The 72,089-nt window shown below is 45.2% G+C and overlaps 1 protein-coding gene and 1 pseudogene across 1 annotated transcript; both read left to right on the top strand.

Annotated features, from left to right (window-relative positions):
- Nucleotides 1-23,927: 23,927 nt before the first annotated feature.
- Nucleotides 23,928-33,862, top strand: LOC127326509 (putative leucine-rich repeat receptor-like protein kinase At2g19210; annotated as a pseudogene).
- A 2,581-nt stretch (nt 33,863-36,443) lies between these two features.
- Nucleotides 36,444-42,343, top strand: LOC127338027 (putative leucine-rich repeat receptor-like protein kinase At2g19210). Its single transcript, XM_051364315.2, has 13 exons — nt 36,444-36,549; nt 36,634-37,192; nt 37,418-37,908; nt 38,222-38,363; nt 38,483-38,554; nt 38,642-38,713; nt 38,798-38,878; nt 38,964-39,145; nt 39,222-39,302; nt 40,944-41,122; nt 41,208-41,334; nt 41,415-41,483; nt 41,646-42,343. The coding sequence occupies exons 1-13, from the start codon at nt 36,459-36,461 to the stop codon at nt 42,341-42,343; spliced, it is 2,844 nt and encodes a 947-aa protein (XP_051220275.1). The 5' UTR covers nt 36,444-36,458.
- The last annotated feature ends 29,746 nt before the right edge of the window (nt 42,344-72,089 follow it).

Genomic DNA, 72,089 nt, shown 5'->3' with positions numbered 1-72,089 from the left:
GACTATATATGGAAAACATGCCTACATGATTAATAATCTTGATGTTCTGTCTTAATGCTATTTCAATCCTATCAATTGCCCAACTGTAATTTGTTCACCCAACACTTGTCACTTGTTATTGGAGAGTTACCACTAGTGTAGATCGCTGGGAACCCCGGTCCATCTCTCATCATCATATACTCGTTCCTATATGACATTGGAAGTAGTATCAACTATTTTCTGGTGCCATTGCCTCTGTGTTACTGTTACTGCTGCTGAGTTACTGTTACTATTGCTCTCATATTACTGCTACTTTCACATCACCCCTGTTACTAGTGCTTTTTCAGGTGCAGCTGAATTGACAACTCAGTTGTTAAGGCTTATAAGTATTCTTTACCTCCCCTTCTGTTGAATCAATAAATTTGGGTTTTACTTCCCTCGAAGACTGTTGCGATCCTCTATACTTGTGGGTTATCACCTTTACACCTACACTCCCCCTTGAACAAATTGTTGAACCATTGTACACCATTCTGGAGCAAATCCCTTCATTCTTAAAGTCTGTTGTAAGAAGAGCCATTTTAATTTATCGTACGCTTTTTCAAAATCAATCTTGAATAAAACTCCATCCATTTTATTACTATGTAACTCATGAATAGTTTCATGCAGAATGACCACCCCTTCTAATAGCTCTTGGGGCAATACCCATTATACGATTTGTACCCGCTTTAGTAAAGAAATTGAAACACACATTTAATAAACAAAAAAAAATCATCGGAATGCCAAATTGGTTGTACTTCCTCCTTCCTAAAATGAGATGCATATAAGTTTTGGTTAAAGTGAGTAATTTTAAATTTTGACCAACCGTATAAAATATATATGAACATCTATAATGTCAAATGGATATGATATAAAAATATATTTCATGATGGTTCTAACTATATTGATTTAAGGTTATAAATGTCAACACTTATTTATAGTCCATCGAACTTTTAAAAAAAATTACGAAAAACTATTGGCATCCTATTTTGGAAAGAACGAGTATTTTAAGAAAGGACCACACGATGATTTATTTTAAGGGTTTTATCTAAAAAAGATGGCATTTAATAATTTTGGGCTCATGCATGCATGAGATTGGACCAAAATATTTTCTACATATAATCACGTGCAAGAGTTGTATCTTAGATAAGATTAACAATAATCACTTTTATTATTAACTATGTTTCCACATCAATATTTTACCTATTATACCTTCCTAAGACACTACCATCGGGGGAGATATTATAGAACCTTCTCCACACTTTGCTGACGAGTCTATCGTCAAGCAAGTACCCTGGAACATCTTCCATCTTGGATGGATGGACACCAGACTCTTATGAACAATTAATATAGGAATCTAATATGGAGCAGACATTCTGCAGAGAGAACACATCCAGGAGTTGCCACATGGAAATGGTCCAGACCAACAAATATCATCCACCATGGATAAAAAAATCTAATGGCTCACAAATTATTCACTCCATGTGCTAAAATCTGAACATTTGCTCTCTATAATTTTACTTCATTTGTACGATGTTGAATGTCTAGAAGGAGAGGAGTCTTCACATGCTAGCGACTAAATTATTTTGAAGTCGACATCCTTCTGTAGAAGGACATCCACAGTTTGAACTACTCCAAGGGAGGTGCAGCCACACATATATAACCTTATAATAGAACAGCTCCTTAGGTATCCCACCAATTTTGATCCAAACAGAGTTCCATTTTGAAATAGAGACTGACAACCCTGCCCCTTTCTGTTGCGGCCAGAAACCCACCGGCGAGCAACGACGGGCAACACAGGAGAGCCGGGAACTTAGGGCTGCGGCTGGCCCTGGTCCCTTCGAGCGACGGCCCGCAAAGACTCCGGCACGCACGTCCGATGCTGGTGCAAGGGCGTGCCACCTGACCTATACCTGGTCAGGAAGGTGATGGAGATGCCTCGCTTAGTTTCCTGCATGGCATACACGTAAACATTAAATACGAGCCTCGATCGGCTCTCAGGTTGTCCTGTGAATCGGCTCAAAGAGCCGATCCACCCATGATTCGCACGAGGTGTACGAATATATGGTGGTCCTGCTTGATCAAGATAAAGCTAAAATGATCTACGACGATTTAGGGTTTTCACCGCATAATCGGAACGTCCTACTCGTGATTGAGCCTCGCGGCCACGCACGGTGATCGTAAGCCGATCGTAGACAGGGCCTAAAAACCAACACGAGGTTGATCCCGGAACATCCTGTCTAGGGCTAGCAAACTACACCCTACGCGCCGCTGGATCCTTCAACCCTTTGTAAGGCCTAACTATGCAGATATTAAACTAATCCTTGAAGAACAAGGAGCAACCATAACGGATCGGATCTACTAAATAACGATCAAGCGGGGTGCCGCCCCTACGCCTAAGATAGGCGTAAGGGCGGCTAGATGTCTAAGGGTTGCACGACGATAGCATATGATACGAAGAACAATGCTAACCCTAACACATCTAAGATAACTACGTTGCTCGCCATCAAAAAGGCTTCAGTACGAGCAACGCATGAACGACGAATAAACTTGTACTGCCTAGATCGCAAGATGCGATCTAGGCAGCATGATGCTTACCCGGAAGAAACCCTCGAGACAAGGGAGTTGGCGATGCGCCTAGATTGATTTGTGGTGAACGTGATTGTTGTTTATTTCATAAACCCTAGATACATATTTATAGTCCGTAGACTTTCTAACGTGGGAATAATCCCAACCGTGCACGAGCCAAACTCTATCTAATCGATACGTATCTTACTATATTACAGATACACGGGCCAACTAGCCCAAACTTTGCATATAAGGCCGATTCACGTATATTCTTCCATGTATATTTTTCAAGCCCATCTTGATCGCGGCCCACCTCTAATTCGGTCAAATTCTGGTGATAACACATGCCCCCCTGGTTTTGGAATTGACAATTCCAAAATCACTCTGCTTTTCTTCGTCGGGTCATGTCGTGGCAGAACCGTCGCAGTACCCTTCATCATGATGCCTTGCCTTCTCAACTTCTCCGCGTGACCTGGCAATTTTTTTTTTAGGCACCACTTCCTCGGAAACTGCTGTGGCATTGAATTTCCACTATATCCCCTTTTATTTAACCGCTCCAAACAGTTCGCTTCCGCATCCCCTTCGCATTAGCACTCCAAAAGCCCTCCTGCGCAACCATGTCTTCTTCCTCCTCTGCCTCATCGGATCTTTCGACCCAACCCTCCTCCTCCCGCGAGCCGACGCCGGAGTGGAACCCGGAGGAGGCCCATGCGGCCAACATCCGCCGCACCATCGAGGCCGGGGAGGAATCCAGCCATGATTTCTCCGTCTGGTCTGAGGACGACAAGTCCTCGACCGACGGGGAAAGTGACCTCCGCTTCCTCGCCGACGGGGAAACGGAGGAGGAGAGCGATGACGATCGCTTCTCCTGCGATGACTTCACCTCCCCCGAGGAGGAGGAGGAGAAGGAGGAGGAGGAGGATGACACCTCCTCCGACGAGCCGCCGGCCAAGCGCTTCTGCCCCTGGCCGGGGAACCTCAGCGACTTCGACAGCGATGACGATGACGCTGATGAGGAGGATGAGGACAACGAAGGCCCGGCCAGCGGCCGCTGGAGCAGCGACGACGAGCCCGCCGGGAGTAGCGCCGACAGCGGCGACGACGGCGACGACGAGGGCAGCGACGGCCCGTAGATAGGAACTTTTAGCATAGGATCGGTAGTAGTAGATGGGGCAATGTACCCCCTAGTACTTCCTTTTGAGAGCAATCAGCTCTTCATGTAAGAAACCCTGCTTATCAATGAAGAATTTCCCCCAATTTGATTTTTCCGATTTCCTTCAAGCTAATTTAGCCGATCTCCCTTCATACTGATTTTACCGATTTGTCCCCTTAGCCAATGCTTAATGAGCCAATAGCAACGCATCGGTCCTTCACAAACCATCCTTCAATTCTTCAGCTGATGTCCTTGAGATCTGGTGGATAATGTAGAGTTTTCAAGAGAGCCCTTAAATTTCTCCCACCAGCTCCAGCGATCCTCTTCTGCGAGCACTCATCATTTTGTGAAGAAGGTTGCGACGAAGGATCAGCCGATGATACTCCAATCGGCTTCTAAAAAACAGAGCATCTACCAGGCTAGCTGCCCCCCGAGCCTCAGTCATGGCGAGAATATTGGTGAGGATGCACAGATCAGACCAAGGGCTTTGAACTCAGGTAACTCTGAGACAGCCACCATGCCGAACCAGCCGAACTTGCCCCCATCGATTGCCTCTTCCTCCGTTGAAAGCCGATATTGTAGACGAAACACCAACGGCTTAACGAGCAAAAGGCTGCCTTGCACGCCAAAACTGACTTCTGACAGTACTGCTGCAATCGGCTCATTGCAGCTGAGGAAGCTCTCATTGTTTGCCCCCTCGAAGAAGTAGAGGGCCTCACAGATGAACTGGACTTGGTGAAAATCCGCGTCTTGAACACGCAGCAGGTAGATCCTGTGTAATTGTACTAGAGTCGATGGCTGTGCATCGGCTTTGTTTCTTAGTTCTAAAGTCGATGTCCGTGCATCGGCTATATATCGTGATGCTGATTTTTTTTACTGGCCGATTTTTCTATCGGCCCCCAACATTTCACTGCACACATGTTCATCTGCACATATTCATCTGATTAGGTGCCCCCCGAGCCGAATCTGTCAGGTAACTGCAGATATCGGCTCTGTAGTTAGCCAAGGCACTGTATTTGCACGTCGGCTCCGGTAGGACCAATGTTGATTTTTCCTAACTCATCAGCCGACGTAAAACCGCTGCCCAGTAGATCGATGTTGAACACAAGCAGAACATGTGGTGAGGATAATTTTGGCCGATTGCTGGAATCGGCCTCCATATTGATCGAAGCGCTCAATGAAGGTTTTGCAATGTCCCTCCATATATCTTTGGGGCCGATCCCAAGGATCGGCCTCGCCACGTTTGTCCATAGGTTGGTTCTTGCTACACAGTTAGGCCGGTGGATAGGACCAGCCTAACCCCGTTCTTCGTCACGTCGATGCGCTCGCAGTCGTCCAAATTGATACCTGAGAGTGGCTCTTGGCCTGCTGTTTCCCAAGCGTTCATGCCAGCCGTTGAAATCTTGGCTGAGTCATCGGCCTGGACGACCTCTACCTCATCTCCATCCCACTGTATTACGCATTGGTGCATCGTGGAGGGAATGCAACAGTTGGCGTGGATCCAATCTCTTCCTAGCAGAACAGCATAGGTGCTCTTGCTATCGACGATGAAGAACGTCATAGGGATGGTTTTCCTTCCTATGGTCAGATCCACGTTCAGAACACCTTGTGCGTCAGACGCTTGGCCGTTGAAATCGCTCAATGTCACGTTGGTCTTGATCAGATCCGAGCTAGAGCGTCCCAACCGACGTAGCATAGAGTATGGCATAATGTTGACTGCCGCTCCGGTGTCCACCAGCATCTTGTTGACAGGCCTCCCATCGATATAACCTCGCAAGTACAGGGCCTTCAGATGTCTGTAGCTTCTTTCTCGTGGCTTCTCAAAGATAACCGGCCGTGGGCCGTAGTCAAGTTGTGCTACAAGTGCCTCATCTAATCCTGGAGCGCTAAACTCCGTCGGAAGGATAAACACCATGTTTGTGCCAGCCGATGCCTCATCATCGGCTTTCTTTTGCTTGGGGCGCCACTCCATTTTTTGTGGTCGACCCTCTTCATCCAGGGTTCGTTGAATTTTCGCGGCCAGGTCGGGCCGCGCCTTCCTTAGCGTGTGCAGGTACAACCTTTCGGCTTCCTCCAAGCCACGCAGTCGCTGAACCCTAGCTTTTGGGAACGGCTGAGTCCATCAGGGCACCACCTTGGCCGGTGGTACCTGTCTCCTTCTTCTTCATCATCGTCTTCCAAATCCTCGAGATCTTCCACCTGAGGGGACTCAGCGTGCTTGCTCCGAGGTGGGAGAGGCCCTAGACGTTTGAACACGGACACGTTAGCTGCATCCTTCCTCTTCTGTCTACACTCTGGGCAGTTGCCGATTGTAGGCAATCGGCTCATTCCTGAATCCCAGCAGTGTCTGAAGAAGGGGCAGTCCCAGTGCCTATCCTCGTCGTCTTGCTCCCTCGATTCTTCCTTGGCACGGCGCTCGTACTCCTCCTCATCGCGATCATGCCGACGATGTCTCCTGGCGTCCCTAGCCAGACGGTCTCTATCATCATCGTCGCTGGATCGTCGGCGTTGGCTATATTGACTCACGTACTTGTTGAGGAGGTGATCGGAGAGAGGTCGCTGATATCTTACATTCTTCACTTCTCCCTCTGTGATGTAGCGCTTGCCATCGTGACGGAGCCGATCGCGTGGAGAGGCCTCCTCTGTGTCCTTGCTACGAGAGCAGCTGCCCTCGTCTCCGTCCTTACCAGAGTGGTGTCCAGGTCCTACCATGTTGATGTTGAACGAGAATCCTGGCTGGCACCCTTCAGGGTAAGTGCACTCCACCATGTTAATGGCGGGGAAGGGGTGGGTGTCGACCTTCATGGCGTACTGGTTGAAAATTAGACGTCCTTGTTCTATCGCCATTTGGATCTGCTGACGCCACACCCTGCAGTCGTTGGTGGTATGGGAGAACGAGTTATGCCATTTGCAGTATGGCTTTCCGTTCAGCTCCTGTACCGTGGGGATTTTGAGGCCTTCGGGTAACTTCAACTGCTTCTCCTTAAGTAAGAGGTCGAAGATTTGCTTAGTTTTAGTCACGTCAAAATCAAACCCTCTGGGCGGACCTGGTGGCTTAACCCATTTGCAGGACACGGGGGTTGCCCCCCGAGTCCATTCAGCCACTGCTACCTCTTGATCTCCCGCAGAACCTTCGTCTTCATCTGCCTCAACCAGGACTACCGCACGCTTGAATTTGTCCTGGTACAAGTCCAGGTGGCGCTGTTGATGACCCACAAGTATAGGGGATCGCAACAGTCTTCGAGGGAAGTAAAACCCAATTTATTGATTCGACACAAGGGGAGACAAAGAACACTTGGAAGCCTTAACAGCGGAGTTGTCAATTCAGCTGCACCTGGAAACAGACTTGCTCGCAAGAGTTTATCAGTAGTAACAGTTTTATAGCAAAGTATGAGTGAAATAACAGTAGCAGAGTAACAGAGACAGCAGTAGTGATTTTAGTAAACAACAGGATTAAAATACTGTAGGCACGGGGACGGATGACGGGCGTTGCATGGATGAGAGAAACTCATGTAACAATCATAGCAGGGCATTTGCAGATAATATTAAAACGGTGTCCAAGTACAAAGCAATCAATAGGCATGTGTTCCATATATAGTCGTGCGTGCTCGCAATGAGAAACTTGCACAACATCTTTTGTCCTACCAGCCGGTGGCAGCCGGGCCTCAAGGGAAACTACTGGATATTAAGGTACTCCTTTTAATAGAGTACCGGAGCAAAGCATTAACACTCCGTGAACACATGTGATCCTCACATCGCTACCATTCCCTCCGGTTGTCCCGATTTCTGTCACTTCGGGGCCATCGGTTCCGGACAGCGACATGTGTATACAACTAATAGGTAAGACCATAAACAATGAATATCATGATGAAACAATAACATGTTCAGATCTGAGATCATGGCACTCGGGCCCTAGTGACAAGCATTAAGCATAACAAGTTGCAACAATATCATCAAAGTACCAATTACGGACACTAGGCACTATGCCCTAACAATCTTATGCTATTACATGACCAATCTCATCCAATCCCTACCATCCCCTTCGGCCTACAGCGGGGGAATTACTCACACATGGATGGGGGAAACATGGCTGGTTGATGTAGAGGCGTTGGCGGTGATGGCGGCGATGATCTCCTCCAATTCCCCGTCCCGGCGGAGTGCCAGAACGGAGACTTCTGGCTCCCGCGACGGAGTTTCGCGATGTGGCGGTGTCTGAGGGTTTTCTGGCGACTTCGACTTCTTCCCGTGCGTTTTTAGGTCGAGGCCGATAAATAGTCCGAAGGAGGGCGTCGGAGGCCGGCCGAGGGGGCCACACCACAGGGCCGCGCGGGCCCCCGGGCCGCGCCGCCTATGGTGTGGGGCCCTCGGGCCTCCACCTTAATTGTCCTTCTGGCTCCGTCATTATTCTGGGAAAATAGGGCCTTCTGCATAAATTCCGAGGATTTTCCCGAAAGTTGGATTTCTGCACAAAAACGAGACACCAGAACAGTTCTGCTGAAAACAACATTAGTCCATGTTAGTTGCATCAAAAATACACAAATTAGAGGCAAAACAATAGCAAAAGTGTTCGGGAAAGTAGATACGTTTTGGACGTATCAACTCCCCCCAAGCTTAGCTTATTGCTTGTCCTCAAGCAATTCAGTTAACAACTAAGCGATAAAAGAACTTTCACGAACACATTTGCTCATATGATGTATATATTCTCATGCTATGGCTAATACTTAAGCAATTCATAATGAGATACATGTAAATAAGATCATCTAACAGCTATGTCAATCATGGAGAGGTACCAACAATTAATAATAAGCATCATGAATCATGTATATAAGCAGGATTGCAATGTTCATAAGAGAGTATGATAAAGTGGTATCTCGCTTGCCTGTATTTGGTTGGCAAAACATAAATGCCCGGGCACCTCTGGAGTTCATAGAAAGACTAGAAGTAGTGATTGTCAAAAGATAAATGCATCAAAGTTATACCACAATCAATCATATTTTGAGACAAGCATATTATACTAAGAATGACAGTTGTGCTCTCAAGATAGTGCTCAAAGAAATAATGGAGACACAACATAAAAGTAAAAGATTGACCCTTCGCAGAGGGAAGCAGGGATTAACATGCGCTAGAGCTTTTCATTTTTGAAATCAGGAGTAAAATTATTTTGAGAGGTGTTTGTTGTTGTCAACGAATGGTAATGGGTACACTAACTACCTCGCCAACCGGACTTTCAAGAGCGGCTCCCATGAATTATTGCATATTTATTTGGCACTCCTTCCAACCTTTCTTACACAAACCATGGCTAACCGAATCCTCGGGTGCCTGCCAACAATCTCATACCATGAAGGAGTGCCCTTTTATTTTATTTTCATTATGATGATGACACTCCCCCCAACCTTTGCTTACACAAGCCATGGCTAACCGAATCCTTCGGGTGCCGTCCAACAATCACAAACCATGGAGGAGTGTCTATTTAAGTTAATTAATTCGGGACTGGGAATCCCATTGCCAGCTCTTTTTGCAAAATTATTGGATAAGCGGATGTGCCACTAGTCCATATGAGAGTCCGTCAAAAGTAAATGACAAGGTTGAAAGCTAAACACCACATACTTCCTCATGAGCTATGAAACATAAACACAAATTGAGAAGCATTTTGAAGGTTTTAAAGGTAGCGCATGAGAATTTACTTGGAATGGTTTGAAATGCCATGCATAGGTATTTATGGTGGACACTTTTGGAACAACTTGGTTTTCAGGTGTTTGGAAGTACGAGCAGCATTCCCGCTCCGTACAAGTGAAGGCTAGCAATAGACTAGGGAGCGACAAATCAAGAGAGCAGTAACTGTCATAATCATGCTTGCGGCAAAATAAATTAACGGAGGCATAAAAGTGATACAAGAACTCTGAAGCAATATAAATCATCGAGGCTTAATTGACTTTTTGTTCAGTCATATGCATGCGTGAGCATGTGCCAAGTCGATATAAATGAATTATTCAGAGGAGGATACCACAATGCCATACTTACTTATGAATAAAACAATGCAAGCAAACATCCATGACATGCTACTCATATTAATAGATTGGAGCTAATCATGAGAGATCATAAACTACTAGACTTTCTCAAATAACATATACCTCACATGAACCAACTAAGCATGCTCACATGGATGAGTATATGTACAAAAATGAAAACAAATAGAGTTCATACCAGCCTCTCACCACAATCCAATTGTCGTAGATCGTCATTATTGCCTTTTCACTTGTGTAGCTTGGATAATATGAAATGAAAACCATGCTCCGGCCACCGAAGACCATTGAACTCAAGATGAACTTTACAAACCAAAGAAGAACAGCAAATATTTTTGGTGTTTTCGAATTAGAAACAAGAACAAAAGGAAACAAACAAACAAAGCAAAATCTTTTTGGGTTTTCTTATAGCAAACTGGCAATAGCAAATAAAGTGAAACAAATGCAAGAAACCAAAGCAAACAAATGGTGAAGAGAAACAACAGAAATATTTTTGGTCTTTTTGTGTTTTGGGAAGGAAATAAAACAAAAACAAGAAATAGCAAACTAGAAGAAACACAGAAAAGCGAGATGGCAGAAATCTGCCAAAACCTGACAGCAGTACAGAAATCGATTTTTACGAAAATCTTACGTTGCTCAGTTCGAAAAGTGTTCAACTAATGAAAGTTAGATAACAATCTGGGGAAACTGCACAAAAATTGGCAGCTCAAAATGACGCTCTGGCTATTTTTGAGAATTTTTACGGTAACATTCCAGAATCTGTTTTCAGGCAGCACTTCCCCAAATATCATCTCCCTCTCATTAGAAAACCACTCAAACGAACAAAACAAGTATGTACAAGTATCCAGCAACCATAATATGCAAAGAATGAGTGATGCCGGTATACCTCCCCCCAAGCTTAGGCTTTTGACCTAAGTGGAGTTCAACCCCAACGAGGGTCGTTGTTCCTCGCCGGTGGGTAGTCCATGGAGTAGTCATAGTAAAGTTCCTGTGCAGAAGAAAAGCGTGGAGGCTCCGCATATCCACCATGTTGATGCGAGGAACTTGCTGCATCGGATAATGAGTCGAGGTGCTCCTCGACCTCCGTGTCGTCTCTTGCATGTTGACCTCCTCTCTCTATGTGTGCATCCAGTGCACCTTCTGTGACCGACCAATCTCCCCTGGAATCAAGGTTAGACAAAACAGGCGCAGGCAATCTTACTAGTTTCTCAGTTTTCTTAGTTATTCTCCAGACTTTCTTATAAAATGTCATCTTGTAAAACAGGTTACCCAAGTTGGAGGAATCAGAAACGAATTCATGTTTAATCATAGAGGCTATGTCAAGTTTTTCTATGGGGAATGGAATATCAAAATGATGAGGTTCTACATTATGAAAAGCTAGTAAACGAGAGGCGATGAGACCTCCACAAATTCCACCTTTCTCACGGTTAGTAGCAAGTCTATAAGCTATCAATGCCCCCAAATTATAAGTTTTATTATTTTGCAGTGCCGCAGCTATAAAAGCCAAATCCGGGATAGAAAGTTTACCACCAATCTTTTTAGCAAGAACGCATTTGGTAATAAAATAGGCAAAGTAGCGGATAGCCGGGAGCTGAATACTAGTGATTTTACCATTGTCCCCTAAGAAACTCCTTCCATCGCAAATCATCTTGAAGAGGTCCAAGAGTTCTTGCGGCGATCCCCTTATCTTCTCACATGACCCCCATTGCGGTACTCTAATTGCTGCACAAAAAACACTAAATGGCAAGTTGACAGCTTTATTGTAAATTTTATACTGGACCGTGGGGTTAGATCGCGACCAATTGAATTTGAAGTCCTGCACAAAAGACATAGTTAATTTTACATATTGTCTCGGCTCTCCTTCAACAAAGTCACTCAGCCCTGCACGAGAAATTAGACTTTGAACATCTTCAAGTATTCCCGCGCTTCTCATGAAATCCGCGCACGGGTAGTAAGAGGGGTATACTCCCTCTTCACGATTGACTCTCATAACTTGTTGGACTTCCAATTCTTGCTGGTTCAAGTGATATCTATTCCACTCCATTTTCTGAAATTTCAACAAATGATATAAAAATTTGATTTGGTGACATATAATTGAGGGAAACTACCATAGGAACTTGCTAGAGTACTAATCATGCATCAAAACTAGTTTCTACCACTTAGAACAAGCATGCAAGCTCACTAAACATGTTACCTACAGCAGCAAAATATTCAAGATATACTCAACCAAACAAAATTCTACTTGGATGGGTGGAGGAGTCACATACCAAGGAGCAAATGTGCTAAATTTCAGCAGGAAATCTGGGCTGAGCAAAGAGATCGAGAAATCTGGAGCTCTGGAGCAAAAACGCGAGAGAGAGGAACTTGGTACGAGTTTTTTCGGGAGAGAGAAGGTGCTGGGAGAAAGAGATGACAAAGTGGGGCAAAGGGGGGCCCACACCACATGGTGGCGCGGCCACCTCCTTGGCCGCGCCGGCCTGTGGTTTGGCGCCCTCTGGTGCCCCACAGGTCATCCTCTGGTGCTCCCAGGTGCCTCGTCGAAAAATAGGACCAACGGTATAATTTTTGTGAATTTTTGAAAACTTTGAAAAATGCACATTTCTGGGTATTTAGTTTATTATTACTGGCCAGGAAAATTTTTGAAATCTTCAAATAACTAAGGAACTTTGCAAACTAAAAGTGCTACAGCAACTAGAGCAAGTGGAGGAAGAAAGATATGTTGTTTACCTCCTCTATGCATATGAAAAGTATTCGTTAACAAGGTTGATCAAGTCTTGTCACCAAATAACTTTTTCATAGCATAAGAAGAAATAAACCTCAAATCAATCATGTTACCTTGAATTGTATTGATATGGATCCAATCACGAGAGTTTGATATTCTTCTTTAGGCTCATATATAGGACAATCAATAGTTCCCACTTTGATAGTTCTCACATTAGAAATAGTATTAACTCCACACGCTTTCTCGATCCTCTTGGGAAAATAAACGGTATGCTCCCTATCATCAACATTGAAAGTAACCTTTCCTTTATTGCAATCAATAACAGCCCCTGCGGTGTTAAGAAAAGGTCTCCCAAGAATAATAGACATATTATCATCTTCAGGCATTTCCAACACAACAAAATCAGTTAATATCAAGCAGTTAGTAGTAACTTGAACAGGAACATTCTCACATATACCAACAGGAATAGCAGTAGATTTATCAGCCATTTGCAAAGATATATCAGTAGGTATCAACTTGTCTAAGTAAAGTCTCTTATAAAGAGAAAAAGGCATAACACTAACACCGGCTCCCAAGTCACATAGAGCAGTTTTAACATAATTATTCTTAATAGAACAAGGAATAGTAGGTATACCTGGGTCGCCCAACTTCTTTGGAATTTTGCCATTGAAAGAGTAATTAGCAAGCATAGTGGAAATTTCCTCATTGGGGATTTTCCTTTTGTTAGTAACAATATCTTTCATATACTTTGAATAAGGAGGCAATTTAATAGCATCAGTCAAAGGGATTTGCAAGAATAAAGGTTTCATCCAATCGCAAAATTTATTATAGTGTTCTTCTTCCTTTGATTTTAGTTTCTTAGCAGGAAAAGGCATTTGCTTTTGCACCCAAGGTTCTCTTTCATTACCATGTTTCTCAGCAATAAAATCTTCTTTAGTGTACTTTTTATTTTTAGCATGCTTTTCGGGTTCTTCTTCAACCTCTTCTTTATCAGGAATATCATTCTTATCATTATCTTTATCATTATCATGTTCATTACCACTTTCAGTTTCAGCATCAGAAATAGAAATACTATTAGGATCATTAATAGGTTCAGAGGATTCTACAACATTTTTATGTTTCTTCTTCTTTTTCTTCCTAGAATGAGCACTAGGTTCAATGCGTTGAGAATCTTGTTCAATTCTTTTGGGATGCCCTTCAGGATATAGAGGATCCTGGGTAGAGACACCACCTCTAGTTGTTACTTCACAAGCATGTTTCTCTTTAGAATTATTCCCCAACAAGTCATTTTGCACTTTAGTGAGTTGATCAATTTGAGTTTGAATCATATGAAAATGTTTAACAAGCATCTTAACATCATTGGAGGTTCTCTCTACAATATCATGCAATTCACTAATAGCTCGAGAATTTTCCATTAAATGATTCTCTACTCTCATATTAAAATTTTCTTGCTTAACAATATAATTATCAAACTCATCTAAGCATTGTGCAGGAGGTTTTGAATACGGAATATCTTCCCTAGTAAAGCGTTGAAGGGAGTTTACCTCAATCATGGATGAAGGGGGAATTATCTCACATATATCTTCTATGGGAGGAAGATTCTTCACATCTTCGTATTTAATACCTTTCTCCTTGAGAGACTTCTTGGCTTCCCTCATATCTTCATCATTCAATTTAATTAAACCCCTCTTCTTCAATATTGGCGTTGGAGTTGGTTCAAAGCGTAGTCCAATCATCATGATTCCGGCTTATTTTAGCCAATAATTCTTCAGCGTCATCCGGAGTTCTTTTCCTGAAAACACAACCAGCACAACTATCCAGGTATGCCCTAGACTCAATGGTTAGTCCACTATAAAATATATCAAGTAAATCATGCTTTTCCAAATCATGATCAAAGCCGAGCTCTAATAAGAGAGCAAAATCTCGCCCAAGCCTCAGGCAATTTCTCTTCATCTCCTTGGTCAAAATTATAAATTCTCTGCAAAGCAATATGTTGAGCACTAGCAGGAAAGTATTTGCGGAAGAAAACATCAAGCAATTCTTTCGGACTTTTAATAGAATTAGGTGGCAAATTATTATACCAAGTTTTAGCGTCATCCTTTAATGAGAATGGAAAGATTTTAGCAACAAAGTAAGTACGCATCTTGACATCATCAGAAAACAAGCTACTTAGAGTAGATAACTCAGTCATGTGTTCAACAGCACTTTCTTTTTCAGTACCACAAAAGGGTGTTTTCTCAACAATAGCTATATGAGATAGATCAAGAGAAAAATCATAATCTTTATCCTTAATGTTTATAGGAGATGTGGCAAACTTAGGATCGGAGACAGTTTATATCTAACGGCATGTTACGCAAGCAACTTTTTAATTTTCCTTGCATCAGTAGTAGCATTGCATTTTTCAATAAAATCATCATTAAGCTCCACATAATCTTCATCAGGATCATCACTAAAATAATCAAGTTCAGGTGAATTAACAGGTGTAGTAGCATTAGGAGTTTCAGTATTTTCAATTTGTCTAGACCTAGCAATTGTAGCATCTAGAAAGGATCCCAAAGAACCACTATCATCAAGCACAGCAGAAACATTATCAATATTATGAGAGTTTTCAGATTCAGCAGAAGTACCCGCATTTGAAGCATGCGGCGGTGAAACAAGTTTATCAATCACAGATGGTGAATCAAGAGCAGCAGAGGTATTCAGAATTGTACCTTTTCTTGTAGTGGATGGTAATATGGCGATCTTAGTATCGCGAGGTTTACCCATGATGGAGAATTTGCAGCGAACAGTATTAATCCAAGTGAACTTTCAAATAAAGCTATGCTCCCCGGCAGCGGCGCCAGAAAATAGTCTTGATGACCCACAAGTATAGGGGATCGCAACAGTCTTCGAGGGAAGTAAAACCCAATTTATTGATTCGACACAAGGGGAGACAAAGAACACTTGGAAGCCTTAACAGCGGAGTTGTCAATTCAGCTGCACACTGAAACAAGACTTGCTCGCAAGAGTTTATCAAGAGTAACAGCTTTATAGCAGTAGCAGTAGTGAAATAACAAGAGTAGTAACAGAGACAGCAGTAGTGATTTTAGTAAACAGCAGGATTAAAATACTGTAGGCACGGGGACGGATGACGGGCGTTGCATGGATGAGAGAAACTCATGTAACAATCATAGCAGGGTATTTGCAGATAATATTAAAACGGTGTCCAAGTACAAAGAAATCAATAGGCATGTGTTCCATATATAGTCGTGCGTGCTCGCAATGAGAAACTTGCACAACATCTTTTGTCCTACCAGCCGGTGGCAGCCGGGCCTCAAGGGAAACTACTGGATATTAAGGTACTCCTTTTAATAGAGTACCGGAGCAAAGCATTAACACTCCGTGAACACATGTGATCCTCACATCGCTACCATTCCCTCCGGTTGTCCCGATTTCTGTCACTTCGGGGCCATCGGTTCCGGACAGCGACATGTGTATACAACTTATAGGTAAGACCATAAACAATGAATATCATGATGAAACAATAACATGTTCAGATCTGAGATCATGGCACTCGGGCCCTAGTGATAAGCATTAAGCATAACAAGTTGCAACAATATCATCAAAGTACCAATTACGGACACTAGGCACTATGCCCTAACAATCTTATGCTATTACATGACCAATCTCATCCAATCCCTACCATCCCCTTCGGCCTACAGCGGGGGAATTACTCACACATGGATGGGGGAAACATGGCTGGTTGATGTAGAGGCGTTGGCGGTGATGGCGGCGATGATCTCCTCCAATTCCCCGTCCCGGCGGAGTGCCAGAACGGAGACTTCTGGCTCCCGCGACGGAGTTTCGCGATGTGGCGGCGTTCTGGAGGGTTTCTGGCGACTTCGACTTCTTCCCGTGCGTTTTTAGGTCGAGGCCGATAAATAGTCCGAAGGAGGGCATCGGAGGCCGGCCGAGGGGGCCACACCACAGGGCCGCGCGGCCCCCCCTGGGCCGCGCCGCCCTATGGTGTGGGGCCCTCGGGCCTCCACCTTAATTGTCCTTCTGGCTCCGTCATTATTCTGGGAAAATAGGGCCTTCTGCATAAATTCCGAGGATTTTCCCGAAAGTTGGATTTCTGCACAAAAACGAGACACCAGAACAGTTCTGCTGAAAACAGCGTTAGTCCGTGTTAGTTGCATCCAAAATACACAAATTAGAGGCAAAACAATAGCAAAAGTGTTCGGGAAAGTAGATACGTTTTGGACGTATCAGCTGTTCATATAACGACAGTTTCTGAACCATGTGCGCCAGTGAAGGGTAGTCTGCTTGGGAGGCCATATCCTTGATTTGTGATGCAAGGCCCACCACTGCCAACTCGACTGCTTCTTTTTCAGTCACACGAGCCGAATAACATCGGTTCCTAAGATTTCTGAAGCGCTGGACGTATTCTGCCACAGTTTCCCCGCGCTTCTGACGTACTTGAGCTAGATCGGCAATGCCGGCCTCGGAAGCCTCTGAGTGATACTGCATGTGGAACTGTTCTTCCAACTGCTTCCAAGTCCGGATCGAGTCTGGTGGTAACGAAGTGTACCACCCGAAAGCCGATCCTGTGAGGGACTGTGCGAAGAACCTCACGCGTAGTGGATCCGATGCTGAGACCGTTCCTAGCTGTGCCAAATATCGGCTCACATGCTCGATGGAGCTGGAACCATCTGATCCGTTGAACTTGGAGAAATCAGGGAGCCGATATTTGGGTGGTAGCGGGATCAACTCGTACTCGTTGGGGTACGGCTTGGAATAGCCGATTGTCCTCCTTTTCGGCACCATGCCGAACTGGTCTCTCAGGATGGTACTGATCTGATCCGCGGTACTGGCTGCAGGAGTCGAACTCTGAAGATTCGCCGGAGTGGCATACTTAGCCAGCCATGCTTGCTTTTCCAGCTCTGAGCCAACTGCGGGAGCTGAGCTCTGGAGGTTTGTCGGAGTGGCATACTTAGCTAGCCACGTCTGCTTCTCAAGATCCGTTCCCGAAGTTCCTCCTGTTGTTCCAGGAGTCCCTGCTGTTGCGGCCTGGCTTGTGAGCGCCCAGTTACCGCAGTCTGGCACGTATGTGCACGTGTACCCGTGAGGGATCTCCTTAGGCGCCTCATACAAGAACTGGTAGTCACTAGGGTCACCACCGATCTTGTAGACGATGTATGCCGGTGAATTCGGCACTTCTGGTGCTGCCAACGCGAATGGCAGCGGCGGACGGGACTGGAGTGGCATCTCTCCTTGGTATGTCCCGAGAGCTGGTCCTGACGGAGAGTACTGGTGCCTCATGATTTCCTGGATCACCCGAAGAGCGACACGCTCCAAAGTGTTCACAAGGTTCTCAGAGTGGCGGTGTAGCGAATGAGCTACCAGGAAGTTTATCTCCTGACGCAGGGACCTGGTGCGTTCCTCAGACGGGGCGGACAGGTCCACTCCATCGAGCGCACCTTCAGGTGAGAACCCTTTCCACCTGATGCCATGTGAGCGGGTTCTGTGAAAGGAGCCGATGAGGTCGGCTTCGAGGATCGCTTTGACCTCGTCATACTTCTTCTTGAGCTCCTCGGTCAGATCCTCGTACGTGACTGGGGCGCCGTCCGCCATCTCAGATGTAGATGGCGATGTGGTTGATGTAGAAGAGTGTCCCACCGGGCGTGCCAGAATATGTTGCGGTCAGAAACCCACCAGCGAGCAACGACGGGCAACACAGGAGAGCCGGGAGCAACTTAGGGCTGCGGCTGGCCCTGGTCCCTCCGAGCGACGGCCCGCAAAGACTCCGGCACGCACGTCCGATGCTGGTGCAAGGGCGTGCCACCTGACCTATACCTGGTCAGGAAGGTGATGGAGATGCCTCGCTTAGTTTCCTGCATGGCATACACGTAAACATTAAATACGAGCCTCGATCGGCTCTCAGGTTGTCCTGTGAATCGGCTCAAAGAGCCGATCCACCCATGATTCGCACGAGGTGTACGGATATATGGTGGTCCTGCTTGATCAAGATAAAGCTAAAACGATCTACGACGATTTAGGGTTTTCACCGCATAATCGGAACGTCCTACTCGTGATTGATCCTCGCGGCCACGCACGGTGATCGTAAGCCGATCCTAGACAGGGCCTAAAAACCAACACGAGGTTGATCCCCGGAACATCCTGTCTAGGGCTAGCAAACTACACCCTACGCGCCGCTGGATCCTTCAACCCTTTGTAAGGCCTAACTATGCAGATATTAAACTAATCCTTGAAGAACAAGGAGCAACCATAACGGATCGGATCTACTAAATAACGATCAAGCGAGGTGCCGCCCCTACGCCTAAGATAGGCGTAAGGGCGGCTAGATGTCTAAGGGTTGCACGACGATAGCATATGATACGAAGAACAATGCTAACCCTAACACATCTAAGATAACTACGTTGCTCGCCATCAAAAAGGCTTCAGTACGAGCAACGCATGAACGACGAATAAACTTGTACTGCCTAGATCGCAAGATGCGATCTAGGCAGCATGATGCTTACCCGGAAGAAACCCTCGAGACAAGGGAGTTGGCGATGCGCCTAGATTGGTTTGTGGTGAACGTGATTGTTGTTTATTTCATAAACCCTAGATACATATTTATAGTCCGTAGACTTTCTAACGTGGGAATAATCCCAACCGTGCACGAGCCAAACTCTATCTAATCGATACGTATCTTACTATATTACAGATACACGGGCCAACTAGCCCAAACTTTGCATATAAGGCCGATTCACGTATATTCTTCCATGTATATTTTTCAAGCCCATCTTGATCGCGGCCCACCTCTAATTCGGTCAAATTCTGGTGATAACACTTTCATGGTGAATTCCTCGAAGCTTAGCACCCTCTATAGAACTTACATTTATGGGAATTTAATTGTAAATTTCTTATTGGCAATTCCTTTACTTTCCATACCCAATTAACGTGAAATGATCTTCCCAAACCAGCCTCTAGCTTTGCCAATATAGGCATACCTTTATTGACATGTAGCGTGGTCATACTATGTGATGAGGGATTGCTATTGGTCTTCTTGATGCTTTGAGCATAAAATAATCCCAAACCGTTAGCAGTAAACCGCACCAGTTGGATTATTGGTTTAGGCTGCGATGGAAAAAATGCATGCATCTTTTTTTTGAAAAAAAGGCAAAAGATTTGTCTTAATTCATTGATAAAGAAGAGCAAAGAACAAGCAAGGTTTCAGCTTTACAGCCCGTAGGCAACAACCCCTAGGGGGTAACAACCAAAAGTACACTAATCTCCTGGCAGAAGATCTAGCTTCAAAGGACTAAGATCTAGCTTCAAACTTGATGTGGCATAAGTAGTTTTTTTCCATATTCTCCTTGCATCCCTAGTGGTATGCTCTGTGCTTGTACATTTCTGATAGTAGACCTTCTTTCCGGATTGACCAATAGATTTAGCAGCAGTAGCCATACCTACATAGCATGAGATGTAATCACAAGGGTACCCGACGGAGTAGCTGTGGTTGAAGTTCATGGAGTTGTTGGTGTTGTGCCATTAGCACCACTACCCCTAGAGGCAGCTCTTGTGAACATATTTTATGGTTGTACAAATGACACGGTCAGTTGTGAGCGGACCAGGATCGTGCGCTAGGACGTGACTCTGGTTTGTGTTGCCTAGCTAGAGTTTCCTGAGACGCTCTATATAAATTCTTGCCTGGCTACCACCAAAAAGATATCTTACACACGAGTTATAGTTTTGCCATCTCTCTTTGCTCGCGCTGTTACTGTAGCATACTCCATCCCGCCTGTCGGCGTGTACCGACGTATGGGAGAGCTTGTCTCCAGAACCACCCACCTTTGTGATCTTGCACGGGAGTTGGAGAATTAGGTTTTTAAGAAGCGTTCTGCGTGACTGCTCAATGTCTTCATCATGGGTCGTTTATCGGACAAGTTGGACAGTGCTGCATACGATCATCTCCGTCACCATCTGTGTTGACTCGTCTTCGACAACTTTCTTGTCAACAATGTTACCGATGCATCTACAGCAACTACACCTACACCCGATCGGTACGTGCAGCGTGATCCAATCCTTGTTATAGTCATGGATGTTGCATTGTATGCAATATTGTTCTTGATGTTGATTAGCACATTAAGTATCTACAAGGTTCACATGATAGCAGTAGTTATCACCATGATAAATCTTCTGAAAATAATCTTGGTTATATTGCTTGATTATCCAACATAAGTATAGTTTTTCCCAATCTTTGCCCATCTAACATGGGAAACGGGACAACCCTACGTTTCAATTGAACCCTTTACAACAACGACCGGCTTCGGGTGACTGGTTGCTATCTCCTTTGTTGATGAGGGTTTAGACCCATGCCCATAGTGTCGCTCTGTACTGGTGTTAGCTACATGCTTGTGACATGTCTCATATATATCTACATGACACTAATAGCTGACATAGTAGTGGAGTTGAGGGAGCTTAGATATGCCACTAGTTAGTTTTTTAGGACAAAAAATATGGCAACAACGTATTTTACTGTCGTGGCAAATGTTTTTTCCGATGTCGTGGAAACGAGTGCATCCTTCCCAACTCCATGGCTGCTCATCTCTTGCCCTACGAACTTTGAGTAATCTTCGTTTGCCTCCCCTCTAGCCTCAAACCATCTATAGCAATTGTTGTTGTAACCGTTCACTTGTTCATGGTACGTCCGTCATGTGATGTAGAGTCATGGAACCCTCCCTGAGTACACCACATACCTTCATCTAGCAAGACAGAAGAACAAAATTTCAACAAATGCATCGTACTCAAGCGCAAGATACACAACATAAGAAAGTTCACAAGAACAGTGCATCATAAGCAAAAGTTTACAAAATCGTACAGAACATAAGCATGCATGATTCATATAGAAAAGCATCACAAATTCATCATACCAACTAGGGAGTGATCCTACGATCACTTTAACTACTATGGTGTCATCCTACCACCACATTAAAAGACTGTATAATCCACGTCATCAACATTACACGAGGACGGAGTTAGGTCAGGTGCCGCTACCTAAAGAAGAGGCCACGTCGGGGTCTTTTCTCGGACATCTTCAAACTAAAGATTAAATTCTTACATAATATTTAATTTTCTAAAAATCTCTAAAAAAATGTATAAAAACAACATAAAATTTTGAGTTCTTAGCACGATTGTTCCAGTGTGTCTCCTACAACAAGTTGTACTACGACATACTTTCACTAACTTCGTTGATACAAGGACAAGGACAGCGGCGCTCCTTTAGCTCGTGCTAGTGTCTATAGACATTTCTAGGTGGTAGAATGACTTATTTATTATTACTTAAAAATATGTAGAGTTTTTTTAAAAGGGAGATGGGCCTCGAAGGACCCCGAAGATACATTCATTATATCATCGGTGGATACAATTTACAGACTGGACCTTGAAATAAAGGCGAAAATACAACACAATAAAGCAAACTTGCAATAAGGACCCTGAAAGAAAGAAAGAAAACACAATCAACTGTAGGATCCTCTCCACTAGATGCAAGCCTCCATCACCGGCCATCTTAACACCGATGGGCACAAAACACTTGGCAGCGAGAAGCCGTTGGATTCCGATGAGAAGCTTCGAAAAGGACCTCCGCACTGGAGGTTGAAGAATTGCCCGATCGACGCTTGGAGAGGCCGCCTTTTTGGTCACAGATCACGGTGGCAAGCATGGGCACCGCATGATTCTCTCTGAGCTGCAGGAAAGATCTTCCGTTGCACCTTGCAGATATGCAGATCGACGCGCTGCTTTTCCTCTTCTCCTCGCCATCGTGGCCGTAAAGAAGAAGTTTGACAGTACCTCGGTTTCACGTGGAGAGGTGGCAATGAGCCTCAACTTTGTTGAAGATGCCCTTCTTCCTCGCTCTCAGCTCCAGCCTCTTGAGCAGGCACTAGCTAGCGCCAATATAGGTAGTAGTGGCACACATTGCATCAGCCCCCCACCCCCCCCCCCCCCCTCCATGGATCGTCTTATTAGTTTTTAAAAAAAATCGTTTTAGCTAGCTATGTGTTACTAGTTGTTAGAAAAATTAACAAACATCAATTTTGATTTTTTTTGCAAAATGGCACCATGTTTCGATAAAACGGCTTTTTCTGGTTGCATACGACCTCCGATGAAAAAGTTTTCTCATCTCAAAATGTATGTACAGAAAATTTTACATCCGATTTCAACTCCCCATGACTGTTTAGCGATTTTGCATATTTCTCAAAATTAAAAAGGAAATAGGAGTTTTTTCAACTTCTAGATTTCAGTAATGTTTTTTAAATAAATTGCACCCTATGTTGGATAGCCCCAAATCCGGCTGCATGATCCAGTGTCTCCAGACGTGTGTAAACAAACACACGATCTGTGTGCTTCTTGTTCCTGCGTTCTGATTGGTCAAGGTTGTTTACTCTTTTCCAGCCGCACATCACTTATCTTGCCTCCTTCCTTCTCTCCTCCATCCTCCCTCACTTCTCTTCATCCATCTCCAGCAAGAGGCAACCTAGTCCGGCCATCTCCTCTGCCGGCCAGCTTACCTCCTCCGACCATCTTCACCACTGGTAATGATCACATATATGCAGGGTGCCGACCAACTTACCTCCTCCGATGGCCACAGGTGCATCACTGATGCCCAAAATAGGTGCGCCACTGGTAGATGGTTTCCTACTAGTGAGTAGAACAATGACGAGGAACCCTAGCCAACACCAGATCTGGCCGAACAGATAGAGTGCTCTGATCTAATGGCATAGCACCAGTCTGCACCTGGGTAAACAACCTACAACTACTCCTATGCACAGAGGGAGGCTGGGCTCCTCTCCCCATCCTCTCCGTCCAGCAAGGCCATCGGAGAAGAGGAGGACTCACAACGAGAGAGATGTTGAGAAACAAAGAGGAGAGGGGAAAGGAGCCGTGCTAAAACTGTTTATACTGTTGATGATTATCATTATTGGGTTTGGTTCCAGCCGGGTATGGCATGGTCAATTGCTCTTTTAGGAGATAGACCGTTGAACTATTGACAAAAAAAGATAGATATGTCATTCATATTCTTAAAAAATGAATTTTCTGAATAGTTTTTTTTTTGCGAGAAATCCACCGATCTATTAATAATCATCAACAGTAGTACAAATAGCCCAAAAAGTAAAAGCTGAATAGTTGCACAAGAAAAAGTCAGAATTCCACCATTTGATGCTTCGGGCATCCACGGCGCCATCCAAGACGTTGACTCAATGGCATAATAGATCAACCTATATGTCCCACGTGATTTGCCCCGGCGATCGATGCAAATATTGACGTTCCTTTACGTATAGTAGTAATGAACTGTTTAGCATGGTAATTAATAATGTGGCAAGTTGTTACTACTAGTGAGTAGTACTGTAGTAGTGTAGGGTGTAGCAGCTGGCACATGCGCGAAGAAGAGACGACTGCCGAGAGGAAGAGAAATGGCTGGGCTGTTGTTGCTCCTGCTCGTCCTCGCTGCCGGCGGTGGCGTTGTTCAAGTCCATGGCCAGCTCGATAACTTAGGTGCGCATATCCTACTACATGCCTTCATATTTTCATGGCACTACGTGCATACATGTCATTAGGCGCACACATAATATATAGGTTTCATAAGCATCGACTGCGGCCTACCGGAGAATGCAGCTGGGTACGTCGACAGCGGCACCAAGCTGCGTTTCACCTCTGACGCCGGTTTCATCAACTCCGGCACAAACCACAACATGTCGGCCGAGTATATCACGCCGTCCATGGAGAGGAGCTGGCACAACGTTCGCAGCTTCGCCGTCGGCGCCCGGAATTGCTACACGCTCCGGTCCCTCGTGGCCGGGCTCAAGTACCTCATCCGGGCCACGTTCATGTACGGCAACTACGACGATCTCAACAGAGCACCAGTGTTCGACCTCCACCTAGGTGTCAACTACTGGACAAAGGTGAACATCTCCGATGCCAACACGCCAGAAATCTATGAGATCATCGCCGTCGTTCCGGGCGAGTCCGCGCAGGTCTGCCTCGTGAATACCGGCTCCGGGACGCCGTTCATCTCCAGCCTGAGCCTGAGGCCCTTTAAGGACGGGCTCTACCCGATGCACTAGTAGAAAAAGAGGCTTCCAGACGCCCCCTTTAGTCGCGGAAATATTCGAACCGCGACTAAAGGGGTCTTTAGTCGCGGTTCGGGAGGCGACCCGCGACCGAAGGTCTGGTCCCAGCGGGCTCGGTCGACAGCTGGCGGACGGAAGGGGCTTTAGTCGCGGTTGGCCAGGCCAACCGCGACTAAAGGTCCTCAGGCCTGGCCGAAGGCCTTTAGTCGCGGTTGGCCACCCTTTAGTCGCGGTTGGTGTCCCCAACCGGGACTAAAGGTTTTCCGAGTTTTTTTACTCCCACGCACCCTGCACCCCCCCCCGTGGATCGCCTTTTTTTGGTTTGTAAAATACAAAAGAAAATGATAGAAAATTCAAAAAAAAAATTGTTTTCAGATTCTTGTATGTTATGCAACCTACTATTCGGAGAAATTAAGAAATTCGAATTTTCACTTTTTTTGCAAAAAAAGTTTAAAAAATGGTAAAACTGCAATAACTTTTGCATACGACGTCGGAAAAAAACGTATAATATATCAAAAAAATCCTGGAAAAAAGTTACATCCGAATTCACCAGGGTTTACCCGGTTAGCCAATTTTTAGATTCTCAAAATTCCAAATGAAAATATGAAAGCAGGAAGATTTTAGTTTTTGCCAGAAATTCAGTATTTTATATTTTTTTTAAATTTTAAATTAATAATTGCATCTTGCATAAAGATTACTATTACTTAACCATAAAGTTAGCCAATTTTTAGATTTTCAAATTTTCAGGTTTTAGGTTTGACAAAAAAAATATTTAAAAAATTATAAAATTAAAAAAATAATTATAATATAAATTTAAAAAGTTAATATTTATTTATTTATTCAAGATTATTATTACATCATTACTTTTGTTTATTAAAATAATTATTTGAAATTCAAACAATAAAGAAGTGTGACATCGACCCAACATGTTAATAGGATTGATATGATACTAGTATCAACAACATGCGCGCGAAGCACTTGGAAGGAGGATGGGAAAGGAACTTGGAAGTTAAGCGTGCTAGTGCTGGAGTAGTGGGAGGATGGGTGACCGAGCGGGAAGTTTGACCACAGGTAAGGAATTTGACTAGAGATTAAGTGTAGTTAGTGACTAAACTTGGCCAATAAGTGAAATACTAGAAATTGTGGAAAAAAAAAAGAAAAAAAAGGAGTGAAAATAATTAGAAAACCAAATAGATTAAAAAAATTAACCCGCGGAGGCCTTTAGTCGCGGTTGGCCAGGCGAACCGCGACTAAAGGTCCTCCGCCCCGACGGACGCCTGGCGCCCACGTGGACGGGCCTTTAGTCGCGGTTCGTAAGCAACCGCGACTAAAGGGGGGGGGCTTTAGTCGCGCTTATTTAGTCGCGGTTGCGCAACCGCGACTAATGGCAGTTGCGAACCGCGACTAAAGGGCATTTTTCTACCAGTGATGGCCAACGCGACGCAGGGCCTGGTCCTTGTCTCCAGGGTTAACTTTGGCCCGTCCGACGGCGTGGTCGTCCGGTTTCCTGACGATCCGCATGACCGTATATGGATGCCGCTGAGCAAGCCGACGGAGTGGTCGGAGATCTCGACGACGAAGAAGGTCCAGAACATGAACGCTGACAGCTTCGAAGCGCCGTCCGCCGTGATGCAGACCGCCATCACACCCATCAACGCCACAAGCCCCATCGAGTTCTCTTGGGATGCTCAACCCAACGTCAACGATCCATCGCCAGGGTACGTCTTATACTTCAGTAAAGATGGTTGCGTGTAGGAGATTCCTTCAGGAAAAAAGAAGTGTCACTCATATCATATCCAAGTGACTCACTTCTTAGACGACTTTCTCGTTCATAAGCACCGCATCATTTCTTTACGAATATTATAATTCCTATTATCCCGCTAACTCCGTTCAAAATAAGTATCGTCATTACGTGTCTAGATATATATTTTAAGAGAAAACCCCCAATTAGTCTATGAATTATCCCGGATGTGTGTTTTGGTCATGAACTTGCAAATCATGAAATCTAGGTCACGAAGTTGCCCCACGCGAGTGTTTTGGTTACTCCGTCAGGGCGACCGTTAGTTTGCTGATGTGCGCAATTATTATTTTTTAACAAATTGTCCCTTAAATTTTTGTTTTTATTTATTTTCTAGCCCTTGTTTTGACTTTTTAAGAGGCAATTTGCAAAAAAATTAATTGGCAGCATCAGCATACTAACAGTGCCCGTGATGTAATAACCAAAACACTCGCACGGAGCAACTTCTTGACCCACAGTTCACGGTTTGCAAGTTCCTGGCCAATGTCACTACTAGGAAAATGCCTAGCCGTAAGATGGGTGTTAGTGGCGTACCAGGAGGGCAGTGCGCCACTACTACTTAGCAGTGGCGCACCGAAAAGTGGTGGGCCACTATTAAAAATGTAGTAGTAGCGCACCTCTCCTGTGGTGCGCCACCACTAAGTTTGATCATGGGTTTGCCCCAGCCTTATACATAGCAATGGCGCACCGTGCAGAGGTGCGCCACATAGCAGTGGCGCACCTCTAAATGGTGCGCTATTGCTATGTATAAGGGGATGATGGACATGTTTAGGCATCACTTAGTAGTGGCGCACCAAGCACCCCCCCCCCCCCCCCCCCACCACCGTGGATCGCCTTTTCGAGTTTGGAAAAAAAAAATTGATAGAAAATTCAAAAAATAAATGCCCATGTATTATGTAATCTAGCTTTCATCAAAATTTGAAAAAATGAATTTCAATATATTATGCAAAATGGCGTCATCTTTCGGTAAAACGGGTTTTCTGGTTGCATACGACCTCCGATGAAAAACTTTTTTTTATATCAAAATCGATCTACGCAAAATTTCCTATTCGAATTCAACGGCCTACGGCCATTTGGAGAAAAAAGGATTCGTCAAATTCAAGAAACAGGACTTTTTTCAGATTTTAGATTTTGGGCAAAAAATAGGAAAAAATTAGCGGTGGCGCACCCATGCCTTGGTGCGCCACTGCTAAGCTTCCCGCCCACGAATTTCAAAATGGGATTCAAAATGGGAGGAGCCGGCCACTTACCCCCTCCTCCCTCCTCCCTCCCTTCCCCTCCACACATTCTCCTGCTCTCATTCTCCTCTCCTCCTCCTGCTCTCCTCCTCTCCTCCTCTCCTCTCCTCCTCCCTTTCATCCTTTTCTTCTACTTCTCCTTTCACTCCGGCGACCTTTCTCCACTATGTCAACCTCCGTTGAACTTACTTTCCGGCGAGCTCCTCCACTATGGTGACCTCCGGTGACCTTACTCTCCGACGACCCTACGACAACCCTACGACGACCCTTCGGCGACCCTCTTGCCTCCATTACCTCTGGCCTTCGTCCTCTTGTTCATCCTCTCCTACATCCTCCATCTCCTCACCTCTCTTCACCTCTCCTACCTCCCTCATCCATCCTCACCGGCGGCTAGGCTACGAAAAATGAGAATGAACATTGCACAAATAATTCTAGCAACAAGAACGAGAAAAAATAACGAGCCAAACAAATTCGAAATAAAATATGCCAGATCCAGATCCAGATCCAGATCCGGATCCAGATCTAGAAATTTCAAATTTTAGTAGTGGCGCACCTTGTTTCTGTCCAGTGGCGCACCTCAGACATTTAGGAGTGGCGCACCATGAAGCTAGTAGTGGCGCACTACCTGGTGCGCCACTGCTAAGCCAAATAGCAATGGCGCACCACTAGTGCGCCACTACTAAAAGGTAGCAGTGGCGTGATAGCAGTGGCGCACCACTAGTGCGCCACTGATGGGTATAAGTGGTGCGCCACTAATTGCCCTTTTCCTAGTAGTGTGTTCACACCCGGAGCAAATGTATATACCACATTGGATATTTCTTGTTATTTTAATGTGTAGATACAACTATTGTAGAAAAAATTAGTACCCTTATTTTAATACGTGGAGATCGAGCCTACTTGGCTATATTAATTTCCTGGCAGGAGAGAAAGCGAACCATTTTAAAAACTATTTGGCATGAAAACCCGCCGCTGATTAAACACTGGGATTTCAGCCATACCTGGCCAATGGGCCGGCCCGGCACTGGCCTGGCTCTAGCTTCACGTGCCTGGTCCGGCCCGGTACGCAGGCAGCCCGTGAGCTAGCGGGCCATGCCGGGCTGGCACCTCACATGCCGGGCTGGATCCGTGACGGGCATTGTTGGCGTTCTACACGGGCCGATCGCGTGCCCTCACGGGTCATATGCCTAACGGCACCTTAGTTTGGCACGCGTGCCCCACCCCCGGCCCAAGCACGGCACCTTAGTTTGATGCGCCCGGCACCTCACGGGCCGGGCTGGATCTATGACGAGCTTTTTTAGCGTGCTGCGGGCCGGCGGCCAAAGCCCGGCCCATTGGCCAGATATGATTTCAACCAAAGTGCAGCCCGTCTACAGCATTGCCAGACATGTTAAACGTTGACCAACGGGAGAATGATCCCTCCTTTGGCTATACATTGTTAGGTAGAAATGAGACTCCCCGCGGATGGACGCTAGTATGATAACCCGATTAAAGTTCGCCCCTCCCGCGAAATTACCGCGAGATGGAGATTCAAACCCGGGTGAGCTGGCTGCGCACTCGTCTTGCCTTGCCACTGAGCTAGAACTCAGTTCTCAGCACTACCAGACATGTTGCAGTACTAGTGTAGTACCTGGCCGAGTTATGACTTATGAGCTTGCTCGACATGGATGCCTCAGAATATTTTTCATTATGAACACATATGGGGACTGATTAATTAATTACCGCGTCTTAAATGAAATTGCATATGCAGGTACATCTGTGTCTTGCACCTGTCGGAGCTACAGATCCTCTCTGGCAATGCCGTGCGGCAGTTCTACATAACAGTCAACGGCGAATTCTGGGATCCACGGGGCTTCACTCCCCAGTACCTATACACCAATGCTGCCTACAACACCGACCCCAACCACCAGTTCCACCAGTACAATGTCTCGCTCAACGCCACCGCCAACTCCACGCTCCCGCCCATTCTCAATGCCCTTGAGGTCTTCTCCGTCTTGAGTACCACCGGCATAACCACGGCCCCTACAGACGGTAAGTGAGCCCTCAGGAAAAATAGAAATGAAGCAAAGGAATCTCATCTGACATAATTTTTGCGGCTGCTGAGAGATGCAAACAGTTTCTGCTATGACGGCGGTGAGAGACAAGTACCAGCTGGTGAAGGACTGGATGGGGGATCCTTGCTTGCCCAAGAATTTCGCGTGGAAAGGATTAGGTTGCAGCTATGCTGTTTCAAGCCCAGCAACTGTAACAGGCTTGTGGGTTACATGTTTATATATGATTCTTTTTCGTTTGACGTTAAAAGTAGCACTGGTATCTTGAATCATCTAAGCTGATGTTGTACATTATGTTTCAGGAACCTATCTTCCAGTGGTCTCAGTGGCAACATATCGCCTTTCTTTAGCAGTCTCAAAGGTTTACAATACTTGTAAGTTAAAGATGATTGTGAGCCACTCTTCATAACTACTTTCCTTTAGTCTGACACTTTACTGATTTGCAGGGATTTGTCACGCAATAATCTGACGGGCACAATTCCTAACAACCTATCGCAGTTGGCTGCGCTCACACTTATGTAAGTATCCGAGAGATATTTTTCACATCAATTCTCTAACACATACATAAGTTAGATTGACGTGGAAAACTACTTCCGTTCTTTCAGAGATTTGACAGGGAATAACCTCAGCGGATCAATTCCTTCTGGGCTTCTAAAGAGAATTCAAGATGGCTCTCTAACACTTAGGTTAGTATATGATAAACATTCCCACTTTCCTAGAGTCAGAATTTTCAAAGTATAGAAATAATCAAGATTGATCAATACCATTTTCTCATCATTATCCTTTCTTTTGTTAGATACGGTAACAACCCAAATATCTGCAGCGATGGCAACTCTTGTCAGATTCTAGAAAAGAAGAAAAGCTCTATGGTTGCCATCTATGTTACTGTTCCAATAGTTGTACTGATGGTGATTGTGCTTTTAGTAGTACTGTTCATGTGCATGCGGAGAAAGCAACGTGAGAGGCTATGCAAAATACAAATTTGTACTCACCAATGCCAGGATGAAGTGCTTACTAACACTAGGTTGGGTGCTTGGTTTCTAAAGGAGCGACAAGCAAAAATTTGATGCCGCGGAACAGGAGGAGTAGCATGCACACATCGCTGCAGGTCAATAATCGCCGGTTCACATACAACGAACTAGTGGTTGTAACGAGCGGTTTCCAGCGAGTGATTGGCCAGGGAGGTTTTGGGAAAGTCTACGATGGCTTCTTGGAAGATGGCACCCAAGTGGCTGTGAAACTGCGGTCTGAATCTTCAGATCAAGGTGTAGCCGAATTCCTGGCAGAGGTGAGATATACTTAATACTTAAGTGTAACTGATTCTCTAACGAACAAGTTTCTGGATCCATTTTGGTAATGCAGTGATGTTGTTGGGTTAGTGCAGGCTCAGATCTTGGCTAAGATCCATCATAAGAATCTTGTCTGCTTGATTGGCTACTGCAAGGACAGGGAGTACATGGCTCTTGTATATGAGTACATGTCTGAAGGAGCCCTACATGAACATCTTAGAGGTATGCAAAGTACTCAAATAGTCGAACTTCATGAATATTTAATTTATATATGTAGAGGTAGGAACCAACTGACAATAAAATGAGAGCATGCTTTTCATATGATGATTTTTGTAGCGAGAGAAAACACTCTAAGGTGTTTAACCTGGACGCAAAGACTCTGTATAGCATTGGAATCCGCGCAAGGTTAGTTTTTGGATCATGTTGTAACATAATCACATATTGAGAAGGGGATGTGGTGGAGGATATGATGTCGATGCATGCAGGGCTTGAGTATCTACACAAGGGGTGCAGCCCACCCCTTATTCACAGGGATGTGAAGACGTCTAACATCCTGCTGAATGCAAACTTGGAGGCAAAGATCGCCGATTTTGGCCTACTCAAGGCTTTCAGTAGTAACTATGATACCCATGTGTCCACAGGAAGGGTGGTTGGAACTCCTGGTTACCTTGCCCCAGAGTAAGTGTATTGCTTTAACCAAAGTTTTAAATAGTGGGTTAGCTATTTAGAGACATCTTTTCGACACAAAAGCTACAACAAACATGACTTCATGCTCAACCGGAGCCATCATGCGTAGCACCTGCTGACAGCAGGCATGCCGCCTCCACTGAAACGTGTGTAGCACCTGTCAGAAACAAGCATGACTTGACGCCTCCGACATAAACACTGCACATAGCACCTGTCGAGGTGGAGGGTGCATCCCGTACCACCGCCGGTCTCTAAAGGCAGCCATGGAAGCACGCCAGTAGACTAGGGTTTTATATTTCTAGTTTTTTTCAGCCCTATGTAAACTGCTTCCTATCAAGTAAAATTATCACTACGCCACACCCAAATAAACATATCAGCCAAAGCGCCCAATTTTGTGTCCAATGCCCGGTACAAAAGGACACCAACGGACGTTTTTGGTGTCCAGTTTGCTTTGGATCGCTGGTGATGCCCTAACATCGAAGATCCAAGGCTGCCAACCCAAGTGCTGAACTGCTCTGCCGCAAAAGGGTGATGTTGCAGCAAGTAGATCATTGCCAGACCACCGCCACTTGTCGGCTGCAGACTACCGAGTTGCCACGGAGTAGCAGCTGCATACAACCAACACTATCGCTCGGTAAGTCGTTGTAGTTTGTGCTCTGTAGCCTCGTCGACCTGAAAAAAAACTTAACCACCATGACATCGGCAGCACCGCAAGGCCAAATCCATCAGCCAAATGCCACTCCAATGGCGGCAGCAGCTTATACTAGATCGGCGACCTCACCACAAAAAGTAGACTAGGAAGCCACCATTCCACCCTATCTCGCCATGCAGGAAGAGACATGCCGACGCCGCTGCATTGGGTGGATGGCCAAGGACTGCCAGCTATGTGATGTGCTTTCCTTGAAATAGGCTTTCGCCCTGCTATATTAATATAGCAAACACCCGATACACCAATGCAACCATAGCTGCGGCAAACAGCACACGAGCACGCCCAAGAGAAAACATAAAAGAAAGAAAAGAGAAAGGAATGTCAAAAAGGCCGGATCAACGAAAAAAATGAAGATGTCTTGCAGCCCACCGAAGATTTCCACCACGCTCCTAGCACTCTGAAGCGCCGCGTACCAACCAACACCTTCAGGAAGGGATGCGGCGACGACGATGCTGCTGCCCGGATGGATCCTAGGGCTTCCCCTGATATGCACACGGGTAAGAGGGAGGAAGGCTTCACCCCACGCCCTTCAGGAAGATACGGTGGCGCCCGCGGATGCCACTGCGTTGGCGTCGGTCAAACCGACAGGGATGGACGGCGGGAGCGCAGCGGAAATGCCAAACACCGGGAAGCAGCGCTAGCCGAGGCACTAGCCGAGCCTCCCCAATCTAGATCTTACTCATTTGGGGAGTTGCTCGCATAAGGGGACAACCCGCCACCTTTGTTCGCCACCTGGGCTTACCCTATCGGTTTTGTCCGGCAGCAACTGCGCGGTGGGCATAGTAGGGGAGGGGGTGGTGGCGGGGTGGGATAGGGCTAGAGAATTAGGTACATCTGTGATAAGGAAATCCCCTTGTCCATGGGGCGCGAAATGGTTTTATGTGAATTTTCTCCACAATCTTACAAACTTCGTTTCCAATGTAGATATTTTTAAAAAGTCAAGCTGCATGATTGCTGAAATTTTGACACTAGACCTTGTAATATCTTTCTATACTTTTCTAGGTACCAAGCTACACACCAGCTCACCAATAAGACTGATGTGTTCAGTTATGGCGTAGTACTACTAGAGATAGTCACAGGGCAACCACACATCCCGAATGACCCTGAGCCGACGGGCATCGTCCTGTGGGTGAGGCGGCGGCTCGTCAGTGGTAACATTGAGGGCATTGTGGATGCACGCATGTGCGGCGATCACGACGTCAACAGCGTCTGGAAAATTACAGACACCGCGCTCAAGTGCACCTCCCAAACTCCAGAGGAGCGACCCTCCATGACCGACGTGGTAGCGCTGCTCAAGGAGTGCCTTGAGCTCGAAGCTGCGCGCGTCATCTCTAATGCAGGGTATTACACGGCCGAAAGCGGTGTGAACCCGAACAGCAACGCCATTTGAGTTGGAGCATTTGGACAGGGTGCCAGCATAGTCTACTAGTCCAGCTCTAACGTGAGGAGAGGAATTGGACAATGAATAGCCCTCGCCTCTTGTCTACGGATTTCTTTGTTTTTTCTCTGGACGGAACTGAAAAAGTCGTCCCTTTGTACTCAGATTCTCAGAATAGTAGTAATAAGAATGTGAGATATCCAGATTTTTTGTAGTTTAGAACATGGCTTGATGTGGATGAAGATTCCCAGTACTTCAGTGAACTCTGCAACATCCAGTTTACCACTTCGATTCGAATGATGTGGGCGCGGGCGTATTCACTGTGAAAGTGCGATTTTTTTTTTTACTGTAACTGCGGCGGGCGTGAGCCAGCCTAAACATATATTCAGTTAAGTCGTCTATGAAGCTTTTAAGTTTCTACAAGATGGGTTCAAATGAACCAGAGTACACAAATGTTACGAGGAAGAAGAAGAAAGGAAAAAAACGCACACCACCAACACACAAGACTAAGAAGAGAAAAACAAAGTGGCCACCCCTCAATCTGGGACGGTTGACCGATGAGAATTGTCATCGCGACCCAGACACATCAATCACGAGGAAAAGCCCCAAGGACATGAAGGAGGGACAACCCAGCTCGAGGACTCGCCTGAGTAGTCGAATGGCCTTGGTCCGCCGACACCCAGAACCGGCACTGCACCATCAACGTAATCGAATGGTAGCGCGCATCCGAGACTACACTACGCACCGACACCACCTGTGTCGAGGGTGTGGCCGAAAGGTCGCTCGCGGCCGAGACGACGCCACGACACATGTGTGCCACCGGCTGGAGTCGAAGGGCATCAAAGGCAGAGACACCCATAGATTACTCTCGCATGGAGCACCCGCCGCGCACCGAAGAACCCCACCAAGAACCTGACACCGGAGCCCAGCAACCGGCAAGAAGACGCCACCACCACCACTGCCACGGCTCGCCTCACAACAGAGAGGAGACCGCACCCATGGCTGCCATCTGCATCACCCTGGGGCACACCAGCACAGACGGAAACAACGTCCTCTGTAACTGATGGCAAGACAGAGGGGCTCCACACCCAGCCACGATGGCCCCCCGCATGGGAAGCGCGTCACCACACCATGGCCGCCACTGCGAAACCATGGCACTTGTCAGCCTAGCGGCGAACTGCTGCAGGCTGATGGCTGAGAAAGAGGCGACGACCCTCGCAGCCACACCACCGACCAGAAGCCGGCACACCGCAAGCAGGCACACGCCGCCCGACACCACACCAGCCAGCGGGGCCTAGGATTGGTGCCACCCTGCCACCGAGGCAGGAAACGACAACCACCACCTCAGAATAGCCGAACCAGAAGGCCGAGATGCCACCCACCACGGGCCCGCCTGGCCCGTGGCAGGCCTAGCTCTGGCCCGAAACGGAGCGCCACCCTGCAACCGCTCCCTCCGCCGAGGCTCGTCGCCAAGAGCCGCCAAAGCGCCGCCCGGAGGCCACCTTGCCCGCCAGGAAGCAGAAGCTTCACTGCGCCGCCACGAGTCCGACCACAAGTTGCCGGCACCCCGCAAGCAGCCTCTCCGCTGCCCAACACCACACTGGCCAGTGAGGAGGCCAACTCACGTCCCCTGCCGCCAAGACGGACGAACGCCGGAGCCTGGGGGGCCGCCGCCCTACCACCAATGCAGGAGACGGCAACCACCCCAGTAGATCTGGGCAGAGCCAAACCCCGGAAGCAGTCGGACGCCTCCATCGCGAGCGCCCAGCAGCAGCACCTCGAGGCCCTCCACGCCGGCACACGCACCTGCAGCTCTGCCGCCAGTGGCCGCCGCCGCCGCTCAAGGTCGGCCGCCCGCGCCGCCACCACCCGAGCGGGGGGAGAAAGGGGCCCGCCGCCGCCGACGCTGACCGGGCTTTGCCCGCCAGCGCGCCCCGGCGACGGCGAGGAGGGGAAGGGAGGAGGTGGGGGCGCGAGTGGCGGCACTAGGGTTTCCCCCCGGTCGCTCACGGGAGCGACGCTGGAGGGGTCCAAATGAAACAGCCCGTCACCTCCCGGCATGTTGAAAGTGCGATTTAATTTGCTAGCTGAAAATACATCAAGATACTCATTCACTGTGAAATAGAAAATTTCCGGTTGCTTCATTCAAGGCTGATTTCGCATTATTTGTGGGTGCTGCTTTTCCTGGCTTAAATGAGGATGAAGAATTGAAGATTATCAGTTCGGTGAACTCCTTTCATTATTGAAATGGGCAATTTCACGTTGCTTCATTCAAGGCTGACTGTTTGTGGGTGGTGGTTTTCCTGAGTGATTATAGTGGAATATTGCCCCTGGCAAAACTGGTTCGTAATCCATGAAAGTCAGAAGAACGGAGGACCTCACTCGACCAGTTCGTGCGCCTCTTTCAACATAAAAAGTGGCCATGAGACCAGTTCGAAGGCAATGTCAACTCTTAGCCCAGTCCCAGCTCATATTTTTTTAGTTTTGTTGAGCCGATCAAAAGTCGTGTGGGGCAAGTACGGCAGTAGCACGCGATGAGGCGACGATCGTACCTCGCCGTACCTGGTGCCGGCGGACGTTAAGCTCAGACGCACGCCGCTGAAAATATCCTTAGATTAAGGCTGCCCAGGTTGTCTTTCTTTTATAAGTTGATGAAGATGCGCATGTCAAACAAACATATCCTTGCGTGTGCAATGAAGCAATTAACACGGGGACCAATGTCGGCCACGCCGTGGCTGCTGCTTCTCTGTCTCGCTGGCGCCGCCGGTGGAGGCGTGCTGCAAGCTCGCGCCCAGCCTGACAGCAAAGGTATGCGTTCGCGCCTAATCACCAAGGCGATCAAACGTAATTGAATCGATCGATCATGTGATTCATGTGCCGTTTGCGCTGCAGGATTCATAACCATAGACTGCGGCCTCGAGGGGGAGTCGGGCTACGAGGGCGAGACAACCAAGCTCTCCTACGCCCCGGACAACGGCGACTTTACCGACGACGCCGGCACCTGCCACAACATCTCGGCCGAGAATATCACGCCGTCGATGGGCACGACCTGGTACAACGTGCGCAGCTTCCCCGCCGGCGCCCGGAACTGCTACACGCTCCGCTCCCTCGTGCCCGGGCTCAAGTACCTCGTCCGCGCCAGTTTCATGTACGGCAACTACGACGGCCTCAACCGGCTGCCTATCTTTGACCTCCACATCGGCGTCAACTACTGGCACACGGTAAACATATCAAGTCCAGAAGCGGCGAAGAACGTGGAGGCCATCGTGGTGGTGCCGGACGACTTCGTGCAGGTCTGCCTGATCAACACCGGCGCCGGGACGCCATTCATCTCTGGGCTGGATCTGAGGCCGCTCAAAAACACGATCTATCCGCAGGCGACCAAGGCGCAGGGGCTTGTTCTGTTAGCCAGGTTCAACTTCGGCCCGACCGACAAATATGATGTCATCAGGTGAGCAAAACATCACAAGCTTATCCCTCTACTGTTACCTCTCTTTTCTCTCTCGAAAAGGTCTTATAATAGTGAAGGGATGGAGTACTATTTCTTACAACACAAGTGTGTCCTCAAAAGGGAACGAAAGTCTGAATAAACGGATTACAACCTTCACTCATGTCTATATTGTTTCTGTGGCACGAGCATATTTATACTAACCAGAAACGGTATTGATTTGATCAGGTATCCCGATGATCCACACGACAGATTCTGGTTCCCTTGGGTCAACTCAGTACTATGGAGAGAGATGTCAACAACGAGAAAGGTGCACAACATGAACCCAGATCTCTTTGAGGCGCCGCCCGCGGTGTTGCGGACAGCGATCAGCCCACGGAATGACATACAAATTCAATTCTCCTGGGAGCCCCAGCCCCAGCCCAACGATCCGTCGCCAGCATACTTCATCATCATGCACTTCACTGAGCTACAGCTCCTCCCAGCCAATGCCACGCGCGAGTTCTACATCAACCTCAACGGCGATTTGTGGGACCGAGACGCTGTCACGCCAGCGTACCTCTATAGCGGCGTTTACTACAATACCTTCGCCTCCCGGAAGAGCCAGTACAACATCACAATCAATGCCACTGCCAACTCGACGCTACCACCGATCATCAACGCTGTTGAGGTGTTCTCCGTCATCCCGACCACCAACATTGCCACGGACTCCGAGGATGGTGGGCATATGGACAGTTGGACATACACAAATTATGTAGATAGACAAGAAAACAAGCACACACTTAAATATTTGTCTATTTATAGGTAGCTCGAATTTCAGTTTACAGACCCCACTAACATTTCTAAACCTTCAGGTCAACATTCAACCAACATCTCATCTCAAATCACTCCAAATATAGCCTACTAACAAAAATTGCACAACCATTTTACTAAACTTGCATGCCTTCAAAGAGTGCATGTTTCTGAAAAGACTAAGTTAACTATATAAGAATTAGCATAAGTCGTTGAAAAATTGAGTGCTACTAACTGCAGTGGCCGCTATCATGGCGATCAAGGCGAAGTATCAGGTGCGTAGAAACTGGATGGGTGACCCTTGCGGTCCTGGGACTGTTATGGTGTGGGACACTTTGACATGTAACTACACCATTGCAGGGCCTCCAAGGATTAGAAGAGTGTAAGAATTTCAATTATGTACGAGCATTATGTTACTAAACTTGGCATATCAAATGGAGAAGAGGGTGTGAGATTGCTACTATGGAGTGAAACTGACCATTGAATACTTGCTCTATGTAGAGACCTATCCTCCAGTGGTCTGAACGGTGATATATCATATTCTTTCGCCGATCTTAAAGCTGTCCAATACTTGTATGTCTTGAGTTATGGATCAATTTTAACGTATATTATTGTAGTTTTTCCTGAAAAATTGATAAGAAAATGTGCCATAACTCGCAGAAATCTATCAACCAATAACTTGGTAGGCTCAATTCCAGATGCTCTTTCACAATTAAGTTCGCTGACAGTTCTGTAAGTTGGACAACCTTTATGAAAATATATTCATTCCCATGTTATATTAAGTCATGTTAATAGGGGTACTATTTTTTTCTACAGAGATTTGTCCGGCAACCAACTTAGTGGATCTATCCCCTCTGGACTTCTCAGGAGAATCCAGGATGGTTCTCTGAATCTAAGGTGTTCTTCTCTCGTTTAATTCTGGTCTAATCTAACATGATAGTTCATGAATTTAATTCACTATTTTTTCTACATATTATTTTAGATATGACAACAATCGAGACATTTGCACCAACAACAATTCATGTAAGCCCATTAAAACAAAGAGCAGGTTGGCCATGTACATTGCTATACCTGCAGTTGTGATAGTGTTGATAGCAGTGGTAGCACTAATCTTTCGCTTTATAAGACGAAAGAAACAAGGTAAGGTATCGGTAAGAAACAAACGACCGATCGTTTTATGGATCAGTAAACCCTGCTAATTCTAGTTGTGCCATTTTTACCTATGAAGGATCATTGAACAGCTCTGTGAAGCCCCAGAACAATAAAATGACGAGCTATGCACCAGGAAACGATGTCTACACGGACAATTCACTGCTGTTGGAATTCACCCACGGATCGATCACATCAAACTAGACGAACACACGCCGATACAAAATTTATCGCCAAGGGTGCGTGTCGCACCCTCTAAACTTCTCTTTATATTAATTTTCTGTTTTCTCGCTGTTACAAAACTCACGCCTCAGGCTGTATATATATACACAGCCCGACCGACCAACTTGACCAACTTCTACTTGTAATCGTACACGAACTAGTACTACTTAAGGGAAACTAAAAACCGACTGGACCTAAACTTTCCTATCCTACTTCTACTAGGACACGAGCTGGTACTAACGTACATGCATGGCAAGTACTAGTACCAAACGGACTCTACTAAAACAGACTAGGGATATTACAAGGTAATAACCAATCTTTTTTTGATTATTCCTAACAATCTCCCCCTAATCAAAACTCACATTTGACCCTTAACATGATTAGGCAAGATTATTACTAACAATCTCTTCCTAATCTTGACTTGTTGTCTCCTCATACTTTTCTGGTCTTTGACTCCCTGCAGATTCGCGGCTTGTCGACTCAACTCCAACGCATGATCCGGACTACCAGCCCACACGGTCGCATCTACGCGTGCAACGTGCAAGACTGGACGCACCATCAGTCTCCACGTCGTTACTAATTTAACTGGTCATTATCCCACTACACGCCAAGCTTGATCTCCTCGCCGAGACACGCAGATGGCCACCTTGCCACCTTGTCTTCGCTCACGTCGATCCTTGCTCCCGGGCAACTCCTCGAACATGACGCGCTTCAACTGCAATGGATCCTCACAGAAAAGAACACTTGGACACAACGACGACTCACTGACTCGACGACGACCGCACGTGTAGACGTGCACACACTTGACTCTTCGGACTCCTACGAAGACGACCTTGACGAAAATCCGCGAATGACGATCTTGACAAGACTCCCAGTACCACACCTCGGCACCACCTCTCCCATCAACGATCATCCACCACCTCGCTTCGCCAATGACAACACCCTTTCGCCCCTTCCGTGTCGCTCCACCGAGCAACGATCGCCCGCCGCCTCGCGTACGACGGCGTGCCGCCATCTCCATCCAATCGCTCTACCGAGCGACGATAGCCCGCCCCGAGGCGCTAGTAGGGTCGCCTCCCCGGGGCAAGCGTGGCTTCAAATCTTGAACCTCGCTCTGATACCAATTGTTGGGATTCACCCACGGATCGATCACATCAAACTAGACGAACACACGCCGATACAAAATTTATCGCCAAGGGTGCGTGTCGCACCCTCTAAACTTCTCTTTATATTAATTTTCTGTTTTCTCGCTGTTACAAAACTCACGCCTCAGGCTGTATATATATACACAGCCCGACCGACCAACTTGACCAACTTCTACTTGTAATCGTACACGAACTAGTACTACTTAAGGGAAACTAAAAACCGACTGGACCTAAACTTTCCTATCCTACTTCTACTAGGACACGAGCTGGTACTAACGTACATGCATGGCAAGTACTAGTACCAAACGGACTCTACTAAAACAGACTAGGGATATTACAAGGTAATAACCAATCTTTTTTTGATTATTCCTAACAATCTCCCCCTAATCAAAACTCACATTTGACCCTTAACATGATTAGGCAAGATTATTACTAACAACTGCAACTTGAGAATCGCCGGTTCACATATGAGGAGCTCGAGATGATTACAAACAACTTCGAGAAAGTGCTAGGCCAGGGAGGGTTTGCAAAAGTCTACAACGGTTTCTTGGAGGACGGTAGCCAGGTTGCAGTGAAGTTGTTGTCTAATTCTTCTATTGAAGGTGTGAGCGAGTTCCTCGCGGAGGTAGAATTTCGTTCTTTGACTAGAGTTGAAGTTTGCGTTGAGAAGTTTCAGAGTGAAATTTCATATGTTATGAACATTTTTCCAGGCTCAGATTTTGACCCGCATTCATCACAAGAATCTTGTCTCTTTGATTGGCTACTGCAAAGATGGGGATTGCATGGCACTTGTCTATGAATACATGTCAGAAGGTACCCTGCAGGAACATATTGAAGGTGTGTAAGTTTTCACCTGTTTGATGTCAGATTTTGCGTTTCATAGAACAAAAATTGACAAAATATTGACCTATTAATAGGAAGAAAATACCATGGAGGATGTTTACCCTGGAAACAGAGGCTCCGAATCGCACTTGAATCAGCTCATGGTATGCATCTCAATGCAGAGTCTGGTGTTGCTAAATATTCTATGTTGCGAATAATCTAATAAAAAAAAACCGTGTGCATCCCTTGGATGAAGCTGTGGCGACTTTTCCCCATTTCAAAAAAAAAAATTCAACATGATCATTGGCTGGTATGGTTGTCTGTAGGGCTAGAGTATTTGCACAAGGGTTGCAACCCGCCTCTGATTCACAGGGATGTGAAGGCCACAAACATCCTCTTAAATACGATGATGGAGGCCAAGATTTCCGACTTCGGCTTGTCTAAGGCTTTCAAAGGTGGCAGCCAGCACGTGTCCACGGAAAAGGTCGTCGGCACGCCCGGGTACGTCGATCCTGAGTACCATGCCACAATGCAACTGACGGCCAAGAGCGATGTCTACAGCTTCGGTGTCGTGCTTTTGGAGCTGGTTACAGGGAAGCCTGCCATACTACGAGAGCCGGAGGCAGCACCCATCGGCATCATTCAGTGGGCACGGCAACGTATGGCGCGGGGCAACATCGAAAGTGTCGTGGATGCACGCATGGGTGGCATTTACGATGTCAACAGCGTTTGGAAGGTGGTGGAAATCGCGCTTAAGTGCAGCGCGTATGCATCGATACAACGACCTACCATGACCAATGTTGTGGTACAGCTGCAAGAGTGCATCGAGCTCGAGGAGGGACCCGCCGATGAAGACGTGAACAGCAGTTTCTACACTGGTGATAGCAGTGACAACCCAAACTTGAGTTATGATGAGTACGTCTCTGATCAGTCCACCAATATGAGTCAGAGCAAAATTTCATTTCCAATGAAGCATGATGTTAAGGGGGTGGCTGCAATGCCAACCGGTCCTACTGCACGTTGAAGACTTCTTTGTTTGGCGTAAATGTAGCACAATTTTCTACATATATGTATTTTTCTATTTTGAAGGGATTGTGATGTGATATTCAAACATCTTGCTTTTACATAAGTGAGTGTAAATTTATTAAAAACACAGACTGGGAGTGTGAATTCTCTAAATTTTGAAATAGTACCTTGACATCGATGTCTATTTTTGCACACTTAGCTCTCTCTCCTATTGGTTTGTTAATAACTCGCAAAATAGGTCCTTCCTATTTTATAAAGCTTATATCATGTTTCATTATAGTGGGTTATTGAATATTATTTTCGCCATAAAAAAGAAGTTTAGTGACTACTAGATACAAAAATGTGTATACTAGTTAGGTGAAACTACTATCCTTAGAGCAAGTACAATAAAATCTAGTCTGCTGGCTATAAGATATTAAATAATATATTTTAGATGACTTGGAGGAGAGAGAAGGGGAGAGAGAAGGGAGGGCTCTTATGTAATAGCCAGCTCTTGCACGTGCTCCTAGGTACTTTGTGAGAGTGAAATGTGGGTCATATGTTAGTAAAGTAGTTCATTTTTATAGCCAGCTATTGTACATGTTAGCTATATGGTGACTACAAATGACATGGCATCTTGTTATAGCCAGCAGTTGGCTATATTATTGGAATTGCTCTTAGATTTATCCTCCAAGTACTCTCATTATCACTTTTAATATTTTTATTGTATTTTTCACATGATGAATAATCAAATTTTGATATTGAAGAATGTATCCAAACATCTCATATTTACAACTAGAGCAGGTAGCACTGGTTTTCTCTAAGAAAGGTGGAGAAGAGCTTAGGGTTTTCGTTGTCAATTACTCCCTCAATCCAAAATTGTAAGGTGTAATTTGTTGAGAATGTTCATATGCACATGGGTCACCACGTCCAGTCGACAGCATCACATTAAGTGTGGGGTTCCCTAAATCAAGGCTAGAAAATTGCAGATCTCCTTCTAACATAAGCCTAACATAGAGCTCGAGAGCCTACAGCGAAAAAATCGGTAACACAATAGTGACTCTAAGACTCGAATAAGCAATACAAGCTCATAATAGAGCAAAGAACCAAGGTATTATAAGTAGAGGTCACTGATCTAACATTACATCAATCAGTGAAAGCCAAGTTATGATATTCAAGATAGCAAGATAGAAAAAAAGGCCCGGGAGGCTAGGAGCATAACGGAGATGTCCCGGCCCATAGATTCCAGGCTGCCACCTGGAATCCCAAGCTACTCGTCGATATCAAACTAGAAACCATCATATGTCGAAGAGACCTCATCTGCAGCAGAAATGTGACGAGCTGAGTATAGGGACTTGGCAAACACTTAATAGTTAATACAACCTATTAGCAAAGCGGATATCCGAGGCTTTATGTAGAGCTTATTTTGAGTAAAGCCATTTTTCTTTGTAACAAGAGGAAGAGAAGAAACTCGACTACTCAAAATATTAGAAAAGGGAATAAAAGAGCTATATCACTAGCTCTAAAATATCATCATATTGAATCCACCGAATCATCATCATCACCTGAACGTATCAACCAGGATCACCTCTTCTATCAACCTACAGGAAGCATCCTATGAACACATTGTTTTCAAGTTTTAAGATTAGCTTAAAGTTATTCAGGATCAACACGTCCATTCCCAAGTCGTCTGTAATAGTGGTCATGGTTTTTTGAAAATATTTAACCCTGCAGGGGTGTACAACTTTAGCCACACGCGGCAACCGGCTCTTAGTGTCGTACGATACAAGATTCCTTGGCGTGCAGCCTAGAGGGTAGTTGACCAAAAGCTTTCCCTTCGCCTAATTCATGAGTCACTCCAATTGGGTAGCTCCGTCATCGTAGGTAGCTATTCTCTGAGGCGGTCCCGACTGTTGTGCGCTGGGGGTCCAGTTCAATGCTTCCGACACCCTTCATCCCAGTCACGTCATATATGATGCACCTTTGAAAACGTTTTCCACACCTTCGCCATGAAGATGCCAACTAAACTCGCAAACAATGTGACTCATGAACAAGCTAGAAAAGTTTGGACCAAGATATTCTCATGGGCCCCGTGTGGTTGTATACTTGATCTTGGTACCGAATATGAGAACTCAGGTCATAGTCACTACAAAAAAAAGGTTTACATAGGCCACGAAGTTGGGGTTCGATCAAGGTTTTTGATACCCCATCCCTAACGAGTTTTGCTCTTTCTGTGGTACATCACAAAACTTTTTTCTCATTTTTATGCCATCTAGCAGCACATAACCGGGAAAATGTTGTGCATGATTACCCGGTACGTTGTGTATGATGAATTCTCGGGTGAGCCGACCGAGTCAACACAAATTTGCATCCCGGCGGACAGTATGGCCCACACGGCATTGTCTCTTGCACTGTTTTTTTGTTGCCCCCTCTGTTTCGACCTGATTGGCGTTCTCCGATCGAGTCTTTTATGTGTTGGTTGATGGGTCCAATATGTAAGAATCTCTGAATAATAAATGTTTCCTTTTTTGTAAATTTATTTTTACCCCTGATTTCAGACTACTTGATTTTTGTTTCGATCCCTACCGCATTCGTAACGTTGAGGCCGTTGCTCCAAAATGGGCCCCCATATGTCAGCCTCTCTATGCAATAAACATTTTCTTTCTTGGATTATTTTTGACCCCTAATTTCTGGCTACTTAATTATTCTTTCGACCTCCTGCTGTCTTCTTAATGTTGAGGACGCTGATGGCTGATGGGTTTCACATGTTAGCCTCTCTAAATATAAAAATTTATTTTCTTAGATTTATTTTTTTTACCTGTGATTTCTGGCTACTTGTCTTTTCTTTCAATCCACTGCCGCCTTTGTAACGTTGAGGCTACTGCTGGTTGATGAGTCCTTGATGTCAGTCTCTCTAAACAATAAATGTTTCTTTTCTTGGATTTATTTTTTTACACGTGATTTATGGCAACTTGATTTTTCGTTTCGATCCTCTGACGGCTTGTTAAAGTTGAGGCCACTGTTGCAAGATGAGTCCCATATGTCAGCCTCTTTGTAGAATAAACATTTCCTTTCGTGGATTTTTTACCTGCAATTTCTGTCTACTCGACTTTTTTTATCCCCTGCTGCCTTGTTAATATTGAGGGATGCTACTGGATGATGGGCCCCATATGGCATCCTCTCTATACAATAAACTTTTCTTTTCTTGGATTTATTTTTTACACATGATTTTTTGCTACTTGACTTTTTTATTTCGAACCCCATGTCGGGATGGTGGGTCCCTGATGTCAGCCTCTATGTATAAGAAACAAGTGATATATCTTGCTTATTTCTTTACCATTGATATTGCATGATACTTGCCTTTTTCAATCCCTTCCATTTGATTTTAACTTTTAAACATTGAGGATGCTTTTGGATGTAGATCCCAGATATCAGCCTCTATGTACAAGAAATGTGTGGTATCTCGATTATTTGTTACCCGTTATAATGCGGATACTTGCCTTTTTTAAACTCTTCCATTTGATTTTACCTTTAAACATTGAGGAATGCCGATGGTTGATGGGTCCCTGATGTCAGCCTCTATGCACATGAAACTTGAGATTTTGGGATACTTGCCTTTTTCGATCTATTCCGTTTAGTTTTACTTTCTTATTAATTTCAGGCCTTGAGTGACGCTGGAGCTGCTGGCTGATGGGTCTCAGATGGCAGCCTCGTTGTATAAGGAACTTGCGGTATCTTCATTTTTTTATCCGTGATATTTGGGGGATACTTGCCTTTTTCCGATCCCTTATGTTTATAATAACTTTGAGGACGAGGTTAGCTGATGGGTCGCTGCTATGGGCCTCCCTGTACAAGAAGCACGTGCTATCTCCGATTTTTTTTTGTTATCCACTATTTTTGGCTACCTAATTGACTTTTTTCAAACTTGGACATTTAATTTAAACTTGTTATTAAGTTGAGGGACGTTGCAGGGTGTGGGTCCAAATTGTCAGCATGTCTCTACTACACTTTTGATAAAAAAAAATACAACAGTACAAAAAATATATTTATTAAAAAAATGATTATAACATCACAAGAGTTTGTTCTAGAGGACGGACTAGGTGCATTTCCACTGCGGTAAAAACTATGTGTTGAAACTATCTGCTAAGCCGCTTCTTTAAAATATCGTATTCAGATATATTTGGTTTAAATCACTGCATTTGTTCGCGATAGGTTTATCTGTATTATTTCGGGTTATAATTCAAGCAATTTCGCTCTAAGATCTTACAATTTGATAGAATAAATAATGGATTTTTTTAGAATTTTTCACAATTTAAAATTCACCTTATGATTTTTTTCAAAATATGGTGCTCCACATAGATAGGTAGCGATCAAAGATTTTCACATTGGATATGGACAGTTTAAAAATTGCAACTCAATAATACAAAATAAATAAAAACAACATGTATGTAGAATCTCCATGTTTTTTTGGCGAATCATAAGATCTGTATTTCATTTGAAAAGGGGCCGAAAGTGTATGTGTCTAAATGCCCATTTGCAGTTCTTGGGCTGTTATCACCGAAGTAAGTATACAAACAACAATTACCATGTAGATGGCCGTCGGTAACCCAAAAGTGAAATATAGGACTGATGCGCGTGAGACACACGTCCGTTGGGAACCCCAAGAGGAAGGTGTGATGTGCACAGCAGTAAGTTTTCCCTCAGAAAGAAACCAAGGTTTATCGAACCAGTAGGAGCCAAGAAGCACGTTGAAGGTTGTTGGTGGCGGAGTGTAGTGCGGTGCAACACCAGGGATTCCGGCGCCAACGTGGAACCTGCACAACACAATCACAGTACTTTGCCCCAATTTAACAGTGAGGTTGTCAATCTCACCGGCTTGCTGTAAACAAAGGATTAGATGTATAGTGTGGATGATGATGTTTGTTTGCGAAGAACAGTAAAGAACAATTGCAGTAGATTGTATTTCAGATGTAAAGAATAGGACCGGGGTCCACAGTTCATTAGTGGTGTCTCTCCCATAAGATAAACAGATGTTGGGTGAACAAATTACAGTTGGGCAATTGACAAATAAAGAAGGCATAACAATGCACATACATATATCATGATGAGTACTATGAGATTTAATCAGGGCATTACGACAAAGTACATAGACCGCTATCCAGCATGCATCTATGCCTAAAAAGTCCACTTTCAGGTTATCATCCGAACCCCTTCCGGTATTAAGTTGCAAACAACAGACAATTGCATTAAGTATGGTGCGTAATGTAATCAACAGAAATATCCTTAGACAAAGCATCGATGTTTTATCCCTAGTGGCAACAGCACATCCACAACCTTAGAACTTTCTGTCACTGTTCCAGATTTAATGGAGGCATGAACCCACCATCGAGCATAAATACTCCCTCTTGGAGTCACAAGTATCAACTTGGCCAGAGCCTCTACTAGCAACGGAGAGCATGCAAGAACATAAACAACATATATGATAGATTGATAATCAACTTGACATAGTATTCAATATTCATCGGATCCCAACAAACACAACATGTAGCATTACAAATAGATGATCTTGATCATGATAGGCAGCTCACAAGATCTAACATGATAGCACAATGAGGAGAAGATAACCATCTAGCTACTGCTATGGACCCATAGTCTAGGGGTGGACTACTCACACATCGATCCGGAGGCGATCATGGCGATGAAGAGACCTCCAGGAGATGATTCCCCTCTCCGGCAGGGTGCCGGAGGCGATCTCCTGAATCCCCCGAGATGGGATTGGCGGCGGCGGCGTCTCTGTAAGGTTTTCCGTATCGTGGCTCTCGGTACTGGGGGTTTCGCGACGAAGACTATATGTAGGCGGAAGGGCAGGTCAGGAAGAGTCACGAGGGGCCCACACAGTAGGCCGGCGCGGCCAGGGCTTGGGCCGCGCCGCCCTGTTGTGTGGCCACCTCGTGGCCCCACTTCGTTTCCTCTTCGGACTTCTGGAAGCTTCGTGGAAAAATAGGACCCTGGGCGTTGATTTCGTCCAATTCCGAGAATATTTCCTAACTAGGATTTCTGAAACCAAAAACAGCAGAAAACAGCAACTGGCTCTTCGGCATCTCGTCAATAGGTTACTGCCGGAAAATGCATAATAATGACATATAATGTGTATAAAACATGTGAGTATCATCATAAAAGTAGCATGGAACATAAGAAATTATAGATACGTTTGGGACGTATCAAGCATCCCCAAGCTTAGTTCCTACTCGCCCTCGAGTAGGTAAACGATAACAAAGATAATTTCTGAAGTGACATGCTATCATAATCTTGATCGTACTATTGTAAAGCATATGAGATGAATGCAGCGATTCGAAGCAATGATGAAGATAATGAATAAACAAATGAATCATATAGTAAAGACTTTTCATGAATAGTACTTTCAAGACAAGCATCAACAAGACTTGCATAAGAGTTACTCATAAAGCAATAAATTCTTAGTAGAAAGCTTTGAAACAACACAAAGGAAGATATAAGTTTCAGCGGTTGCTTTCAACTTCAACATATTTATCTCATGGATAATTGTCAACACAAAGTAATATAACAAGTGCAATAGGTAAACATGTAAGAATCAATGCACACAGTTGATACAAGTGTTTGCTTCTGGGATAGAAAGAATAGGTAAACTGACTCAACAATAAAGTAGAAGATAGGCCCTTCGCAGAGGGAAGCATGGATTACTATATTTGTGCTAGAGCTTTTCATTTTGAAAACAAGAAACAATTTTGTCAACGGTAGTAATAAATCATATGTGTTATGTATAAGATATCCTATAAGTTGCAAGCCTCATGCATAGTATACTAATAGTGCTCGCACCTTGTCCTAATTAGCTTGGATTAACACGGATTATCATTGCATAGCACATGTTTCAACCGAGTGTCACAAAGGGGTACCTCTATGCCGCCTGTACAAGGGTCTAAGGAGAAGGTTCACATTGGATTTCTCGCTTTTGATCATTCTCAACTTAGACACCCATACCGGGACAACATAGACAACAGATAATGGACTCCTCTTTTAATGCTTAAGCATTCAACAACAGATAATATTCTCATAAGAGATTGAGGTTTTGTGTCCAAACTGAAACTTCCACCATGATTCATGGCTTTAGTTAGCGGCCCAATGTTCTTCTCTAACAATATGCATACTCAAACCATTTGATCATGAAAATCGCTCTTACTTCAGACAAGAAGAACATGCATAGCAACTCACATGATATTCAACAAAGGTAAAAGTTGATGGCGTCCCCAAAAACATGGTTACCGCTCAACAAGCAACTTATTAAGAAATAAGACACATAAGTACATATTCTTCACCACAATAGTTTTTAAGGCTACTTTTTCCATGAGCTATATATTGTAAAGGCAAAGAATAGAAATTTAAAGGTAGCACTCAAGTAATATACTTTGGAATGGCGGAGAAATACCATGTGGTAGGTAGGTATGATGGACACAAATGGCATAGTATTTGGCTCAAGGATTTGGATGCACGAGAAGAATTCCTCTCAATACAAGGCTAGGCTAGCAAGGTTGTTTGAAGCAAACTCAAGTGTAAAAGGTGCAGCAAAGCTCACATATGAACATATTGTAACTATTATAAGACTTTACATTGTCTCCTTGTTGTTCAAACACCTTAACCAGAAAATATCTAGACTCTAGAGACCAATCATGCAAACCAAATTTTAACAAGCTCTATGTAATTCTTCATTAATGGGTACAAGGTACATGATGCAAGAGCTTAAACATGATCTATATGAGCACAACAATTGCCAAGTATCAAATTATTCAAGACATTATACCATTTACCACATGCGGCATTTTCCGTTTCCAACCATATAGCAATGAATGAAATAGTCCAACTTTCGCAATGAACATTAAAGATAAAGCTAAGAACATATGTGTCATACGAAATAGCGGAGCGTGTCTCTCTCCCAAAAAAAGAATGCTAGGATCCGATCTTATTCAAACAAAACAAAAATAAAAATAAACAGACGCTCCAAGTAAAGCACATAAGATGTGACGGAATAAAAATATAGTTTCACTAGAGGTGACCTGATAAGTTGTCGATGAAGAAGGGATGCCTTGGGCATCCCCAAGCTTAGACGCTTGAATCTTCTTAAAATATGCAGAGATGAACCACGGGGGCATCCCCAAGCTTAAACTCTTCACTCTTCTTGATCATATTGTATCATCCTCCTCTCTTGACCCTTGAAAACTTCCTCCACACCAAACTTAAAACAAATTCATTAGAGGGTTGATACGTCTCCGACGTATCGATAATTTCTTATGTTCCATGCCACATTATTGATGTTATCTACATGTTTTATGCACACTTTATGTCATATTCGTGCATTTTCTGGAACTAACCTATTAACAAGATGCCAAAGTGCCAGTTGCTGTTTTCTGCTGTTTTTGGTTTCAGAAATCCTAGTAAGGAAATATTCTCGGAATTGGACGAAATCAAAGCCCAGGGGCCTATTTTTCCACGAAGCTTCCAGAAGTCCGAAGAAGAAACGAAGTGGGGCCACAGGGTGCCCAAACCCTAGGGCGGCGCGGCCCACCCCCTGGCCGCGCCGGCCTGTGGTCTGGGGCCCCTGTGCCCCCTCCTGACTTGCCCTTCCGCCTACTTAAAGCCTCCGTGACGAAACCCCCAGTACCGAGAGCCACGATACGGAAAACCTTCCAGAGACGCCGCCAACGCCGATCCCATCTCGGGGGATCCAGGAGATCGCCTCCGGCACCCTGCCGGAGAGGGGAATCATCTCCCGGAGGACTCTACGTCGCCATGGTCGCCTCCGGTGTGATGTGTGAGTAGTCTACCCCTGGACTATGGGTCCATAGCAGTAGCTAGATGGTTGTCTTCTCCCCATTGTGCTATCATTGTCGGATCTTGTGAGCTGCCTAACATGATCAAGATCATCTATTTGTAATTCTATATGTTGTGTTTGTTGGGATCCGATGAATAGAGAATACTTGTTATGTTGATTATCAAAGTTATATCTATGTGTTGTTTATGATCTTGCATGCTCTCCGTTATTAGTAGATGCTCTGGCCAAGTTGATGCTAGTAACTCCAAGAGGGAGTATTTATGCTCGATAGTGGGTTCATGTCTCCGTGAATCTGGAGGGGTGACAAGAACCTCTAAGGTTATGGATGTGCTGTTGCCACTAGGGATAAAACATTAGTGCTATGTTCAAGGATGTAGTCACTAGTTACATTACGCGCAATACTTAATGCAATTGTCTGTTGTTAGCAACTTAATACTGGAGGGGGTTCGGATGATAACCTGAAGGTGGACTTTTTAGGCATAGATGCAGTTGGATGGCGGTCTATGTACTTTGTCGTAATGCCCAATTAAATCTCACTATACTCATCATGATATGTATGTGCATGGTCATGCTCTCTTTATTTGTCAATTACCCAACTGTAATTTGTTCACCCAACATGCTGTTCGTCTTATGGGAGAGACACCTCTAGTGAACTGTGGACCCCGGTCCAATTCTCTTTACTGAAATACAATCTACTGCAATACTTGTTCTACTGTTTTCTGCAAACAATCATCTTCCACACAATACGGTTAATCCTTTGTTACAGCAAGCCGGTGAGATTGACAACCTCACTGTTTCGTTGGGGCAAAGTACTTTGGTTGTGTTGTGCAGGTTCCACGTTGGCGCCGGAATCCCTGGTGTTGCGCCGCACTACATCCCGCCGCCATCAACCTTCAACGTGCTTCTTGGCTCCTCCTGGTTCGATAAACCTTGGTTTCTTTCTGAGGGAAAACTTGCTGCTGTGCGCATCATACCTTCCTCTTGGGGTTCCCAACGAACGTGTGAGTTACACGCCATCAAGCTCTTTTTCTGGCGCCGTTGCCGGGGAGATCAAGACACGCTGCAAGGGGAGTCTCCACTTCTCAATCTCTTTACTTTGTTTTTGTCTTGCTTAGTTTTATTTACTACTTTGTTTGCTGCACTAAATCAAAATATAAAAAAATTAGTTGCTAGTTTTACTTTATTTGCTATCTTGTTTGCTATATCAAAAACACAAAAAAATTAGTTTACTTGCATTTACTTTATCTAGTTTGCTTTATTTACTGTTGCTAAAATGGCCAACCCTGAAAATACTAAGTTGTGTGACTTCACAACCACAAATAATAATGATTTCCTATGCACACCTATTGCTCCACCTGCTACTACAGCAGAATTCTTTGAAATTAAACCTGCTTTACTGAATCTTGTTATGCGAGAGCAATTTTCTGGTGTTAGTTCTGATGATGCTACTGCCCATCTTAATAATTTTGTTGAACTATGTGAAATGCAAAAATATAAAGATGTAGATGGTGATATTATTTAACTAAAATTGTTCCCTTTCTCATTAAGAGGAAGAGCTAAAGATTGGTTGTTATCTCTGCCTAAGAATAGTATTGATTCATGGACTAAATGCAAGGATGCTTTTATTGGTAGATATTATCCCCCTGCTAAAATTATATCTTTGAGGAGTAGCATAATGAATTTTAAACAATTAGATACTGAACATGTTGCTCAAGCTTGGCAAAGAATGAAATCTCTGGTTAAAAATTGCCCAACCCATGGACTGACTACTTGGATGATTATCCAAACCTTCTATGCAGGACTAAATTTTTCTTCACGGAATTTATTGGATTCAGATGCTGGAGGTACCTTTATGTCCATCACTCTTGGTGAAGCAACAAAGCTTCTTGATAATATGATGATCAACTACTCTGAATGGCACACGGAAAGAGCTCCACAAGGTAAGAAGGTAAATTCTGTCGAAGAAACCTCTTCCTTGAGTGATAAGATTGATGCTATTATGTCTATGCTTGTGAATGATAGGACTAATATTGATCCTAATAATGTTCCATTAGCTTCATTGGTTGCACAAGAAGAACATGTTGATGTAAACTTCATTAAAAATAATAATTTCAACAACAATGCTTACCGGAACAATTCTAGTAACAACTATAGGCCATATCCTTATAATAATGGCAACGGCTATGGTAATTCTTATGGGAATTCTTACAACAATAATAGGAGTTCATCCCCTGGACTTGAAGCCATGCTCAAATAATTTATTAGTACACAAACTGCTTTTAACAAATCTGTTGAAGAAAAGCTTGGGAAAATTGATATACTTGCTTCTAAAGTCGATAGTCTTGCCGCTGATGTTGATCTTTTGAAATCAAAAGTTTTGCCTAATGAAAATCATCATAATAAAATTGTTACTACAGCAAATGCCATTCAAGTTAGAATTAATGAGAATATAAGATTAATGGCTGAACTGCGTGCTAGGTGGGATAGAGAAGAAAATGAAAAACTAGCTAAAGAGAAGAATGTAGCTAAAGTTTGGACTATTACCACCACTAGTAATGCTAATGCTACACATGTTGCTGCACCTCCTACTACTAATAATAAAATTGGTGTTAGCAATGTTTCCACTTCTAATGCAAAGCGCGAAAAACTGCCTGAAACTGCTAAAACTGCTGAAATTGCCTGTGATAAAGCTGCTGAAATTTTTTCCAACATTGGGGATGATGATCCCATTGCTTTAGATTATAATGGTTTGAATTTTGATGATTGCCACATCTCTGAAGTTATAAAGTTCTTGCAAAAACTTGCTAAAAGTCCTAATGCTAGTGCTATAAATTTGGCTTTTACACATCATATTACAAATGCTCTCATAAAAGCTAGAGAAGAGAAACTAGAGCGCGAAGCCTCTATTCCTAAAAAGCTAGAGGATGGTTGGGAGCCCATCATTAAGATGAAGGTTAAAGATTTTGATTGTAATGCTTTATGTGATCTTGGTGCAAGTATTTCTGTTATGCCTAAGAAAATTTATAATATGCTTGACTTGCCACCGCTGCAAAATTGTTATTTGGATGTTAATCTTGCTGATCATTCTACAAAGAAACCTTTGGGTAAAGTTGATAATGTTCGCATTACCGTTAACAATAACCTTGTTCCCGTTGATTTTGTTGTCTTGGATATTGAATGCAATGCATCTTGTCCCATTATATTGGGAAGACCTTTTCTTCGAACTGTTGGTGCTATCATTGATATGAAGGAAGGTAATATAAAATATCAATTTCCTCTCAAGAAAGGTATGGAACACTTCCCTAGAAAGAGAATGAAGTACCCTTTTGATTCTATTATGAGAACAAATTATGATGTTGACACTTCGTCTCTTGATAATACTTGATACACACTTTCTGCGCCTAGCTGAAAGGCGTTAAAGAAAAGCGCTTATGGGAGACAACCCATGTTTTACCTACAGTACTTTGTTTTTATTTTGTGTCTTGGAAGTTGTTTACTACTGTAGCAACCTCTCCTTATCTTAGTTTTGTGTTTTGTTGTGCCAAGTTAAGCCGTTGATAGAAAAGTAAGTACTAGATTTGGATTACTGCGCAGTTCCAGATTTCTTTGCTGTCACGAATCTGGGTCCACCTCCCTGTAGGTAGCTCAGAAAATTAAGCCAATTTACGTGCATGATCCTCAGATATGTACGCAACTTTCATTCAATTTGAGCATTTTCATTTGAGCAAGTCTGGTGCCATTTTAAAATTCGTCAATACGAACTGTTCTGTTTTGACAGATTCTGCCTTTTATTTCGCATTGCCTCTTTTGCTATGTTGGATGAATTTTTTTGATCCATTAACTAGTAAATGGGCCCGTGCGTTGCTACGGTCTAAAAGAAAATTTTCATCTTTTGTGCCCACCCCAATCACTCATCCATTTGTGTAGATAGCCTTGTACGTCTTAGTCACCTCTTGTAACTGCTGTGCTCCCGAGACAGTCGAATGGGTAGCACGCTTAGATTAATATGGGTGTCCTCTCTTGTACCAAAATCTCCGTGTGTCGCCAATTTCCTCTCTCACCTCACTCGCACCACCCTCGTCATCCATGCCGAACCTCCTATCCACTCTATTGTGACGCATCGCAGAGACCACGAATAATGTTTTCATTAATAGGAAAATTTTCTTCGCGTTGCAACGTAAGAAAAAAATAGTATTTACTGTGGCTGATCTTGCTGCAGTCCACCAAGCAAATTGATCATCGCGTGGTCTACTCTCTCCCCATCTGCTCCCCGGTTGTCCATGTCACAATGGCTCAAGCCTTGCATCTCAAGAGAATACACTATGTAGATCAATTTTGTTGCATGACATTTTTACCATTGAATAGTTGCAACCTATCCATGGTGTCCTAGTGTAGAGCGATGGTTGAATTGTAATCAATGGTGTCCTCGTCACCACCTCCCGATTCGGCCCTAATAAATTATGCACGATGGTGTATGGTCTCATGGATAGCAGCTGGTTCGGCTACTTGTTTCTCTTAAAAATCACCGTTGAGTAATCCATCATTCCGCTGAGACGTCCTGCTTGTATGGTTTATTAAAATAAACGAATATGTTCAGTTAATATGTGCATCTAATCAACACACTAACCTGGCGGGGACACATACTGAGAGACGTCAACAACTTAGTTGCACTGAGTATCAGAAGTGTGATTATCCGACATAGCATGTACACATCAGACTTACTTAGTCCATGACACACAGCTAACTCTTTTGTTTGTTTAATTTGGAATCAGATCTAGCTGGTTACAGGCTTACAGACTTACAAACTTATAGTGAAGTTCCAATCACTATGTGTTCCGTCTAAACAATGACGCATATACAAAATTACTCACGGCAGCCAAGCTAAATCCATCTGAACCAGCCGAAGGCCCAGCCCAGGCACCTACGGACGGACGCACGCCACACACTGCAATCTATCCTATCCTCTCCCGTCGCTCAGTACAGAGTACAAACGCACACACGCTTCCCAGTACAGAGTACGGACGCACACATGCTTCCCTACCGCCGATGCTGCTGCTACTTTCTCGGGCACGCGGTCCGCCGCCCGTAAACGCGGCTGCCTCTCGCGCCGGGCCGCAGCCTGCCCCGCCCCAGCAGCTCGAGATCCCTCCGCCGACATGTTCCAGCGGCCACGCCGCCGCAGCTATACCCGCCGACGCCGACCACCAGACGGCTGCGCCGAGGTTAGGGGAGAGGCGGCGGAAGGGGGCGGCCGACAGCTGTGCTGAACTGCTGGTGCGTGGCGTGAACGAGGTAATGGTCGAGAAGAGTTTCTTTTTGGTGCGGGCTGGACGGACGGGGAAAAGTACGAACCGTTATTTGACTTGGGGGTGGCACACATTGTAATTTTGATGAAAATTAAGGGTAATAAAAAAATGGACCAACAAGAAGCCTTATTTTCTTTATTATTAGGTATAGATGTCCAGTAGCATTATGCAATGTCCAGAAGTGTTAAGAATGATTGTGTCACCTCTGAATATGTCAATTTATATTGTGCACTAACCCTCTAATGAGTTGTTTCGAGTTTGGTGTGGAGGAAGTTTTCAAGGATCAAGAGAGGAGTATGATGCAACATGATCAAGGAGAGTGAAAGCTCTAAGCTTGGGGATGCCCCGGTGGTTCACCCCTGCATATATCAAGAAGACTCAAGCGTCTAAGCTTGGGGATGCCCAAGGCATCCCCTTCTTCATCGACAACATTATCAGGTTCCTCCCCTGAAACTATATTTTTATTCCATCACATCTTATGTGCTTTTTCTTGGAGCGTCGGTTTGTTTTTGTTTTTTGTTTTGTTTGAATAAAATGGATCCTAGCATTCACTTTATGGGAGAGAGACACGCTCCGCTGTAGCATATGGACAAGTATGTCCTTGGTTTCTACTCATAGTATTCATGGCGAAGTTTCTCCTTCGTTAAATTGTTATATGGTTGGAATTGGAAAATGATACATGTAGTAATTGCTATTAATGTCTTGGGTAATGTGATACTTGGCAATTGTTGTGCTCATGATTAAGCTCTTGCATCATATGCTTTGCACCCATTAATGAAGAAATACATAGAGCATGCTAAAATTTGGTTTGCATATTTGGTTTCTCTAAGGTCTAGATAATTTCTAGTATTGAGTTTGAACAACAAGGAAGACGGTGTAGAGTCTTATAATGTTTTCAATATGTCTTTTATGTGAGTTTTGCTGCACCGGTTCATCCTTGTGTTTGTTTCAAATAAACCTTGCTAGCCTAAACCTTGTATCGAGAGGGAATACTTCTCATGCATCCAAAATACTTGAACCAACCACTATGCCATTTGTGTCCACCATACCTACCTACTACATGGTATTTTCCGCCATTCCAAAGTAAATTGCTTGAGTGCTACCTTTAAAATTCCATCATTCACCTCTGCAATATATAGCTCATGGGACAAATAGCTTAAAAACTATTGTGGTATTAAATATGTAATTATGCACTTTATCTCTTATTAAGTTGCTTGTTGTGCGATAACCATGTTCACTGGGGACACCATCAACTATTCATTGTTGAATTTCATGTGAGTTGCTATGCATGTTCGTCTTGTCTGAAGTAAGAGAGATCTACCACCTTATGATTAAGCATGCATATTGTTAGAGAAGAACATTGGGCCGCTAACTAAAGCCATGATCCATGGTGGAAGTTTCAGTTTTGGACATATATCCTCAAATCTCAAATGAGAAAATTATTAATTGTTGTTACATGCTTATGCATAAAAGAGGAGTCCATTATCTGTTGTCTATGTTGTCCCGGTATGGATGTCTAAGTTGAAGAATAATCAATAGCGAGAAATCCAATGCGAGCTTTCTCCTTAGACCTTTGTACAGGCGGCATAGAGGTACCCCTTTGTGACACTTGGTAAAAACATGTGCATTGTGATGATCCGGTAGTCCAAGCTAATTAGGACAAGGTGCGGGCATTATTAGTACACTATGCATGAGGCTTGCAACTTATAAGATATAATTTACATGATGCATATGCCTTATTACTACCGTTGACAAAATTGTTTCATGTTTTCAAAATCAAAGCTCTAGCACAAATATAGCAATCGATGCTTTTCCTCTATGGAGGACCATTCTTTTACTTTCAATGTTGAGTCAGTTCACCTATTTCTCTCCACCTCAAGAAGCAAACACTTGTGTGAACTGTGCATTGATTCCTACATACTTGCTTATTGCACTTATTATATTACTCTATGTTGACAATATCCATGAGATATACATGTTACAAGTCGAAAGCAACCGCTGAAACTTAATCTTCTTTTGTGTTGCTTCAATGCCTTTACTTTGAATTATTGCTTTATGAGTTAACTCTTATGCAAGACTTATTGATGCTTGTCTTGAAGTGCTATTCATGAAAAGTCTTTGCTTTATGATTCACTTGTTTACTCATGTCATATACATTGTTTTGATCGCTGCATTCACTACATATGCTTTACAAATAGTATGATCAAGATTATGATGGCATGTCACTCCAGAAATTATCTGTGTTATCGTTTTACCTGCTCGGGACGAGCAGAACTAAGCTTGGGGATGCTGATACGTCTCCAACGTATCGATAATTTCTTATGTTCCATGCCACATTATTGATGTTATCTACATGTTTTATGCACACTTTATGTCATATTCGTGCATTTTCTGGAACTAACCTATTAACAAGATGCCGAAGTGCCGATTCTGTTTTCTGCTGTTTTTGGTTTCAGAAATCCTAGTAAGGAAATATTCTCGGAATTGGACGAAATCAAAGCCCAGGGGCCTATTTTTCCACGAAGCTTCCAGAAGTCCGAAGACGAAACGAAGTGGGGCCACAGGGTGCCCAAACCCTAGGGCGGCGCGGCCCACCCCCTGGCCGCGCCGGCCTGTGGTCTGGGGCCCCTGTGCCCCCTCCTGACTTGCCCTTCCGCCTACTTAAAGCCTCCGTGACGAAACCCCGCACCGAGAGCCACGATACGGAAAACCTTCCGAGACGCCGCCAACGCCGATCCCATCTCGGGGATCCAGGAGATCGCCTCCGGCACCCTGCCGGGAGAGGGGAATCATCTCCGGAGGACTCTACGCCGCCATGGTCGCCTTCGGTGTGATGTGTGAGTAGTCTACCCCTGGACTATGGGTCCATAGCAGTAGCTAGATGGTTGTCTTCTCCCCATTGTGCTATCATTGTCGGATCTTGTGAGCTGCCTAACATGATCAATATCATCTATCTGTAATTCTATATGTTGCGTTTGTTGGGATCCGATGAATAGAGAATACTTGTTATGTTGATTATCAAAGTTATATCTATGTGTTGTTTATGATCTTGCATGCTCTCCGTTATTAGTAGATGCTCTGGCCAAGTTGATGCTAGTAACTCCAAGAGGGAGTATTTATGCTCGATAGTGGGTTCATGTCTCCGTGAATCTGGAGGGGTGACAAGAACCTCTAAGGTTATGGATGTGCTGTTGCCACTAGGGATGAAACATTAGTGCTATGTTCAAGGATGTAGTCACTAGTTACATTACGCGCAATACTTAATGCAATTGTCTGTTGTTAGCAACTTAATACTGGAGGGGGTTCGGATGATAACCTGAAGGTGGACTTTTTAGGCATAGATGCAGTTGGATGGCGGTCTATGTACTTTGTCGTAATGCCCAATTAAATCTCACTATACTCATCATGATATGTATGTGCATGGTCATGCTCTCTTTATTTGTCAATTGCCCAACTGTAATTTGTTCACCCAACATGCTGTTCGTCTTATGGGAGAGACACCTCTAGTGAACTGTGGACCCCGGTCCAATTCTCTTTACTGAAATACAATCTACTGCAATACTTGTTCTACTGTTTTCTGCAAACAATCATCTTCCACACAATACGGTTAATCCTTTGTTACAGCAAGCCGGTGAGATTGACAACCTCACTGTTTCGTTGGGGCAAAGTACTTTGGTTGTGTTGTGCAGGTTCCACGTTGGCGCCGGAATCCCTGGTGTTGTGCCGCACTACATCCCGCCGCCATCAACCTTCAACGTGCTTCTTGGCTCCTCCTGGTTCGATAAACCTTGGTTTCTTTCTGAGGGAAAACTTGCTGCTGTGCGCATCATACCTTCCTCTTGGGGTTCCCAACGAACGTGTGAGTTACACGCCATCAAGGGTCAGTGCATAATTCATATATTCAGAGGTGACATAATCATTCTTAACACTTCTGGACATTGCACAAAGCTACTGAAAGTTAATGGAACAAAGAAATCCATCAAACATAGCAAAACAGGCAATGCGAAATAAAAGGCAGAATCTGTCAAAACAGAACAGTCCGTAAAGACGAATTTTTTAGAGGCACCAGACTTGCTCAGATGAAAATGGCCAAATTGAATGAAAGTTGCGTACATATCTGAGGATCACGCATGTAAATTGGCAGATTTTTCTGAGTTACCTACAGAGAATCATACCAAAATTCGTGACAGCAAGAAATCTGTTTCTGCGCAGTAATCCAAATCTAGTATTGACTTTACTATCAAAGACTTTACTTGGCACAACAATGCAATAAAATAAAGATAAGGAGAGGTTGCTAAAGTAGTAACAACTTCCAAGACTCAAATATAAAACAAAAGTGCAGAAGTAAAATGATGGGTTGTCTCCCATAAGCGCTTTTCTTTAACGCCTTTCAGCTAGGCGCAGAAAGTGTGAATCAAGTATTATCAAGAGATGAAGCATCGACAGAGGGGTTTGGAGTTTTCTCAACTATACATGTTATCTTATCTATGTAAGTTTCAGAGGCTCCTTTTTCGTTATACTTAGGCTTGCTATTCTCATCAAACAAATTTTCGGGAACAAGCCAACCATAGTTATTTTCTAGAGCTTCATGCATTCCAAGGAGCTTACAAGGTATTGTTGTCTTAATTTTCCCACCATCATTAACATTATTAGTGTACCTTATTCTATCCATGTCCATCTTTTCAAGGGTACTAGCAAAGTTGGTATAAGAGCCAAGCATCTTATATTTAATAAAGACTTTTCTAGCCTCTCTTGCTACACCACCAAATTCTTTAAGAAGGGTTTCTAAAACAAAATCTTTCTTTTCTCCTTCTTCCATATCACCGAGTGTAAGAAACATATGTTGAATTATAGGATTGAGATTAACAAACTTAGTTTCCAACATGTGTACTTGTTGCCTGCCAAAACCCACCGGCGAGCAGCGACGAGCAACACGAAGAGCCGGGAGGCTTCCAAGACTGCTGGTGGGCCCTGGTCCCTCGGTCGATGGCCCGCAATGCTCTGGTACACGTCCTGACGGTCGCAAGGGCGTGCCACCTGACCTATACCTGGTCAGGGAGGTGTTGGATCGCTTCGATTAGTTTCCTGCATGGTAGACACGTAAACATTAAATGAGCCTCGATCGGCTCTCAGGTTACCCTGCTCATCGGCTCAAAGAGCCGATTGACCCATGGTTCGTATAGATCTTGCAATAACATGGGTATCCTGCTTCATTAATATTAAGCTAAATCGATCTACGACAGTTTAGGGTTTTCACCGTATAACCGGAACATCCTACACGTAGTTGAGCCTAGCAGATACGAAAGATGATGGAAAGCTAACCCTAAAAGAGGCCTAAAAACCAACATAGAGTCGATTCCCGGAACATCCCTTCTAGGATCGGTAAGCCATACCTAGCGCACTACCGGATCGTTCAACCCGTTTGCAAGGCCTAACCATACGGATATCAAACTAATCCTTGCAGAACAAGGAGCAACTATAACAGATCAAATCTACTAAATAAAGATGAAGCAAGATGCCGCCCTTACACCTAAGATAGATGTAAGGACGGCTAGACATCGAGGGGCAGCATAGCTAAGCAAGCATATCAAAAGAACGACAATGCAAGCCCCAAAACATCTACGATAAGTAGTGTTACTCGCCATCAACAAGGCTTCAGTACGAGCAACACCAGATAACGAATAAACCTATACTGCCTAGATCGCAAGATGCGATCTAGGCAGGATGATGCTTACCCGGAAGAAACCCTCGAAACAAGGGGTGGCGATACGCCTAGATTGTGTTTGTTGTGAACGTGGTCGTCCTCCTTTCTCAATAACCCTAGGTACATATTTATAGTCTGTAGACTTTCTATCTTTGGAATACACCTCACCGTGTACGAGCTAAACTCTATCTCTTAATTCTAAACTAAGATGCAATCTACTATAATATACAGATACACGGGCAATCTAGCCCAAACTCTCGTGCAAGGCCGCTTCAGAGACGCTCCACGTGTATATCCTCCAAGCCCATCTCAATTACGGCACATCTTCTGCTATGGCTAAATTCTGGTGATAACACATGCCCCCCTGGTTTTGGTAATGATAATTTCAAAACCACTCTGTTTTTTTTTCTTCGTAGGGTCACGTCGTGGCAGAGCAGAACCGTCACAGTATCCTTTCATCATGATGCCTTGCCTTCTCAACTTCTCTGCACGATTTGATAGTTTTGGAACCATGTCCTCGGAAAACCGCCGTAGCATTAAATTTCCACTATATCCCCTTTATTTAACCGCGTCGAGCAGCTCGCCTCTTCATCCCCCTTTTCCGCACTAGGCATCAGCAAAAAACCCTCCTTTGCACCATGGATTCCTCCTCCTCCTCCTCTACCTCATCGGACCTTTCCTCTCTGTCCTCTTCTTCTCGCAAGCCGACGCCGGAGTGGGGATCGTTGGCGGCGCACGACATCCTCGCCCCAACAACGTGGGACAAGGAGGATCACGACTCCTCCGTCTGGTCCGAGGATGACAAGTCCTTGACCGACGGAGAAGACGACCTCCAGTTCCTCGTCGATGGGGAGCTAGAGGCGGAGAGCGAGGATGACTCCTTCTCCTGGGACGACTTCACCTCCTCCGACGAGGAGGAGGAAGAGGAGGAGGACACCTCCTCGTTCTCCGACGAGCCGCCGGCGAAGCGCTTCCGCGCCGGGTCGGACGACGATGACGACGAGGAGGAGGAGGAAGAGGCTCCTGCCGAAGGCTACGGCAGCAGCGACGAGGAGCTTGCCGGTAGCAGCGCCGACGGCAGCCATGACAGCACCGACGAGGGCAGCGACGGCCCTTAGACTAGGACTACTAGCATAGGACTAGTAGCAATCGGCTCTTCTTTTGTTCTTCTTGTCTTGGCCCTCGTTCTACCGAGAGTCCCGCCCATTTGATTTCATGCGAGGCCAATAGGATTCCCTTCGTGAACCAGAATTTAGATCTAACTTCTTGGGCCTACTGCTTACGAGCCTGGCCTAATCCTCCTGAAGATTGGGTTTCATGGTATAACAGAATATCCAAAACCCACCAAGCCACCTGGGAAACCACAGGAATAGCCGATGCTTTAGCTTTATCACTGTCTCCACTTGAGAAACATGAAAACCTTCTGAAAACCATCGGCTACTTTTGGTCTGATGCTTTAAATTGCTTCATGTTTGGCCACGACCCCATGACACCAACCCTACTAGACGTGGCCATGATCACTGGTCTAGACATTGCATCCCCAAGCCCCTCTGCTTTTATGCTGCCAAAGGTCCCTTTCACACTCTCTTCCAAAACAGAGTGCACAAACTGGGGTGCTTATCTTCGACGCCACATGAAAAACAAAGGCCCTGTAATAGAGAAAGAACACACAACCTTCCTGAATTTCTGGTTGGAACACTTCATATTCTGTGGCCCTTCACTCGCTCCAACCAAGAACTATCTCTCCTTGGCCTATGAACTTGCCAGAGGCACACAGCTGGGCATTGGCAAACTGTTCCGTGGAGAGGTCTATCGATATCTCCAACTAATGTCTGTCAAAATGTTTTCCCAAAAGACAGTCAAAACAGGAGGTCCCTGGTGGTTTATTCAACTATGGGCTCAACTGTATTTCCAGAATCATGTCCCAAACTTTCCACCTTTGTCCACCTGCACCTTTCCAGATATTAACGGGAAGCCAATCCGGTGCACCAACTACGGCCAAGTTCTATATAGCCTTCCAGGTAGTAGACTGACCCTCAAGGAAGCATCGGAGTGGTTCAGAATTTTCCACCAAGGCCTGGACAATCCTCTCTTCTTTCCCTATACGGAGTCTGAAAATTTCGAAAATCCAGTCTCCTTCAGGCTAGACAGCTTTGCCGATGACGCCAACACTCGGCAATTGTATTCCATCATGATCCGTCCCTGCTTCCTTCCAGTTGGCATGAGCACCTCAAACAGGATCATCAAACCTGGTTATGAGTCTTATCAGCCGGTCGTGGCAGCCCGACAATTTGGTCTTGGGCAGGTGTCTCCTCATTTCTTCCTCCACCACTTAACAGAGAGCAGAGCTGATCTGCCCGATGTCCTCACGGGTCAGAGGTGTTACTCTTTCTTTGACACTCTAACCATCCCAATTCCTCACAACCTCTCTTTCACCTCATCAACCGATGGTTTTGAGACTTGGTGGCCAATGTGGAAGACTCATGCCTTCAGGAGAGCTCTGGGACCGTTACTAAAACAACTCGATGTTGAATATGACGTCCCTGCAGAACAGGTACCACTACTCACAAATTTTCTTGAAGTGGCTCACAATGATTTCTTTCCTTTTATAATCCTGCTCTATCTTCTTGCAGCAACAAGATGGCCCAGAACCTGTACATGATGACGGCTCCCCTTTCAACTTCCTCGGTTCCTCCCACCAGCTTCGGTGGTCCTCTTCTGCAAAAACTCACCACCCTTGAAAAAGGTCGTGATGCAGAGCCAGCCGATTCCACAAAAATCGGCTTCCAAGAGTAGAGCATCTTCTAGGCCAGCTGCCCCCCGAGCCTCAGCTAAGGCGAGAACAGCAGTGAGGAAAGTAGCCGCCAGGAAGACCTTGAAGCGCCAAAACCCTACTCCAGCCCCAGAAAGTTTGCACGTAAGCTGATCCATGCCTTAGCTGATTTCATCTATCCTTCTAGGCTCCTGCAATCATGCCTGTATTTCTTTTACAGACCTCTACTGAAGAAAACTCCAGCGAGGAGACACAGTCCAGTCGAAGGGACTCGAGCTTGGGCAACTCTGGGAAAACCACCACACAGAGCCAGCCAGACTTGCCACCGTCGGCTTCTAAGAAAAGGTCAGCTCCTGAACCTGTTGCTTCCCAAGCTCCCATCAAAGCAGGGCAGGGCGGATTACGCACAAAGAGCCGATGTATCAAGAGAGCTCGCAAGGAATCGCAAACCTCTTCATCAAACCAGGAGGTTTTAGATGTAATTACTCTCCATATTCTCCTTGGCTCGTCTTTCATGCTACCCTGTTGCTGCTCTTAACGGCTAACCACTTCCTCTGCAGACTGATGACACCTCCTGTGGGGAAGTCGAGGAAGTATTGATGCCATCCGCCACCCTGGACCTAGCAACTCCTGACAGTGTAGCTGACAAGGTTGCCACCTTGGCCAAGCCCACAGCAGAAACACAAGAGCCGATCACCTCTTCATCGGCTGTTCCTCTGGTCTCAGGAGAGGTACACTCCCTTTCCTTAGCTCTGCCTTTCTCTTTTGTTGTATACTGACGTTGTTCTTGTTGTCTGTCAGGGTTATGACCTCTCAAGCCTGCTAACATTCGACCCTGAATCCATCGAGCCGGCTACGTCTAAAGCAAGTGCAGAGTCAGGGCCCAGCGTTACACGTGATCAACTCCAGCACCTCAAGGCCCTGCTCTCCTCCTCAATTGAGACATTGGTTGAAGACCCCGGAGAAGTGAAGAGCATCCTTGAAGACATCCAGCCTCATCTCCCGGTGACGTTGCAGGTGAAACTCTGGCCGGTTGTGACTTTGTCTGCTTATAGGTCAAGGGTGAAATTGGCTCGTCAGAGAATTGGCCTACGCCACGCCCAACTCCCGTTGAAAGCCGATATTGCAGACAAATGTCAGCGGCTTAATGAGAAAAAGGCAGCTTTGGACGCCAAAACTGACACCTCTGTCAGTACTGCTGAACTTGAGACCTTGCGCAAGGAGTTGGAGGACCTTGAAGAGAGAGTCTGGGCCACCAAACAGCTCATCCAAGATAAGGAAGCTCTTATTGCCCACTCCCACGATGAAGCAGAAGGCCTCAAAGCTGAACTGAAGACTGGTCTGGCCGAAATACGTGCCCTGAACAAGCAGCTGGTGACAGGCCATGATGAAGATGATGAGGCCGAGATCGCCGAGGTGGATCGTGTTCGAGCTAACGCCCTCCATGCCCTTGAGGCATTCCTTCAGTAGAGCTTCTCTATGTAATCTGATAACTGCTCAATTGAGCTTGTACCTCTTGAGTCGATGGCTGCGCATCGGCTTTTTATTCTAAAGTCGATGTCTGTGCATCGGCTATACTTAAAAAATTTCATTTTTTTATGGCCGATTGATTTATGAATCGGCCCCCATATTTCATTTTTTATGGCCGATTGATTTATGAATCGGCCCCCATATTTCAATGTCCATCATCCCACATATTTGGGAAGTATTTCTTGAGATGCTGGCCATGGACAGCCACTGGGCACCTACTTCGTAGCCTCGTACCTTATCCGTTTAAGTGCCCCCCCGAGCCGAATCTTTCAAGTAATTGAAGATATCGGCTCTCCAGTCATCTTACTATGACTACGTGACATGCTCGTGGTGAGATCATTGCTTTTTATTTTTTGGGGCCGATCGCAGGGATCGGCCTTGCCACGTACGTCTGCTGACTTTGGTCTTGCTACTCTATCAGGCCGGTGGATAAGACCAGCCTCACCCCGTTTTTTGACGCTTCGATGCGCTCACAGCCGTCCAAACTGATTCCAGAGATCGGCTCTTGATCGTCTGCATCCCAAATATTCATGCCAGCTAGTGAGATCTCGATCGAGTCATCTGCATGAACGACCTCCACTTCATCTCCATCCCACTGTATCAGGCATTGGTGCATCGTGGATGGAATGCAGCAGTTGGCGTGAATCCAATCCCTCCCTAGCAAGACAGCGTAGGTGCTCTTGCTGTCGACGATGAAGAATGACGTAGGGATGGTTTTTCGACCCACGGTTAGATCAACGTTCAGCACGCCTTGCGCCTCTGATGCTTGGCCGTTGAAATCGCTTAGCGTGACGTTGGTCTTGATCAGATCTTCGTTAGAGCGTCCCAAACGCCGTAGCATGGAGTATGGCATTATATTGACTGCCGCTCCCGTGTCGACCAACATCTTGTTGACAGGCTGCCCATTGATATAACCTCTTAGGTACAGGGCCTTCAAGTGCCTGTAGCTCCTCTCTCGTGGCTTCTCAAAGACAACTGGCCGTGGACCGCAGTCAAACTGTGCTACTGGCACTTCTTCAGTTCTTGGAGCATGAAACTCCGATGGCAGTATGAACACCATATTTGTGTCAGCCGATGCCTCTGCATCGGCTTTTGTCTGCTTGGGGCGCCATTCCTTCTTATGTGGCCGCGCCTCCATCTCCAATGTCTGCTGAATTTTCACGGCCAGATCGGGCCGTGCTTTCCTCAACGTGTACAGGTACTGCGCTTCGGCTTCCTCCAAGTTACGTAGCCAGCCCTGAACCTACGGCTTACGGGAATGACTGAGTCCATCAGGGCACCACCTTGGCCGGTGGTACCTATCTTCTTCTTCATCTTCTGACTCCTCGAAGTCTTCATCTCGAGATGACTCAGCTCGTCCGCTCTGAGGTGGGAGAGGCCCTAGACGCTTGAACACTGAAACCTCACTTGTACCCTTCCTCTCTTGTCTACATTCTGGGCAGTTGTCGATTGTAGGCAATCGGCTCATTCCTGAGTCCCAGCAGTGCTTAAAGAAAGGACAATCCTAGTGTCTGTCCATGTCTTCCTGCTCTCTTGATCTCCCTTTAGCGCGGCGTTCATATCCTTCGTCGTCTCTATCATATCGACGATGTTTTCTGTTGTCTGCACCAGACCGACGATATCTGTCGTCATCGACGTCGTACCGCTGGCGTCGGTCGTACTGGTACTCATATTTGTTAAGGAGATGCGCGGAGAGTGGTCGTTGGTACCGCACGCTTCTCACTTCTTCCTCGGTGAGGTACCGTCTGTTATCATATTGGGGCCGGTCGGGTGGATCGGCCTCCTTCTTATCCTTGCCACGGGAGTGACTGCTCTCCTCTTTATCTTTACCATGGCGGTCTACAGGCCCTGCCATGTTGATATCGAAAGAGAAACCCGGCTGACGCTTCCTGGCATGGTTGAGCTCCACCATGTTGACGCCAGGAAACGGTTGCATGTCCACTTTCATGGCAAACTGACCGAAGATTAATCGGCCTTGTTCTATCGCCATTTGAATCTGTCCACGCAACACTTTGCAGTCGTTGGTGGCGTGGGTGAACGTGTGATGCCATTTGCAGTATGGTCTCCCGTTCAACTCTTGCACCGTAGGGATTTTATGGCCTTCGGGTAACTTCAGCTGTTTTTCCTTCAGCAGCAAATCGAAAATCTGCTCAGTTTGGCTTAAATCAAAGTCAAACCCTTTTGCAGGCCCTGGTTGTTTCACCCATTTGCAGGACACGGGGCCTCCCCCCCAAGTCCATTCAGCCACGACGACTTCCTGATCTTCTGCAAAGTCTTCAACTTCATCTGCCTCGACTAGGCCTATCGGGCGCTTGAACTTGTCTTGGTACAATTCTGGGTGGCGCTGTTCATATAATGTTAACTTCTGAACCATGTGTGCCAGTGAATTGTACTCCACTTGGAAAGTCAGATCCTTGAGTGGCGCTGCGAGACCTGCCACTGCCAGCTCGACTGCTTCCTTCTCAGTTAAACGAACCGAATAACATAGGTTCTTGACAGTTCTGAAACGCTGAATATACTCAGACACCGTCTCTCCCCGCCTTTGCCGCACCTGCGTCAGATCGGCAATGCCAGCTTTGGTAGCTTCTGAGTGGTATTGTACATGAAACTGCTCTTCCAGTTGCTTCCATGTCCGAACTGAATCTGGTGGCAACGAGGTGTACCACCCAAAAGATGGACCCGTGAGAGATTGCGCAAAGAACCTTACACGTAGCGGGTATGATGCTGAAACCATGCCCAACTGTGCCAAATATCGGCTCACATGCTCAATTGAGCTAGATCCTTCTGATCCACTGAACTTTGTGAAGTCAGGGAGCCGATACTTGGGCGGCAGCGGGATCAGGTCATATTCGTTGGGATACGGCTTGGAATAGCCGATTGTTCTCCTCTTTGGCAGGATACCAAACTGGTCTCTCAGGATTGCACTGATTTGATCCACGGTATGAGCTGCAGGGGTTGAGCTTTCATGACTTGTTCCGGTGGCATATTTAGCTAGCCACGCATGTTTCTCAGCGTCTGCTCCAGAACTCCCTCCTGCTCAAGCAATCCCTCCTGCTGTAATCTGGTTCGTGTGCGCCCAGTTGTTGCAGTCCGGCACGTATGTGCACACGTATCCATGTGGGATCTCTTTGGGTGGCTCATACAGGAATTGATAATCGCCAGGATCACCTCCAACCTTGTAGACGACGTATGCCGGTGAACCTTGTTGCTGAGCCGCAAGCGTGAATGGTAGTTGCGGCCTGGTGTGGAACGGTATTTCTCCCTGGTGAGTCCCTAAGGTAGGTCCTGACGGAGAATACTGATGCTTCATCATTTCCTGAACCACACGAAGCGCAACACGCTCGAAAGCGTTCACCAGGCTCTCAGAATGACGATGTAGAGAATGAGCCACCATATAATTGGTTTCCTGGCGCAGGGCTCTGGTGCGCTCCTCCGAAGAAAGAGACAGATCTACTCCATCGAGCACACCTTCGGGTGTGAATCCTTTAAACCTAATGCCATGTGAACGGGTCTTTTCGAAAGAGCCGATAAGATCGGCTTCGAAGAGAGCCTTAAGCTCATCATACTTCTTCTTGTGCTCTTCAGGCAGATCTTCGTACTTGACTGGTTCGCCTGACATCTCAACTGCAGATGTTGACGTGGTTGTTGCAGATTGTCCCACCGGGCGTGCCAGAATGTGTTGCCTGCCAAAACCCACCGGCGAGCAGCGACGAGCAACACGAAGAGCCGGGAGGCTTCCAAGACTGCTGGTGGGCCCTGGTCCCTCGGTCGACGGCCCGCAATGCTCTGGTACACGTCCTGACGGTCGCAAGGGCGTGCCACCTGACCTATACCTGGTCAGGGAGGTGTTGGATCGCTTCGATTAGTTTCCTGCATGGTAGACACGTAAACATTAAATGAGCCTTGATCGGCTCTCAGGTTACCCTGCTCATCGGCTCAAAGAGCCGATTGACCCATGGTTCGTATAGATCTTGCAATAACATGGGTATCCTGCTTCATTAATATTAAGCTAAATCGATCTACGACAGTTTAGGGTTTTCACCGTATAACCGGAACATCCTACACGTAGTTGAGCCTAGCAGATACGAAAGATGATGGAAAACTAACCCTAAAAGAGGCCTAAAAACCAACATAGAGTCGATTCCCGGAACATCCCTTCTAGGATCGGTAAGCCATACCTAGCGCACTACCGGATCGTTCAACCCATTTGCAAGGCCTAACCATACGGATATCAAACTAATCCTTGCAGAACAAGGAGCAACTATAACAGATCAAATCTACTAAATAAAGATGAAGCAAGATGCCGCCCTTACACCTAAGATAGATGTAAGGACGGCTAGACATCGAGGGGCAGCATAGCTAAGCAAGCATATCAAAAGAACAACAATGCAAGCCCCAAAACATCTACGATAAGTAGTGTTACTCGCCATCAACAAGGCTTCAGTACGAGCAACACCAGATAACGAATAAACCTATACTGCCTAGATCGCAAGATGCGATCTAGGCAGCATGATGCTTACCCGGAAGAAACCCTCGAAACAAGGGGTGGCGATGCGCCTAGATTGTGTTTGTTGTGAACGTGGTCGTCCTCCTTTCTCAATAACCCTAGGTACATATTTATAGTCCGTAGACTTTCTATCTTTGGAATACACCTCACCGTGTACGAGCTAAACTCTATCTCTTAATTCTAAACTAAGATGCAATCTACTATAATATACAGATACACGGGCAATCTAGCCCAAACTCTCGTGCAAGGCCGCTTCAGAGACGCTCCACGTGTATATCCTCCAAGCCCATCTCAATTACGGCACATCTCCTGCTATGGCTAAATTCTGGTGATAACAGTACTAAAGAAGCAACAGCAATTTCATAAGTAGGAAAAACTTTTACCGAGGATCTATCTTCAAAATCTTCAACCTTACTAACATGAGTAAAAAATGCTTCTATATTATCTCTTCCAATGATAGACCCTTGTCCTACCGGTATGTCTTTCAAAGTGAACTTAGGAGGAAACATGATGAAATAAACAAAAGGTAAATAAAGTAAATGCAAATAACTAATTTTTTGTGTTTTAATATGGAGAACAAGACAGTAAATAAAGTAAAGCTAGCAACTAATTTTTTTGTGTTTTTGTTTTAGTGCAGCAAACAAAGTAGTAAATAAAATAAAGCAAGACAAAAACAAAGTAAAGAGATTGGAAGTGGGAGACTCCCCTTGCAGCGTGTCTTGATCCCCCCGGCAACGGCGCCAGAAAACAGTCTTGATGCGCGTGAGACACACGTCCATTGGGAACCTCAAGAGGAAGGTGTGATGTGCACAGCAGTAAGTTTTCCCTCAGAAAGAAACCAAGGTTTATCGAACCAGTAGGAGCCAAGAAGCACGTTGAAGGTTGTTGGTGGCGGAGTGTAGTGCGGCGCAACACCAGGGATTCCGACGCCAACGTGGAACCTGCACAACACAATCACGATTTTTGCCCCAACGTAATAAAGGAGGTTGTCAATCTCACCGACTTGCTGTAAACAAAGGATTAGATGTATAGTGTGGATGATGATGTTTGTTGGCGAAGAACAGTAAAGAACAATTGCAGTA

The sequence above is a fragment of the Lolium perenne genome, chromosome 1 (genome assembly GCF_019359855.2).
Source record: "Lolium perenne isolate Kyuss_39 chromosome 1, Kyuss_2.0, whole genome shotgun sequence".
Classification (NCBI taxonomy): Eukaryota; Viridiplantae; Streptophyta; class Magnoliopsida; order Poales; family Poaceae; genus Lolium; species Lolium perenne.
The sequence above is the reverse complement of the archived record's forward strand: the minus strand, read 5'-3'. Positions and strand labels throughout refer to the sequence as shown.

Bases quoted from the DNA above. Each gene is read 5' to 3' on its own strand.
- LOC127338027 (XM_051364315.2), top strand. From the start codon at position 36,459: ATGTCGGCCACGCCGTGGCTGCTGCTTCTCTGTCTCGCTGGCGCCGCC. The intron at 41,123-41,207 runs GTAGAATTTCGT...ACATTTTTCCAG, and splicing joins TGAGCGAGTTCCTCGCGGAG to GCTCAGATTTTGACCCGCAT. The intron at 41,484-41,645 runs GTATGCATCTCA...GGTTGTCTGTAG, and splicing joins CGCACTTGAATCAGCTCATG to GGCTAGAGTATTTGCACAAG.